The sequence below is a fragment of the Pyrus communis genome, chromosome 2, assembly GCF_963583255.1.
Source record: "Pyrus communis chromosome 2, drPyrComm1.1, whole genome shotgun sequence".
Lineage (NCBI taxonomy): Eukaryota > Viridiplantae > Streptophyta > Magnoliopsida > Rosales > Rosaceae > Pyrus > Pyrus communis.
This window is the reverse complement of record NC_084804.1, coordinates 17085533-17156252: the sequence shown is the minus strand read 5'-3', so window position 1 is coordinate 17156252 and position 70720 is coordinate 17085533. Positions and strand designations below refer to the sequence as shown.

At 36.6% G+C, this 70720-nt stretch overlaps 7 protein-coding genes across 8 annotated transcripts; 3 read left to right on the top strand and 4 right to left on the bottom strand.

Annotated features, from left to right (window-relative positions):
* The first annotated feature begins 10836 nt into the window (after positions 1–10836).
* LOC137725618 (SKP1-like protein 1A) lies at positions 10837–12978 on the top strand. The gene is made up of 2 exons (XM_068464371.1): positions 10837–11253; positions 12538–12978. The coding sequence occupies exons 1-2, from the start codon at positions 10930–10932 to the stop codon at positions 12709–12711; spliced, it is 498 nt and encodes a 165-aa protein (XP_068320472.1). The 5' UTR covers positions 10837–10929; the 3' UTR covers positions 12712–12978.
* A 1302-nt stretch (positions 12979–14280) lies between these two features.
* Positions 14281–17409, bottom strand: LOC137724876 (uncharacterized). The gene is made up of 6 exons (XM_068463532.1): positions 17239–17409; positions 17045–17110; positions 16015–16089; positions 15453–15676; positions 14680–15359; positions 14281–14549 (listed from the first exon to the last, which is right to left on the bottom strand). Exons 1-6 carry the CDS (start codon positions 17407–17409, stop codon positions 14281–14283), a joined length of 1485 nt encoding a protein of 494 aa, XP_068319633.1.
* Positions 17410–28146: 10737 nt separating this feature from the next.
* Positions 28147–28779, bottom strand: LOC137724875 (uncharacterized). The gene is made up of 2 exons (XM_068463531.1): positions 28599–28779; positions 28147–28433 (listed from the first exon to the last, which is right to left on the bottom strand). Exons 1-2 carry the CDS (start codon positions 28777–28779, stop codon positions 28147–28149), a joined length of 468 nt encoding a protein of 155 aa, XP_068319632.1.
* Positions 28780–37903: 9124 nt separating this feature from the next.
* LOC137724143 (uncharacterized) lies at positions 37904–44191 on the top strand. Of its 2 annotated transcripts, none has more exons than XM_068463029.1 (14): positions 37904–38136; positions 38506–38643; positions 38830–38911; positions 39217–39293; positions 39718–39818; positions 40383–40509; positions 40991–41107; positions 41184–41269; positions 42048–42114; positions 42368–42446; positions 42641–42732; positions 43379–43522; positions 43615–43654; positions 43858–44191. In XM_068463029.1, the coding sequence occupies exons 1-13, from the start codon at positions 38029–38031 to the stop codon at positions 43648–43650; spliced, it is 1254 nt and encodes a 417-aa protein (XP_068319130.1). In that variant the 5' UTR covers positions 37904–38028; the 3' UTR covers positions 43651–43654; positions 43858–44191. The 2 variants fall into 2 exon arrangements, with proteins under 2 accessions (XP_068319130.1, XP_068319129.1); XM_068463028.1 differs by having other exon boundaries at positions 43774–44191.
* A 7185-nt stretch (positions 44192–51376) lies between these two features.
* On the top strand, positions 51377–52859 carry LOC137724169 (probable aquaporin PIP2-8). Its single transcript, XM_068463030.1, has 4 exons — positions 51377–51740; positions 51854–52149; positions 52245–52385; positions 52502–52859. The coding sequence occupies exons 1-4, from the start codon at positions 51452–51454 to the stop codon at positions 52622–52624; spliced, it is 849 nt and encodes a 282-aa protein (XP_068319131.1). The 5' UTR covers positions 51377–51451; the 3' UTR covers positions 52625–52859.
* A 6237-nt stretch (positions 52860–59096) lies between these two features.
* Positions 59097–61611, bottom strand: LOC137725756 (uncharacterized). Its single transcript, XM_068464537.1, has 5 exons — positions 61479–61611; positions 60733–61044; positions 60376–60616; positions 59622–59758; positions 59097–59533 (listed from the first exon to the last, which is right to left on the bottom strand). The coding sequence occupies exons 2-5, from the start codon at positions 61003–61005 to the stop codon at positions 59306–59308; spliced, it is 879 nt and encodes a 292-aa protein (XP_068320638.1). The 5' UTR covers positions 61006–61044; positions 61479–61611; the 3' UTR covers positions 59097–59305.
* A 1332-nt stretch (positions 61612–62943) lies between these two features.
* Positions 62944–67109, bottom strand: LOC137726160 (uncharacterized). Its single transcript, XM_068465040.1, has 7 exons — positions 67083–67109; positions 66130–66281; positions 65416–65556; positions 64740–64880; positions 64465–64608; positions 64102–64328; positions 62944–63973 (listed from the first exon to the last, which is right to left on the bottom strand). The coding sequence occupies exons 2-7, from the start codon at positions 66254–66256 to the stop codon at positions 63170–63172; spliced, it is 1584 nt and encodes a 527-aa protein (XP_068321141.1). The 5' UTR covers positions 66257–66281; positions 67083–67109; the 3' UTR covers positions 62944–63169.
* Positions 67110–70720: the final 3611 nt, after the last annotated feature.

The window sequence follows — 70720 nt, the reverse complement described above, 5'->3', positions numbered from 1 at the left end:
TGTGCTTGATTGTGGTTGTTTTCTGCGAGGATGGGAGGGACGTACGTGGCTGTTCCATTTCCATAAAATCGCTAAGATTTAATCATTCTTTATATTTATTTTTAGGATGAACTGTCAATTTAGTTCTTGAATTATCATCTAAGTGAAAATTAGAGTCTTAAATTATTTTTTTCAGAAAAATCAGTCATTGAATTATAAAAATCTGTCAACTACGTCCCTAAAATTAAATTTGAAACTACTATATTCAATTTTCCGTCAATTTAAGTCACGTTGCTTGCATTGTGATACATATTGGAGGGTAGATTGATAATTTTCCATAAAGAAATAGTGAATGGAGTTAACTTTGGAGGGTAGATTGATAATTTTTTTCATAAAAAAATAGTGAATGGAGTTAACTTTGAAGAGTAAATTAGACGATAGATTCAGTATGAAATGTTAAGGGCTTATAGGCGAGAAAATGACGGTATTACACTTTAAAGTATGTCAAGTGACTTAAGTTGTCGAAAAATTAGATAAAATAGCTTTGAATATAATGTAGGGTTGAAATTAGCAATTTTTAATGAATTTAGGGACTTATTTTATCAAAAAAATACTTTAAAGACCTAATTTTTACTGAGGTGATAATTCAGAGACTAAATCAGCACTTCACTCTTATTTTTATTTAGAACTTAAAACTGTAAGAGTTATTTTTAGGAATATAAGTAGGCGGAAATAGAGTGTTTGGCCTTTCAAACTTTTTATGGTAAGTGAAAATATAACGTATGTAAGAAAATAAAATTATGGAATGGGCATAGTAGCCCTCAAAATATAATGATAAATAGACAATTTGACCCTTATTATCTACTTGAAACTAATAAACAAAAGCTTTATAATTATATACTAAAAAGTTATAAAACATTAAACACTACAAGAAAAAAAAAAAGGACAAGTTGAAGACCATCGCATCTCCTTTCTCTCGCTATATTTTTTCCGACGCTTGTCTTGCGACTCCTTCCCCAACTACATTGTATTCTACATCTCTTAGTACCGCCCAGCCTCGGGACGGCATCGTTCTCCACCTCCATGCACATCTCTTAGTACCGCCTTGCCGTCTCTCCTACTGACGTTTTGATTTTTAATTTTTGTTTTTTTTAATAATTAATGTTTTAATTTGATATTTTTTTTCTACATATTTATAAAGATTTTTTTATTCAACACAAAATAGAGCTTTTCTTTAATTATAGGGTAAATTAGAGAGTTTATAAGCAAATTTTTTTACTCAAGGGGTTATATGAAAGGAAATTAAAACCTTATGGGGTTTAGTATAATGTCTCAAATGTTACGAAATTTTGTGAAAACTCAATAAACCACATAAGGTGTTAAACCTTGACACCCTTAATGTTTTAAATGACTTTCATATAACATTTGATGCCTAAGTCAGTTTCTCTGAAAGGAGAGAATTTAGGGATTGATTGCGTAGCAAATCATACCAAAATTTGATGGAGAATGGGGTACTTATAGAGCATATGTTGGCCACATGTGCAGGGTTTGGACATGTGTCAGCATCTGATTGACCAAGGTGAGTTATCCGTTGGATGGATGAGGAAAAAATTATCCTAAAATTATTTAATAAATAATATCTTGGGGTTGACATTCAATTAGAAAGGTATAAAGATAAGATTTAGTAATTAATCCTATCTTTAATTGTAATACCCCATATTTAAAAAAAAATTATATATATAAGTGTGTGTGTATGTGGGTAATTATTTTTACGTAATGATTTTATTATATTTATTTTATGCAAGAACCTACTTTGGATATGTAAAATAGTTTCAATGTAAAATCCTTTTTGCTACAAGTTATTTCAAAAACTAGCTATTTCATGTTCATATGTAATTAGAGACATTTTAGTTTGAATTGGAGAAGGGAGATTAAATGAGTTTGGTTTGATTTTCCTCACAAAGGGCCGAGAGTTTGAGGTTGGACTAAATGAGTTGTTTTGTTTTGTTATTTTCTCGCAAAGATGAGGTGGAGAGTTTGTAACATTAGGAGTTAATGATTTGGTGACTACCTCACCACTCTAAATGTGGAGTGGAAGTCTATATAGCATACGTGCACGTGTCTAAGTGCATGAGTTTGGCTTTATTTTCTCACAAAAGCTAAGTAGAGTTTTGCCAATCATTAGAGAATAAAGAGGATGGGTTAGTCACCACTCTAGATAGGTAAATGTGGAAGTTGGTAATTAATAGAAGCTAATAAATTTGAGTTGAGCAAACCATTTAAACCCTGAGTTATTAAATAGAAACATAAGGGAAGTGAGATGAGAAGAAGTAGAAATGGTGGGCTAAAATAAAAATAAAAGATAATATTTGGAAGGGGAAAAGCTAGAAACATGATTCATGCCTTGTGGCCTTTGAGACATATATGTCACTCTAATGATTCTCTTCTCTGACTTGGATGTCTATTCTTTTCTAATAAAAACAGGTTGCCCCACCAAGATGGATGAGACGATGAAAAAATATATATGGGGTGGTCAATGAGCAACATTTTATATGATGAATTATCAATTATTACTTTGTTATTAATATTATGATTATTTTATTCTTCTTACTAATAAATTTGATTTATGTTGAAGCGTACATGCTTGTTAAAGAAAATATAAGTACTGATATATATGTGCACTTGACATATACATATGCATTGCAAAGTAAGAAAAAGAGTTGTGTTGAGTTTGTGAAGTGTTTAAGTTGTGAGGATATTCAAGGGCTGAAGTTTTCCTTGAATAATAATGAACCTTGTATATGTCAGGCATAGGGTGCAGGGCTTGAGTATACAAATTGGTTGATTATAAAAATAATAAAATCTTGTATATACAAATTGGTTGATTATAAAAATAATAAAATCTTGTATATGTCAGGCGTAGGGTGCAAGGCTTGAATATACATTTGGGCGTCGGGGGAAGTGCCAGTTTAATGAAGTGGAAACTGAGGGTTTAATTATAAAAATAAGGTTAAGGGATGAACGGAAGTTAACTCATATTCTAACATACTCAGAGCCAAGTGGTATAAGCATGGTATGAGACGTGCAAGCTTGGGTGCCTTAGGTATGTGTTAGTGGGATTAGAAGGGAGTGAGTACATTCATCCATCTCATTTGCATATATTTCATGCATTTGAAAGAATTGTTACAATGTAATTATCATCTAATTGGTAGTTTTTGTTGTGAATTAATTTGTACGCTATTTTATTCCGCTGCGTATTCGATAAATTTGTATGTAAGTTTTGTTATATGTTGTATGTGTAAGCATTATAATTTTATTTTATTTTCCACCATATCTTGGTTGTAGAATTTATTTCTATAGCTAAGATATGACTCACACTCTAGCAGGTGGATAGTCTTTATTTGCGGGTCGGGCTATGACATTAATACATTTGATTTTTCTCCTTGCCACAGGCATGACTGCTTGCTGAGGTTATAGTCAGCTGCTCATGTCTTCAAGAGGGTTGAACTGCGCGTGGAGCAAATGTGGCCTGGCCAATTCATTGAGACGTTCTCGTCCCTTAGACGTAAAAGTCCATGTATCAGCTCTAAGATTTTCTATATTATTTTGGCTCAACACAAGATATATCACAGAAAATATGCCACGGACAAAAATTCCTAAGAAAGTAATGCACGGTAGTAAAACATTTCCCAAGAAACGCTCGTAAATTACAATGACCAAGATGACATACAACAATTGTATTAATCTAAGCAAAAAACATGATATAAAAGCATGTCATAGAAGCACTTTCGAAAACATATAGTATAATAGTTTGGAAAGAAAAGCCCGCTCACAAACATGTTGTTGGGTCGAAACCGCCATGCCGGCTTTGGAGGTCCTCAAGACATGTTTCATCTAAATATGAACCACTATAATAAATAATACGACAAAAGTAAATTCATGTATTTGCACAAAACATGACAATTGATGACACTATACTATAATAGTCGAATTTGGAAAAATGAAGACGGATTTGGATTTATCACATCGAGAAACTTAAGTGTGGATCTCAAGATCCCCTACGCGCCGTCGTACGACCCCATGCACTAGTGAAAGTGCGCCATGCCCCTCTAAGCACGGCCATGAGCGAGTGGGTGAGGTGGTGGCAGGAAAAAATAATATTCCGTCGAAGGACGAAATATTTTGTTACCAAAAGTTGAATTTCATTGTTGGATATTTTGTTAAAACTAACGGCAGAGTTAACATAATATTCCTGAAATATTCCTAATCAAATTCGAAAACGGGTTGGGTCGTCGATCAGTTCCCGAGTTAATGGGTTAGACTTGGTTATCAAGTTGGTATGGGGTTTGGATCAAGATGTAACATATATTTTTTCTATAGATGAAAATAACTTATAAAGAGGATCCTCTTCGGATATGATCACCAAATTTGTCAAAAAATAATCTAAAATCTATTACAAGAGGAAAATTACTAAATCAAACACAAAATTGGCTATAGTTATGTCCCGAATAAGCAAAACCATCGGCGACCATCTTAGTTTCTTTGAAAACTTTATTCAACGTGTAGGAAGGAATTTTCCCTAATAAACGTCATATACCTTTTTATTTATTTTTTATTTTTTTAAGAAGAGTACGATATTGCATTCGTTGAAAACAGGGCATTATAAATACATATCATGAGAAACTCAGCCCCAAAAGGGGTTCTTGCAAACTAGATTTAAAAATATTACAATAGGAAAGGATTCTCGTCGGATCCTTTTCCTGGGGATCCGGGGAATCTTGTAATTGTGTTCGTTCATCGTACATCATGCGGTCAGTTATTGTTGGATACTATTTATATTTAATTTTAAATTTTAAATTTAAAATGATTTCTGATCACACGATGTACAATAAACGGACACGATTACAGGATCCCTCGGATCCCCAAGAAAAGGATTTGGCAATGATTATTTTCCATTAAAATAAAGCATCGCCAATACCAAAACAATGAGTAAACATCATGCACTTGTCTAAGCTTATAAAGAACTACAAGATTACAGAAGAATAAAACCGTGTTACACAGAGATCATGTGAGAACAAAAATCTCAAATCATATATTGGGATCGTGCTAGAGATCGCATCACATAGGGCTGGTTTGGTATTGCTGTGCTTTGAAAAAAAAAAACTACTTCTGATGTGCTGTGAAACTAAGCAGCAGTGAAATAAAGCGGCATAGTGTTTGGTAAATTTTTTTGTAAAAGTGATTTTGGAAAAAAAAAAAAAAAAAAAGCAGTATTATAGTGTTTGGTAAACTTTTATATAAAACAGTTGTGACTGTGTGAAATGACCAAAAATGGTTTGGTCTTATTTAGTGTGCCTTGAGGGGCCTACCCCTTTTATTTGGTCTCCCTCTTCTTCTCTCTTTCTTCCCTTTTTCCCGTGAGACTCTCATTTCTCTCTAACTCTCTTTCTATGATATTCTCACTCTCTCTAATTATCGAGAGAATCACCCACACCAACACCAATTTCCGAGTGAAATCCATACCAATATTCCCTGTTTTATGTTTAGTTTGGCCTACAGATTCAAATGGTGGAGTTGCATGTAAAGACAAGTACTCCAAAATGAAGAAAGCCAGCCCGTCCTTCTCGGTGAAAAACTCTTCGACGAGTTGGCCTGAGGCTCGATGAAATTAGGATGCTTCAAACTCAATTCAACCTTCATTTAATCTTAGGTAAAACTTATGTATCTTGCATATCGAATTTTGGCATGAAATTCTTGAGATTTAACCCCAAATGCCCTTTCTGTGTTCATGCCTAGAAATCTGGTGACCTTCTTGGTCATTTTTCCGGCGAACTCGAGACTGAATCTACACCAATCACCAAATCTCAACTTTGGGTAACTTTGAATCTACACCGAACTGGAGAAACCTGGTAGAACGGGAGAGATTTGGGATTGAAGTTTTCTGGTTTAGGATTTGCGAGAGCTGAAAGTGTGAGGAAAGGAGGGCGATTTTGGGTTATTGAAAAATTCATTAAAGATTACTGTTCACCCGTGTTTTTGAAAATAAGCTGGTTTTTGGAAGCTGCTATTTGCAGCTTCAGGTTTTAGGCTTATTTTCATCCAAAACTTTGAAATAAAGCTAATTATGAGAGTTTACCAAACACTAAAAACCCTCCCAACTTTTTTTCATACCCATTTTTTTTAAATCACCTCAATGCCAAACCAAGGGATAATCACCGCCACAAGCTTTGAACACCAAGTGAAGTAGATCCAGCAAATCAAACTACTCCACCCTTCACACAGACCCAAAGAGATGTAGCACACTAAACCAAAATTAAAATGAAGCAACTCTCCTATGTAGAGCAATCAAACTAGCAAGCTCTATTAAGGAGAAATGTCATGTCCCGATCCCGACATACGTCCAGGATCAACGCGTGACGTCACCAAAAACCTGTGTCTCAAACATACCCCCGCCTCCGTGATATGGGCAAATCACAACTCGAGAATCGAATCGCATAGTAATTTTTCGTATACTTTATGGTTGCATCTAACCTCCTCGTTAGATTGCCTACGTACCTTAAACAGGAATCAAGCAATTCGTAATTCCTCATACACTACACTCGAACAATCATTACATAATTCATTTTATTTTCAACATGCTACCCCTATCCACAGCAAGTAACATATCAAATAACCAATGAAGCACAATATTATTCTCAAACCACATTGATCAACTAAAATAATCATAGTAATAACAATCATATGCGACGTCATTCCACAATCCCATCAATTAATCAACTAATGACTCAAGGATGCCAAATTTTGACTTTTAACTTAGTCAATCAATGATATAACATAACATTTCATGAATTTATTTAGAGAGCTCTAAATAATTCCCTATTTGGATTTTGAGTAATAACATGGTATATAAATTCACAAGGTCTATTGTGGGTAATTCCCATTCACTTGAATTTAGGGTTTTAGACTAACCTTATGGAAATGAGCAAGAGCAAGGATTTCAGACAACTCAACGGAATCCAATAACATCGAGTTCCAGACCACTCAACGAGACCAGAATATCAAGCAGTTTCTCGTAATCTACCCAGACCTATCATATATATAATCAATGCCTACATCATGGAGATGGCACACTGGGCAAATCAGACACTCGGATAAGCTGCGATACTTGGATGAGTGACAAGAATACAAGTATGTGATATTCAATAAAGATAGACCATCAATTATGATCTATAAACATCAAGTATAGAATCATACTCTATGAAATCATAATCAAGTCGTTGAAAACTCCTATGGAGTCACTCAAACATCTAACGGCTTTTCTAATTCAAACCACAAGATTCTAAAAAACCATCATTCATATGTACATTAAAAACTAGGGCTAGAGGGACGCAGTTCGGCCGAAAGCCTACATAAGTAACCAAATAGGAAGCGGTCCCCTAAAGCGGATTAACCAAGTAGAGCCACCCCTGAGAAAGTAATCAAGTAAGCAGTAACCCCTCAACTCGAATTAACTAAGCAGAGTCACTTTTACAGCTGTTAGGAAATGATCACCCAATGCTGATTAACCAAGCATGATCCTAAGCATACATGGCCATAAGGATTGCCTAACACAGATTAACTAAGCACGATCCATATATAATATGGTCCCCCAACGCAGATTAATCAAACAGGACCACTTGTGACCCCCCAACGCATATTAATCAAGCAGGGTCAAGATAACCAAGTAGGTAGTGACTCCCCAATGTAAATTAACCAAGCAGAGTCACACCTACAGAACTGTTAGGCAGTGATCACCCAACGCGGATTAACCAAACATGATCACCCTTTAGTACAAATGGCCATAAGGATCGCCTTACGTGGATTAACCAAGCACATTCCATAAATAGTATGGTCCCCCAACACGGATTAACCAAGTAGGACCATCCATGTACCACTGCTATATGGTGCAGACTTGGTGTCACCTAACCCTGTGACACTAGGGTAACGATCCCCTACTAGGCCTCAGTTTAACAAGCATTTCAATATGCACTTCAAATCACTTTTTCACAAATATTTCCAATCAATGAATCAAATCACATTTGATAAAAATAGATCGATGACCAATTATAAAATCACATTTTAATAGAAAACACATTTATAAAACCATGCCATATCCACAAAGGATACTAATATAAGAAAATAGGGTAATAACCATATCACATATATTAAAGTCACTCACCGAGACAAGTCCGCAGAGCCTCACTGAATCTTTAGTAATACTAATTTTAGTAATTCAGATGGTTTCAGATATGTTAACCAAAAGTCAACTCTCAGTCAACGGTGGGGTCCACACGCTAGCAATTTAATGCAAAAGATCCGCACATCAGATTTCGGATTTGAAACTTCCTTAGGTCCATATTATGCTCATAGAACAAGATACTAAAATCTCATCGCAATCCAACGATCGGATCTCCGCCAATTACTAGAATTAGGTGGCAGTCAACAATTTATTTTACAAACTTAGAAATCCAATTCGGGAAGATTCGTACATCGGATTCCTGATCTGTCAGTTCCTATTATCCTCAAATATTACGTTCTATAATGCATTAGAGTTTCGTGACGATCTAACTATCGAATCATCGAATCATACAATGATCAAGTGATGTATCGTAATTAAACTAGGTTCAAACAATCAAACCACACCATACGGATATCAAATCTGATATGAGGACATCAATTTAGCTTAAGATAGCATCGGTGGCCCACTAGCCACACGCCACCGCATGTGGCGGTTTTCGACGAATGGAAACCCCGATCTTCCGACTAACTCTAAAAATTACCAAATTTCATAGAAATGTAGATCTCAATGAGTAGAACAAGTTTCATACCTATAAATAAGGCCAGTTTGGCCGGGAAACACCTGAAATCGCTCATGAACCGCTGGAACCCTAGAATTGGGTGTCCTTGATTCGATTCCAAAACGAACTCCGACGCCCCAACCAATGCATGGGATTTGTTCCTGAGGTTGAGTAAAGTCTTTTGGTGGTGGTGGTCGACGGTAATCATTGTCAAATTCAACGGAAAAATGAGAAAATCGTCAGAAAACCGAGGACTTTATGGCTTCGGTTTGTAAAATTGGATTAGAAATTGAGAAATATAATACCACAAAGATGTTGGGTTCGCCGAGAGCTTTCCATAGACACCAAAATCACCTCAATCGAACGTCAGACTAAAGAGATACAACCAGGTCAAGGAACCAGGTTGGGGTTTGAAATCGAGTCAAGGTTGGTTGGTCCTTCTCTGCTTTCCCTCCTTGCTCCCTTTTCTGATTGGTTTCCTCTCCCTCTTTTCTGATTGGTCCCTTATCTAACATAAATTTGATTGGCCTCTTTCCCACAAGGTGGGAGTTTAAAATAAATTTAAAATCTATAGTTTAGTAACACAACTTCAAATGTTTGTATCTATACTGTTATAAGCTAGACTCGCAAACGGCTTTCGCCTATGCGCTCGTAGTTTTAAGATCTATTCGAAAACATTGCTTGTGACCTCGAAAGGTCAACGAATTTTAGATAATTAATTTCCAAACTTCAAACTTCGTAACTAATTTAATTAAAATCTAAATCCAAATAAGTTAATATAATTTCTTGAAAAATAATATAAAATCTCAATAATACAAATACGTAGATTATAACAGTGGAATTTAGAAACGGGATTTCACAAGAAATCAAAACCAAGCTCCAAGACATCTCCTAGAAATTATTAAACAAAAAACAAAATAAAATGGTAAAACCATGTTGGCGCTCCACATCCTCCGGACATCCGAGAGCTATATAACTGCACTGGCTAAATCCATATTGTTGTATTGGCTAAATCCTATCTCGAGGCAATCTGACATCTTCCATGGCTTCTAGCTATAACCCCATAAGGTGAAAATTGAATATAAAACCTTGTGTTAACTGTGTGTGCGGGCCATAAAACGACGACAATCAACTATCTCAATAAAACTATGATTGGTTCTTGAGATTCAAGAGACATGTCAGATCTAGGGTATCCCAATTCAATTAAATGGGATGACAATTTTCGAACAAAAAAACGCGTGTACAAATAAATATGGAAGAGATTTCAACAACTTACCATTAGCATATTTGATTGGGATTGAAAAAACAAAGAACATCCTTGACATTCAAAGTTTTTTTTTATCATTAGCAAGAACTTGTTTAAGTTGTAGAAACACAGAATGTAAAAGAAATTCAAATGTTATAACTCTACGACGATTAGAGTGTTTCACGTCGACAATTCTATACCAAAATAAAGTAAATGAAAAGAGGGAGAAGACCAAGAATGATTGTCAAGAAAATTGCTGGACCCCAAAACCAAAAGTAGAGGCATGAATTAGTCTTTGATTTGGGCTCTAGACGGCGAAGATTTCTCCCGATGCCACGAAATCTGAACTTGTTTTTTAATTGCCTATATTAAAATTTTTAAATCACCTTCAATTTCAACTTTTCAAGTTCATGACTTATTACCCCCTTTAAATAGGTTAAATTTGTAGACTAAAATTTGAAAACTAAAGGATATAGAAGTTGATGATTAGTTTATTACTTAAATATTGATAAACGTGTTTATTCCTATTTGTAACACATCATTTAGTTTGTAAATTTAATCTCTCTAATATTATCCTTCACAAAAACACGAATTACTAGAATTTAATAAAAAAGAAAATATAAAAATTTCCTTGCAAAATACAACGTCGCGTCTCCGCATTTAACGAGTGAGGACCATCCAAATCCCTATTCGAATTTATCCAAAAAAATAAAAATAAAATAAAATAACAAGTAGTTTTCTTGTCCAACAACTACGGCGCCCTATAAAACCTCCCCAATTCCCATCCTTTTCACAATTCAGAATTCAACTTTGAAACCCTAAACTCCCGCTCTCGAATTCTCAATCCTTTTGAAACCCTTGACCGCGATGGCCGCAGAGAAGAAGATGATCACCCTGAAAAGCTCCGACGGCGAGGCGTTCGAGGTCGACGAGGCGGTTGCTATGGAGTCGCAGACCATCAAGCACATGGTGGAGGACGACTGCGCAGACAATGCGATCCCTCTCCCCAACGTGACCAGCCACATCCTCGCCAAGGTCATTGAGTACTGCCGGAAGCATGTCGAGGGTCGCACGGACGGCGACAGCACCGACGTCGGCAAGATTGGCGACGAGAACACTCTCAAGAAGTTTGACGATGACTTCGTCAACGAGATTAAGGCTGATCAGAATGTTCTCTTTGACCTGATCTTGGTGAGTATCTTGATCCCAAATATTTGCTATTATTTGTTTGTTCGATTTGTAAAATTTGGGCGCTTTTGTTTCTGTGTAGGTTTAATTTCGATTTCTGAATGTTTTGCTTAATTATTAAGGTTAGGGTTTGCCTATTGGATTAATTTACGTGAAATTGTTGGAAAGATCGATTTTTTTGGGAACAAACAATTGGGTTCCTGTGGAATATCTTGTTGGAATTGAAGTGTAGAATTTGCTTTTGGATTTATTTATGCGAAATTAGGCGAATTTTCTAAATTTCTGTATGTAATGTATAGGACTTTGTGGTGCAATTTATTACTTGATTCTTGTTCAATCTCAGTTGCTTATTAGCTCACAATTCTCTAAATGTGTTGTATGATATGGATTTTGGTATGTGAGGCGTGCCTTTGGATGCGAATGATCACTCAAATTGGTTGGTTCCTATAATGTACTCTTCCGGGTTCGATCAATACCTATTTTTTGAGGCTTTCAGGAACTTGAATTTTAAAGTTTCGTTGCTTTGCCTATTTCTATTGTTGAATGGATATTATCCTAAGCCTTTTCATACCTTTTATTTTAGGGATTGTTACAGCTACGGTTCTTAATAAAAGTGCTTTATTATTTATTTACTTTTTTGTGTGTGCGTGTGCGTGTGCGTGTGCGTGTGCGTGCGTGCGGGCGTGCGTGCGTGCGTGTAAAAGTGCTTCTAATAAAAGTGCTTTTTAACAAAAGAAAAAGTGTCCAAAGTGTTTGGTATTGTATTTAAACTGCTGTGAATATGTTAAATGACTAAAGGATATGGTATTTACAATAATTGCTCCTACATTATTCTATTTGAAAATTTCATTGTTACAGCTACGGTTCTTAATAAAAGTGCTTTATTTATTTATTTACTTTTTTTTGTGTGTGTGTGTGTGCGCGTGCGCGTGCGCGTGCGGGTGCGCGTGCGCGCGTGCGTGCGTGCGTGCGTGTAAAAGTGCTTCTAATAAAAGTGCTTTTTAACAAAAGAAAAAGTGTCCAAAGTGTTTGGTATTGTATTTAAACGTGCGTGCGTGCGTGTAAAAGTGCTTCTAATAAAAGTGCTTTTTAACAAAAGAAAAAGTGTCCAAAGTGTTTGGTATTGTATTTAAACTGCTGTGAATATGTTAAATGACTAAAGGATATGGTATTTACAATAATTGCTCCTACATTATTCTATTTGAAAATTTCATTAAATGGGCACTGACTAAAGGATATGGTATTTACAATAATTGCTCCTAATATCTTTGTGTTGTTAATTTTCAGGCTGCAAACTATTTGAACATCAAGAGTCTGCTGGATCTGACCTGCCAGACCGTTGCTGACATGATCAAGGGGAAAACACCTGAAGATATCCGCAAGACTTTCAACATCAAGAATGATTTCACCCCTGAGGAGGAAGAAGAGGTTCGCAGGGAGAACCAGTGGGCTTTCGAGTAAGTAGGAGGGCCCCTTCTCCTCAATGTTGATAGTATGATAGGGATGTCGATATAGCTAGAGGGGCCGTTCATATTTTGCTTCAAGGAAGGAGAGCTAATGCTTTATGGCTACTCGAAATTGAAACGGTTTTCTGTTTAGTGATTTTGCTTCCAGGGGGTCTTTAGAGGGGCCAGATTTCTTCAGACCTCTTAATTTATCTTAATATGAAACGGTTTTATTAATTTCTGGTCTTTTGCTATATGTTGGAGCCTGATTTTGTTTTTATCATTTGGTGCCTGCTATGCTTCATGCGCAGTAGCAAGTATGCAAAGGTCTTATGCGATTTGTGATTCTTTGACACTTTTGAGATGAATGTCTTGTTAGGTCATAAGTGAGGTGTGATTTGTGTGGAACAGCAAGCCAAAGGCGTGACAGATCACATACGAGCTAAATTTGTTTCTTGCAGTTCTTCACAATCACACGATAGTACGCTTTGATCACCGTTTTCTGAAGCTGCATATGCGACATTAAGATTTGTAACGGGGATGGGTTTTTTCATTGTCTCGACGGTATCTTATTAACGTCTTTCAACCTGCATTCGTTCTTTAACCTTGCAAACCAAAGATTTATTCATTAACATTGCATCTTCTGCTCCCATTCCTAGCCTTTGTCTGTTGAAGGTGGCACCGGGTCCTCTGTCCGAAGGTGGACGACTCAGTGCCGTTGATTTTTAACCCCTTTGATCTCTGGTTAGATCTAGTGCAACTTTTGAGCTCTCTTATGTACTACAGACCTAACTGATTGACGATCCCTTTCTTACTTTGGTGAGGGTTCGATTCTCAACAGCAGCAGTAACCAATTGAGTGTGTTCTCCTTAACTTTCGACACCCGAAACCATCCCAGATGTTTATTTCCTGAACAGAGCACTCAATTGCTGTCAGCTCAAGATTCACGGCAAGTATTATTGGTGTTAGCGTCTTCTTAATAAACAGCTCGGATGCAGAGTGATTTATACTGCAGCAAGTGAAAGGCTTGATATCTCACATCGGAATCAAATTTGTTTCTTGCTGTTCTTCACAATCACGTTTATGTACGCTCTGACAACTGTTTCCTAAAGTTGCGATTGGAATGTGATGAAGTTGCAGCTTCATTTGTCATGAGGATATCATCTTTTGACTTGCATTTGTTCTTTAACTTTGCTAACCAAAGCTTCATACACCAGAGTTGTTTCGAACATCCCTGCATCGCGCTATTAATTGTTCATTTCCCATTCGTGTCAATCGGTTTTGTGCACAAGTCTCTCTAATGTTTCCTGGCCATGTATGTCGTTAGTTTGGAACAATAGAGTACCAAAAAGAACTGTTTAACAAATCGTTCAATCCGAAACAGAATCCATCTGTGTTTCACAAATTCACAAACGAAAATCCGGAAGAGAATTAGCTCTTTCAGAATTCTATTTAAAATGTTAAATCATCCCCTAAAACGTCCACGTGACTATCTGCTAAATGCCTAAAGCAAACAATATCATTGCATCAAAAACTACAAACCAGCAAAAAACCTAACTTGTACTCGTCGCAAAAACCAAATTTTCTAACAGCCTTTATCATGCAGCATGCTTCGATATAGTTCAGAGGAAGCAGTAGCAGCACAAAGCTTTGCAGTGAGATTTATTTTCTCATCCTCGAGCATCCAGCATTTCTCATCAAGCTTGTAAACAAGGTTACAGAAGCGCCTAGCCGAATCAGTTTCATTCTGAAGATTTTTAGCAAGATCAGCGTTCCTTTGCGTTAGCCTGAGGTGTTTTTCTTCACAGTCACGCAAACGAGTGTTTTTCTCTTCCTCCAACTTGAGGGCTGTTTCTGTATTATGCAATGCAACGTCATAATAGTATTGGCACAGAGAATTTGCTTCCGAAAGCTGTTGAGTGAGTGCAGTTTTCTCATCTTCCCCATTTTATTTGATGATCTTCTGTGCAGTTTTGGGCAACGCCTTGGTCTTTTTTGGAAGCTGGAGTTTGAGCTTTGAGATTTGTTTGTTCATAGTTCTTTATAACCCGAGAATAGTAATTGCACACAAAATATGCTGCAGAAAGCCTTTGAGTGAGTGAAGCTTTCTCTTCTTCCCATTCTTTTCTGAGATCTTCCTTGCAGTTTTGCGCAACACTTTTATCCTTTTCAGAAGCTGCAGTTAGAGCTTCAAGTTTTGCCGACATTTCTCTCTTCTCTTGCTCCCATCTCCTGCCATCTTCTTCATAACTATCGAACCTCGTCACCATTTCTTTCACCAACTTGCAGTGATTCTCTAACTCCTTAACCAAACCTTCGGATTCCAGATATGCTTCATGAAGCATTGCATTAAGCTTTTGGTTTTGTGTTTCCCACACGCAGCGAGAATCTTCGTACACAAGACTCTCCGAAATCAACTTTTCATCCAGTGCTGTCTTCTCCCTCTTCAAATTCTCAATCTCAGCCTTCAGTCTCTCAGCTTCAATTTCCGCAACTACTTCCTCACTATCAATCCTTACATTTTCGGCTGTTTTGACCTTCAAATTATCCTCAATCTCTTTGCTACCGTTGTCATTGAAACTAGAAGCTTCATCAGCTTGCCTCAACTCTTCTCCCCAGTTACCGTTATCATTAGCTATATTTACATCTTCCCAGTTGACAAATCTTCCAAATTCTGGCAAAAGCCAATCTTCCCATACATTTTCTTCTTCTTTTGCTGCTGGTCGGTGATCAACTTCTAACTTTTCTTTCAATTACTCATCATCTTCCCCCCAATCATCTTCCCAACTGTTATTTTGTTCTTTTGGTGCCTCTTCTGCAACTTCTGACTTTTCCTTCAATTGGTCATCAGCTTCCACCAAATCCTCTTCCCATTTTCTTTTTTCCTCTTTTGGTGATTCTTCTCGGACTTCCAAATTTTCTTTTGGTTCATCCCCAACTTTTGCCATCTCTTTGTCTGATTTCTCAGCCTTGTTAGTTTCCTGCAAACAATCAAGCGTGTAAGAAACAGACAGATTCAATTACTATATTTCTCTATTTAAATGGTACAATGTGCTAATCTCATTCTGATAAATAAAATAGCGATATTATATTTGTCCGAGAATTGGTATTTCAAGGTAGTCACCACGAACTCCTCTCTATTTAATTTCTTCTTTGTAAAGAGCAATAAGTAATGGATGCATGAAGACTATAAAGTGCCAATAACAGTTCTGAACTGGAAATGCACATCTAATTTATGATTTTATGGATATGTCATTGTTGGATTAAGTTAATCTTGTGCCCTTTTGTTATTTTCTTCTTTTGGTGCTATTTGTTCAACTTCCAACTTGTCTGTTTGTGGGAAATCCTCCATTCTAGCTGTCTCCATCTTTGATTGTTCACCCGTGCTAGTTTCCTGCAAAAGATAGAAAAACATTAAACGTGTTGAAAACAAAATAGATTCAATTGCTATATATACTAGACAAGCTTTGAGTAGCTTAGAATAGTAATATCAATTGTAATTGCTATACTGGTTGTTATAAATAGGTTAAAGTTAGAGAGAGAACCTTTGCTAGGGACATGAAAGAAGTGGGTACAAAATATCATACTATTTAGTTTCGTAACTATAACACAAAAAGATTGCAGGTAAAAAGAGGAAGGGAGGGATATTGATATTATTGCTTTCACTTCTTTTCTTTTGTTGTGTATGGTAATCACATACATAGTGCTCTTTATGTAGAGCCACATTTATGACAAATCAAAAAGTGAAATGATTGCCCTTTTTTGAAAACATCACACAACAACAATTACACTATTGTTCTCAAGTCTTCCGCACTTAAAGCATGTGGGCATTCATTCTCACAATTTTACAACATTGGTCTAATTATCAAAAAATGGTCACAACTTACTCCAAATTTATATGGAGTGTTGCTAAACTTGTGCTGCCTTAGCTTTTGTTTTCTTTGGCCTGATATCTCTTCTGACTTTGTGTGGGTTGACCTCTTTTTTGGGTTGGTGGAGTGAGCAATAATGTAACGATTGTTGGTTAAAAGAAAGAGAAGACTTGACAAACTGTATGGGATTATCCCTCTGTAGGGTTCCATAAACATAAGCACAGTTGCAAGTCGCTCAATCCAAAACAGAAGGTCATGCTCCTGCATAGTCAAATGCAGGCTACTCGTCAAATAATACCAAAAAGTATTATATATCTGGTGTATACATATCTATGTAATGTATGTACGAGCATATACATATTTATACATGTATAGATGTTGTCTCTGCGTAAGATGTACATGATCATAATATTGAGAAATCTCTTATCACATGGTAACATAATATGCTTATTTTTCCTCCCTTTGATCGATGCTAACTCTTGGCTCTAGATTCACAGTCAAGGAACATGAGTTTGTCAAGCAAACAGAACTATCCGATATATCCTTCCAGGCAATAATTAGTTTAAATTCTTAAGAAGATTCACCTTATAATCAATGATTCAAATTCACAACCTAGTATACAACAAAATATTTCGCACAATTATATAGACATTTTTAGTTTCGGTTCTCACAAGTAGCCTAGGGTTTATGTCCAACTGCAGCTCGAAGCATATCAAGTAAAAGACATTGGATATACTGAATAAAGGAGCAGAGGCACGTGCAAAATTTCCGGGTAACAAAATAAACGAGAAGATCCCAAACCGCTGCATCCTGAACAGCAGTATCTGTAATTCTATAACCATTTTCTCCAACGCCTCTCTCTTCTTAGTTTCCTGCATAAGTAATACGACATGAGTCAGGCCAAAACAAGATAAGAATGCGAGTACTTGTATTATGGAAAACAATGGGATATTCTACTAAACACACATATACTGCAGTAATTTATCCACCTTTTTATTCAACTTTATCTAACGAACCGTATTTGTTTGTCCATTTTAGATGGCCAAACAATTTTTGAATTGACGATTTTTTGTCAAGATGATCCTTGAATGAATACTAAAATATAGCGTGTTCAAATCATCAAAATGCATATGGGATAGCCTTGTAGAAAACTTGTATACATCTATACAAATATATGTAATACATGTATATACATATTTTATATGTAATACATGTATGTATAATACTTATGCAAGCATGTGTATCTGTATTGTGTATAAACAAATATAATTGCAAAGTCATGAACAAGAGAACTCACTCTAGGTTTAGGGCTAAAGATGCGATTCTCCTGAAAATCTTGCTGCCCTTCTGGAGGCATGAATTTCAAGATGCAAACCCTGCATATGGTCGATATCGCAAAGAAACCCACAAATGTATACCAATAGGTTGTCGGCCGGTAGGAGAATATTAGCATCCAGCTCATCACTCGCTCAAACCAAAAAAAATAACGAAAATATCGTAGCTGCATATGTAATCAATAAAATTAACTAGTCCATTAACAAAAACCGAATCTCCAATTACAATCTACCCAAGTAATTTAATGGTGCCAAACGTACGTACATATGCAGACATGCAAAGTTGCAAACCCTAAATTCTGTTGGAAATTCAAATAAAAACAGGCTGTAAAAGGTTGCTGCTAGCTGTTAGTTTCTTTACAGGTTGTATCCACACATGCTGCAACTACAAAGACTAAAGTTTCCTCCATGTGCTAGCTGAAAGTGTGTTGAAAGACAGCAGAGATGTGAGCTGCTGTAGGTGGTTATTACAACCTGGAATGATGCACTGCATATGTGTGCTAAACTGTCCAAAGTTCACATGATCTGTTTGCATGTGTTGTCTTATTGTTTATTCATTTTCTGCTTGTATAAATAAGCCTCCTTGCTGGGCTTTAGTATCATATCATCCAAATCCCATTTCTCATTCTCATTTTCAGCTTGTAAGCTATTGAGTTTGTAAACTCTCTTTTCATATCAAAGTCCAAGTGTTTTGCCAAAGCTTGTTGCTTCCCTCCTTTCTCTATTTCTTTCCTTGTCCAATTTTATTGAGAGTGCAAAGTGAGAGGTGTGATAGAGTTTGTAAACTTATCACTCACATATTTTGGTATTGAGTTAGCAAACTCTTGTGAATACCAACAATTGGTATCAGAGCCAGAATACCATTCTGGCAAGTGCAGTAGCTATGGCGTCCAATTTAGTGCAACTCCAAGTTCCCACATTGATGAAAGAAAATTATGAAAGATGGTGCATCCAATTCAAAGCATTGTTTGGATCACAGGAGCTATGGGAAGTTGTCAGTAGTGGGTATGTTGTACCCACTGCAGAGCAAGAAGCCGTATATACTGCGGATCAAAGGAACACTCTCAAGGACTTACGAAAGAAGGACCAAAAGGCACTGTATCTTCTATACCAGGGTTTGGAAGATTCAACGTTCGAGAAGGTTGCAGAAGCAACAACGAGCAAGCAAGTATGGGATACACTCAGTACAATCTACAAAGGAGTAGATCGAGTCAAGAAAGTGAGGTTACAGTCACTTCGAGCAGATTTTGAAACTGCTCACATGAATGAAGGGGAGAGCATCTCCGACTATCACTCAAGGCTCATTGTGATAGTAAATCAGATGAGGAGAAATGGCGAGAGACTCGATGAAGTACGAGTTGTGGAGAATATACTCCGGTCACTCACATCTAAGTTTGAGCATGTGGTGACTGCCATTGAGGAATCCAAGGATTTGGAGGTGATGAGCGCAGATGAGCTACTAGGATCCCTCCTAGTTCACGAGCAACGCATTCAGAAGAATGCAAACCCCACAACGCTAGAGCAAGCTTTGGAGTCAAAGTTGAATATTGACAAACCAAATGGAGGTCGTGGGCAGTGGAACTCACGTCGTGGGAGTTCATCTAACCGTAGCCGAGGACGAGCTCGAGGAAGAGGTCGAGGCTATGCACAAAATCGAGGTCAGTCTCAAGAGTGGAGATCTACTCGAGGAAAGGCGCATATCCAATGTCACAATTGCAAGCAATATGGACATTATGGCAATGAATGTTCACATAAAAATGGTGAGCATGTCAACATGGCAGAATCAAGTGGAAATACTGATGAAGAACTTACAGTCTTGCTAGCACACCATGATTCCAGTAGCCAACAAGATGTTTGGTATTTGGACTCTGGTGCAAGCAATCACATGTGTGGAAAGAAGAAGTTTTTTGCCGAACTCAAAGATGGGGCCTATGGATCTGTAAGTCTTGGTGACTCCTCAAAGTTGTCAGTTGAAGGCAAAGGGAAGATCAAGATCATCCAGAAGGATGGTAAAGAAGAATACATCTCCGATACCTACTACATACCAGGTATGAAGAGCAACATTCTAAGCATTGGTCAACTGCTCCAGAAAGGGTACATTATACATATGGAGAATATGTTTCTCACTCTCAGGAATGCAAGGAGAAGACTTATTGCACGTGTTCAAATGTCAAAGAACCGAATGTTCCCGTTGAAGTTGAACACAAAGATTGGGAGTTGCAACATCGGTGTGATGGAAGATGAGTCATGGAAATGGCATCTTCGATTTGGCCATCTTCATTTCAATGGCCTAAAGTTGTTGTTAAGTGGAGGAATGGTTCGTGGTTTACCTCAGATTAAGTCCACAAGCCAAGTATGTGAAGGTTGCGTGCTTGGCAAGCAAGCACGGCTTTCATTCCCTGTTGGTGATACATGGAGAGCAAAGGCACCACTGCAGTTGGTGCACACAGATATATGTGGTCCATTGGATCCCATGTCTTATGGAGGTAATAGATATTTTATTACTTTCATTGATGATTTTAGTAGGAAGACTTGGGTTTATTTTCTCAAGGAGAAGTCGGCTGCCCTAAGAATATTCAATGAGTTCAAGGCACTCACAGAGGCTGAAAGCAACCATAAGCTTCTGGTTGTGAAATCAGATAGAGGTGGAGAGTACACCTCCAATGCTTTCCAAGCATACTGCAAGGAGCAAGGAATTAGGCATCAACTGACTGCTGCCTATACCCCACAGCAAAATGGGATAGCCGAAAGAAAGAATCGAACCATCCTTGACATGACAAGGTCCATGCTTAAGGAGAAGAATATGCCAAAAGAATTGTGGGCAGAAGCTGTAGCTTGTTCGATTTATTTGTTGAATCGATGTCCAACAAAGAGTGTCAAGAGGATGACACCACAAGAGGCTTGGAGTGGATACAAGCCGAATGTTGCACACCTAAGAGTTTTTGGGTGTGTTGCATATGCTCAAGTTCCAGAAGCCAAGAGGAGGAAGCTTGATGATCGAGGTGAAAAATGTGTATTTGTGGGCTATAGTGAAGAGTCCAAGGCATATAAGCTCTACAACCCACTAACTGGCAAATTAGTGGTTAGTAGAGATGTCATCTTCAGTGAGGAAGAGACATGGAAGTGGAACAACAAAGAAGTCAGTAAAGAGAAGATTGTTTCCACTGATTTTGAAGAACCAGAAGTTGTACCACTTGTTGAGCGACAGCCTGCTCAAACAATCACAATAACTCCAGTGCACAGAATTGCAAGGAGTGGTCCTACATCTAGTGAGGAAAGCAGCTCCTCAACTCCAGTAAGGTTAAGGAGTCTCACAGAGATTTATGGACAAGAAGAAGAAGAAGAAACCAATTTTTTCTACTTCTATGCAGACCATGAGCCTCTCTCATTCAATGAAGCTGTGAAAGAAGATTGTTGGAAGAAAGCCATGGAAGAAGAGATCCATGCCATCAAGAAGAATGACACTTGGGAGTTGACAAAGCTCCCACCAAATCAGAAGGCTATTGGTGTCAAGTGGGTGTACAAGATCAAGCGCACTGCAGATGGGAGTGTGGATCGATACAAATCAAGGCTTGTAGCAAAGGGCTACAAACAGAAGTATGGAGTGGACTATGATGAAGTCTATGCTCCAGTTGCAAGACTTGACACGGTAAGATTATTAATCTCTCTTGCCGCTTAACATAAATGGAAAATTTATCAATTAGATGTCAAGTCAGCCTTCCTTAATGGAGTTCTTGAGGAAGAAGTGTACGTAGAATAACCAGAAGGCTTCCAAGTACAAGGAAAAGAAGATAAGGTGTATCGTTTGAAGAAGGCTTTGTATGGCCTCAAGCAAGCACCACGAGCTTGGAACTCAAGGATTGACAACTACCTTCACCACAATGGATTTCAGAAATGTCCATACGAGCATTCAGTTTACATGAAGAACGGTGAAAAAGGGGAGTTCTTAATTATTTGTCTCTATGTAGATGACTTGTTGTTTACAGGAAACAATGAAGCAATGTTCTGTGAGTTCAAGCAATCCATGTTCAGTGAATTCGAGATGACTGACAATGGATTAATGTCATACTTTCTTGGCATAGAGGTGAAGCAAGAAAGTGATGGTATCTACATCTCTCAACAAAAGTACATGAGAGATATATTGGAGAAATTCAATATGGACAAATGCAATATTGTCAACACTCCAGTTGCATCTGGATTGAAGCTGTCTAAGGAAGGAGAAGGTGAGTTTGTAAACTCAACCGTGTACAAAAGCTTGGTTGGAAGCCTAAGGTACCTTACAATCACAAGACCTGATATAGTTTATGGTGTTAGACTCGTGAGTCGATACATGGAAACACCAAGGGAGTCTCATTGGCTGGCCGCCAAGAGAATTTTGAGGTACATAAGAGGTACTCTAAACTATGGTCTGTTTTATAATTTTGGTGAAGATGCAAAATTATTTGGTTATTCAGATAGTGATTGGGGAGGTGACCAAGATGAAAGGAAAAGCACAACTGGCTATGTGTTTTTTTCTAGGATCAACAGCTTTCTCATGGACTTCAAAGAAGCAATCAATTGTTGCTTTGTCATCATGTGAAGCCGAGTATGTTGCTGTAGCCTCAACCGTGTGTGAGGCAATTTGGTTAAGAAATCTGTTGAAGTCAGTATGTCATCCACAAGTGGAATCGACTGTGATTCATGTGGATAACGTGTCTGCAATCAAACTTGCAAAGAATCCTGTTCAACATGGAAGGAGCAAGCACATTGATACCAGGTTCCATTTTCTAAGGGACCATATGAAGCAAAAGACAATTGAGCTTGTTTATTGTCACACAAAGGAACAAGTGGCTGACATCTTCACTAAGCCACTACCAGTTGAATCATTCCGGTTATTGCGTGAAATGCTAGGCATGAAGGCGTTTTGATTTGAGGGGGCGTGTTGGAAATTCAAATAAAAACAGGTTGTAAAAGGTTGCTGCTAGCTGTTAGTTTCTTTACAGGTTGTATCCACACATGCTGCAACTACAAAAACTAAAGTTTCCTCCATGTGCTAGCTGAAAGTGTGTTGAAAGACAGCAGAGATGTGAGCTGCTGTAGTTGGTTATTACAACCTGGAATGATGCACTGCATATGTGTGCTAAACTGTCCAAAGTTCACATGATTTGTTTGCATGTGTTGTCTTATTGTTTATTCATTTTCTGCTTGTATAAATAAGCCTCCTTGCTAGGCTTTAGTATCATATCATCCAAATCCCATTTCTCATTCTCATTTTCAGCTTGTAAGCTATTGAGTTTGTAAACTCTCTTTTCATTTATCAAAGTCCAAGTGTTTTGCCAAAGCTTGTTGCTTCCCTCCTTTCTCTATTTCTTTCCTTGTCCAATTTTATTGAGAGTGCAAAGTGAGAGGTGTGATAGAGTTTGTAAACTTATCACCCACATATTTTGGTATTGAGTTAGCAAACTCTTGTGAATACCAACAAATTCATCCCAGTGTGCCTACATGTGATGCATCAATACCGAGACGACGATGTCGGGAGAGCTCTAAGCAATACATACTAGAAAGACTGAAATCGTGGATGGATGACCATTCAAATTTATCGACTAGGATTATCATCATGATCATTACAACCCTCTCAAACTTGAGGAGGAGATTATCCAATTCGAGTAGCATCTGCTTGAGTTTGAGGGCCATTCTGCTCTCTGCCATTGTTGCATAGAAAGAGAGAGTGAGAAAATCGATGAGTGACTAGGGTTTAAGGGATGGAGAAGTAGTACTACATATATACCTAGTACACTAATACTAGTTTTAACATTTCAATTAATATGGACTCCTTTTTTAATCACATTAGCATTCTATAGTCTTATTGGAAGAGAAATTATTATGTGGTACTGTAGTACGGGAAGAGATCCCCTCCGGATCTCTCCCACCAAATCTTAGGGATTTGGAGATCTGGACCCTTGAAATTTGATCTAACGGTTACAATTATTATAACTTTTAGAGGGCTCCTGTTTGTAGCTATTTGATCAAATTTCAAATGCCTGAATCTCCAGATCCTTAGGATTTGGTGGAAGAGATCATCTCCAGATCTCTTCCCCTGTAGTACCACTTCATCTATTTTAAAATGGGACATGTGGACCATTTATTTATAGTTGGATTATAATTTGTTTTAAGGTATTACGTATTAAATATCAAAAACCCAAATTATAAAAATAACGACCCTATTCATAGCACTGTTATTAAAACCCAGGTTTATAACAGTTAGATTTATTTACAGTTCGTCTCCACTTTCTCTCTCTGTTCATAGCACCACCTCCAGGTTATCAGTAATCAAGGCTTATAACTCACTCTTTTTTTTATTAAACTCTTTGTTTCTCCCTTTAATTGCAATTTATCACCGATATCTGATTAGAAATTTTCCTTTTTTTTTGGTTTAAGTGATATGAGATCCAAAAAATTTCCCTGCCTCTCTCCCTGTCCAGGTACTAAAAAAAAATATAAAAAAAAAACCCTATAACTGTTTTTGATGCTTTTCCTATTAAGAACTCAATGGAATTAATGATGACAAAATCCAGGAATAAGGTTGGAGATGGAGACAGTGAACAGAGATAGAAAGAGGAGAGAGCATAAGTGAACCAAAAAAAGGAGAGTCGACAACCATGGCAATCAGTGACAGGCAAGTGAGGTTGGAGCCGTGGAGGCTGAGGCGGATAGGGATATGTCGGGTTCAAAACCCTAAGAGCAACTCCACCGTTGCAAAATCCTCTTAAGGCAAGTCATTATTGAATAGCCTCCAATGAACAGGAATTGCCGTAATGAATAGTAATTATCTTTCGCATCTTCACCCATACACTGAATAGCTCTGGTAATAGGTAATAAAATATTAGTATTTTTTATTTTATAAAATAATACAAAATAATTTTATTTGTAATTTTGGATATGATTTTTAATTGATCTCGTTGTACCACGTGTCATTAAATAAGAAATTACAACCAAAGTATTTGAAAAAATATAAAATTATGGTGTAAGTTGGAAGATAATGATAACATATTTATAGAAAAATTGAATTTTTTTTTTAATTTTTAATTTTTTTTCAGATTTTTTTATTAAATTTTTACTTTTTTTATTAATTTTTTACATTTTTTATTAATATTTTATATTTTTATTAATTTTATACTGTGGCTGACGTCTCCTTGACGTCTGCCTTACGTCACATGGCCTTCGAGTTCTCGGGCTGGCAACTCGTGTCAGGCTTCTCCCTCAGGCCCACTCGAGCTCAATCGCCAGCACACGCTGGACCAAGTTGCTTGAGCTTTCTGGCCCTGTTTGAGAGCCAGTCCATCGGGCTATTGCCCACGGTAGAACTGCATTAAATGGCAATCAATGTCAAATTAAAAATGGAGTATCAGTCTGGGTATTAAGAGCAAGTCCAGCGGGGGAAGTAGCCCAATGGACCGGCGCTTGCATAGGAGCCAATAGCCTCTGCAATCAACTCCAGCCCATGCGGGCTTTAGAGCAGGAGGGGGCCCAAGTGACAAGCTTGGCATGAATCGGTGGGCCAAGAGCCTGAGGTGGGGGTGATGCAACGCTGACGTCAGGGCGACGTCAGCCATGTTTCATATTTTTTTGCGTCAGGCGCGTGCATAACACACTCGCGTGGGGGCGCGTCCTCGACAAGCTTTCAGACGCTAGGACCTGTGGCACAGATTCTGAAATGTTACCGTTGCCTGGGACACGTGGCTTATTCGCGTTCGTTGGATTTCAACGGTTACTTTTTATGGACCGTTAGATTTCCAACGATAAAAAAATAAATAAAATCAAACCTTCATTAATTTCAGCCATTGGATTTGAGATCACAGTCCACGTTATTCGTCTTTATAAAAAAAAAATAATAAATAACAGTAAAAAATTCTGAAATATTACCGTTGTGCCACGTGGCACATTCTGGATGGTTGGATTTAAAAATTTATTTAATCCAACGACAGAAATTAATTATGTGAATAAAAAATTAATAAAAATGTAAAAAATTAATAAAAAAATTTAAAAATTTTTAAAAAAAAAAATTTACTTTTCTATAAATATCTTCTCATTATTTTCTACCTTACACCATAATTTCATATTTTCTCAAATACTTTCAACCACATTCCAATCTTTCTCTCAAAGTTTCAATCCAATTGGTTTCCAACAAAATGACTAATGATGTAGGTACAAATTGGACGCTTATTAAAGATGTTACGTTGTGTTCTAGCTGGGTTGAAGTTACTCATGATCCGATTACGGGTAATGAGATGCAGTTGCGAGAAATGTGGAGTCTTATTCATACCAATTATGTTGAGAAAATTGGTGGGAAAAGAACCAAAGAATTGTGTCCAGTCATTGGAGAATATTCATCCAATCGTTTAGTATGTAGAGAGATGCCTTGGTACAAGCTAGTAGTAATCTTTGAAGTAGGGAAAATTTAGCGGATCAGGTAACAATATATTATTTTTTTGTTTGTACTCTACCCAAATTTACATTAGGTACTTTGATTATAATTATTTCTTCTCCCGCATTGTGTAGACACTTCAAGCACAAGCTTGGTATAATGCCAAAACCAAAAACAAAAACAAATCATTCAACTGGTAGGAATGTTGGAATATTGTCAAAGATTGTCCTAAATTTAGAGTTGTATTTGTCTATCCAAAAGTTGTCATGAACAACACTCCTCTACACTCTACGCCCGATCATGCCTCACATGTTCATGAAAATGACGCAGAAAAAGTGTCGGAAACACCCTGAACAAGTGTCGAGGTCGACCCATTATCCAATTAGGCCTCAAGGTAAGAAGGCTTCAAAGAGAAAAGGGAATGCTTCCGAGAATGATTATGCAAAATACATGGAAGAACTTGCTTGCCAAGGTGAATTGACTTTGACGCGGGAAATGGCTAAATTTAAGGCTGATAAGGTTAGAGATGATGCAAAAGCTGCAGCCGTTGAGGGATTATTTCAAGCTATTGAGAGAGAAAGAGAACTACTTAGGCAAGAAAGGGAAGAGCTTAGAGAAGAAAGAAGAACTCAACAAGATCGTGACACTATGAAATAGTCTGTAGAGGCGATGTCTTCGAATTCTAAATATTTTTGGAATTCGAAGAAAGCGGACGTGGTGCGAAGGAGGCGTGCAAGAGAAGCGAGAGCAAGAAGAGATGGTCCTAGCACAACAAGAGGAAATGAACCTAGCACCACAAATTGGTTAGGTGATGATTTTCCATTCATGAGGGACTAGGGAATTTGTTTTTAATCGAAACCCATAATTTTCCAATCACTTTAGCTTGTAATTTCTTATTTATTGAATAGAGTACTTTATGTTGTGTCCAATTTATTGAATTTAGTACTTTATTTAAACTAAGAGTATATTTATTTAATTTGGTAATTTATTTAAACTAAGAGAATCTTTATTCAAATGACATAAACACACCAAATAAAATTACATAAACATATCAAATAAAAAATAAATAAATAAAACTCACTAAATGAGCTTAAAAAACACACCAAATAAAAACAGACACACTAAATGAACTTAAGTATCTTGAGCTTGTTTCAATTCCCACTAGTGCTCTATCAAGTCAATTTGCCGGGAATTGTGCATATATGGGTCATAAAGTGCAGTATATTGTTGAATGAGCCTTTCCTTGTAACGTCCATCCCTTTCTCATGGCTCGTGTTGCACGGGTTCTTTGGTGGCATCATGAGCACAATATATTTCTGTTCTGGAATTGTTCATCGTGTCTGGCTCATATTCATCAACGGCAGCATAATCGTACTCATCTTCCATAATCATATTGTGAAGAATGATGCACGTCATCATGATGGATCAAAGTGACTCTATTCAAACATTCTAGCAGCACCCCTAACAATCGCCAAACGAGCTTAGAGGATACCAAAACAACGCTCCACATCCTTTATACACCCCTTTTGACAGCTTGCAAAGTGTTTCCCCTTTGCACTTCGCAAACGTGGCACTGTTTTGACAAACAATGACCACCTTAGGCAAATGCCATCTACTAGATAGTATGGCCTGTGGTACTTATGTTCGTTGACCTAGTACGTGACTCTTGGTGTTTTTCCTTGCAGGACATCATTGAAAACTGGGGATTAGGCCAGGACATTAAGGTCATTTTGAGCTTCCGGAACACCGAAAAAAAAGTGTGCCAGATCCATGTATCAAATGAAGCCACCGCCTCCAAAATGATACTTTTTGCTCATTTTCTGTCCCCATAAAGCTCATTGTCATGCACTTAGACAATTTTTCCAGGTCCAGTGCATACAGTCGATACTTCCAATCATCCCAGGAAAACCTCGCATCTCGACCTTCTTCAGAAGCCTTTGCAAGTCCATCTCAGTAAGTCTCCGAAGGTACTCTGTGGTGTAGAAAGATTCGATTGCAGAGCAAAACCTCATCAAGGATTCAAGAATGGTTGATTTCTCCATTCTCGCTATCTCATCCACTTGGTCTGTAGATGCTCCATATGTAAGCATCCGCAAGGCAGCAGTAATTTTTTCCTCAGGAATGAGACCTGTAACACCAAAAGCATCATTCTTTTGCACAAAGTAAGAATCATGGTTGCAAATAGCAATCATGATTTTGTTGAACAAATGTTATTCCATTTTAAAACGACGTCTAAAGTACGTATCAGGGAATGCACTATTACAGACAAAATAGTCGTCTAAAAGATCCTTACCTCGTTGTTGCCTTCTTCTATCAATGTTTGAGGAACGACTAGGCCTGCAAATCTGAGTCACAACTTGGATGACTCGACGGGAGTGTGAGACTCTTTGGCTTCTTGCTTTGTCATCTCTCCTTCTACGCTCCTCATCCTTTTCCTCTTCCATCTCATTTTGGGCCACCTGGAGATTGAACATTTATTCCCCTTGCTTAAACAATTCTTTCTCTTGCTCCTCGATTTCCCACAACATCCTTAAAGAAGAAGACATTATAAGAAGGAAGCATAAACTATGAATAATGATAGAGATTTTGATTTTGGTGTGTGATTTCATAGGATGGATGATGGGTTATACGGAGGAAAAAGAAAGGATTAGGTTGTAGATAATGTCACCTGGCATATCGTCATTCGTTAAAATCTGATTGAAATATATCCTCAAATATTGTAAACAGATTGTGACACGTGGCACGACGTGACTGGTTAAAAATCTTATCGGAAATCTATCCTGAACGATTCTAAAAAGGTAACGACACGTGGCACGACGACATTGGATAAATTTCTTATCGAAATTTATCACCAAAAATTATCTTCTCGGATAATGACATGTGGCGCAACGAGAACGATTAAAAAACTTATTCGAAATTACAAATAAAATTATTTTGTATTATTTTATTTAAAAAAAATATTAATATTTTATTGCCTATTGCCGTGGCTATTCAGTGTAGAGGTGGAGATGCAAAATGCAGTTACTGTTCATTGGAGACTATTCAATAGTGACTTGCCCTAGGTAGGGCTGGGTTCGGTTCAAAACGGTTCGGTTTTTTGCCAAAACCAAAACCAAACCGAAATTTCGGTTCGATTCATTTTTTTCGGTTCGGTTTTTTTCGGTTTCGGTTTTTTTTATTTATTTTTAAATGATGTAAATGGAAGGAACCTACCTATCAACCTCCCAGTTCTCATATATCAAAGAATTGAGAGCCTCAAAATCCTAAATATATTCAAGTAATTCAACCACTTGTTCAAAGAAATGTACATCGCCAGGATTCAAAATTCAAAAACTTTAAAATTTACAAAATCATGAAATAACTCAACAAATTAACTGATCAATGCAAATCGAAAAAAAAAAAAAAAAAAAAGCAACTGGGTTCGTCTAAATGCCATAATCGGACTTTAATATCGCATGCCCAGTGCCCACATTCAAATTCATAGCAAGTCCACAATAGATCTAGAAAATTCCAAAACATATTCAGAGAAAAATACAATCTTTTTCCCTTAAATTACATAAATTTTGAAATGGGTAACCATACAATTAAAAACCTATGAACTGACAAATAAATAAAACCACAACCTTTGTTGCAGCGATATCGCCATGATCATTGCAAGCTCTTTCAATTCCTCTTTTCGTCGGATCTCGAAAGGGGTGAGGGAAAATCATGGTTTGGAAGAAGGAATCCGCAAGAAGGAAAGGAGAAGACTGGAGAGAGACTGATTTGAAGGAAGAGAGGAATGAGAGGGAGAGGGAGGGAGAGAGAGAAAGAGAGAGAGAGAGAGAGAGAGAGGGGAAGCAAAGGCAAAGAGGAAGCAGAAAGAAATGTTTGAGATCTAAAATGAAATGGGAATGAGACGGCTAGGGTTTGTAAAGTTAAGAAATTTTATAAAGCATTAAACATAAGAAACCTATAAATAAATTACTGGTACAATTATAACACAAAGCCTACAGTCAAGTTGGCTTGCAGCAACCAACCCCAACCTGTAGGGAAAAGGTTCAAACCCTAATGCCAACATGTATAGTATTTATATATGATTTTTTTTTTTGGTTCAGTTCGGTCTGGTTTGGTTTCCAAACCTCAAAAATCGAAACCGAACTAGCCAGATTCGGTTTGGTTTTTTTCAGCCTCGATTCGATTTGGTTTTCTATTTTTTTCGGTTTTCGATTTTTAGTTTTTTGAACCCACCCCTAACCCTAGGCGGCCTTTGCAACGCTGGAGTTGCTCTAAATGGGAGATAAGGATGGGTGATTATTTTTTAGGAAACTTTAACGAAAAGCTCCCGGTACTGTTCATTTTAACGAAAAATCACATTTTTACACTAAAAAGTCAATCCTGATACTATTCACTTTACCCTTTATGTTGGCCTTATTATTAAAACTCAAAGTTTTCAAGCCATTGTCATTAGTTTTCCTTATTTTTTATAATCCGGATTTTTTAATTATTAATCTGTAATTGATTAAAACTTATTATAAATTCACATGTCACAATGGTACTATGGATGATGTGGTACTACATTACCACCTAATAATATTTCTCGTAGATGTGGAAGTGACAATGTTAATATAATGAATATACGCTTTTTTATGCACTTGAGTTTAAATTCTCTTCTCATAACTTAATTTAAAATATAATATATTTTAAATCAAAACAATAATCTCCAACTGAAATACTCCTTTGATTGACGAGAAGATCTCATTAGACACTTGGCTTTAGAGAACTAATTAATTAATTACGGCTGATATAGCGTATGGTAGACAATGGAAGGACACCTCCATCCGAAGGAAAATTGCCACCATGAACGAGACGAAAGAAAAGTCTGTAGATTTGGTATGGAACACCAAGAATATTAAGATTGCAAAAAGCTCAACCAAGAGAAGATGATAAACATGGTGCATAGAGGGAGAAAAATATAATTGCAAAAGAATTATTTAACCCTCTTCAAAACCCCACCTAATTATTGACCAAACCATATTTAAGAATACGTAATCAAAAGATTAAAAATTTATTGAGTCTCAAAATACAGAGCTTTTTCCTTTAGAATGTATTTAAACTGTTTTCGATATTCATGGATCAAACGAGCACCACAAGCATCATGCAAGCATGAAAACAAAAGGTAGGGAATCCTATTCCCATTGTCTCGACGTTGATTTATTATCTACAACTAATAACAAAGGTTGGTGATGGATGATAATTAAGAGAACCAAAGAGAAAAAACAATAGTAGATAACCCTTGTGATTAATCATAGCAGCAATAACACAAGTTGTTGATGATAATTAAAAGAACAAGAAAAACAATTACAGTACATAACCCTTATGGTTAATTATTTTCTTGTTCTTGTTCACCAAGAAAAAATATTATTCTTTTTCAATTAAAATAATAAATGGAAGGACCTTATAAGCTTAATTCCAGCGCAGCTTCTCGTTTTCTGCTTTCAAAACATTTCTCTCTTCCTCCCACTTTTCTTTTTCTTCTCTGTGTTTCTCCTTCTCTCTCTTCAACCTCTCCTCAAATTTTTCCTTCTTTTTCTTCATCTTTTTCTGGAACTCCTTTTCCAGTTTGTCCACCAAGATTCTGTACTCCCCCTGTTTGGTTTCGAGGGTCTGCAATCCTTGGTCACACTTATCCCTAACTTCGGTTAACAACTCCGCCAAGTATATGGTGTCCCCAACATCGATTTCACATTTTGCTTTCACTAATTCTCGGTCCAATATGCTTTCAGCCTTGTCAAGCTCTTCTCTGTCGATCGTGGTGATCATCGCCGGTTCGATGTTTTTCGGCTGATCGTCCCCATGGATCTTGCCTTTGGTTGCTTCCATTGTCACAAACTTCACTAGAACCACAAGCACCAACCCTTGAAAAATTTAGTCGCTAGTTTGATTTGTGGGATTCATAAGGTAAATATCCCTGTCCTTAAATAGTGTATGAAAGGCCAAGCCAAGCTAGGTTTGGGAAAGTTTTAGTTTTCTTTTGTCACAAGGTATTCTTAGGAGATTCGAACTTGAAACCTAACTTGGGAAGGTTTAACTCGAAGTTCCAAAATTTAGAAAAAGTAATTAAATCACATATCAAATTTATTAAGGGAGAGGCAAGAAGAATCGAGACATATTGTCCAAATCAGACCATATCAAAAATAAGAATCAAGAATACGTCATATTTAAAAAATAGTTTTTACTAAGTAAACTTTTTAGGAATTTATTCCGTCATTAAGCAACAGAAGAAAAAGCGAACACATTCTTCTGCTTTTGCATTATGATTTACTGGCAAAATATTCTTATCAAATCATTCTAAAACCATTTAAATTTAATTTCCACTAAAACAAAAATATTCGCTTTGATCTATTAATCCCATGTGATGTGCTTAATCTTACGTGAAGAGAATAAATGTAGTTCAAAGTTTGTAAGATGTGAAAATGTGGAACAATTATTATATAGTTTTAGAATTTATTCTACTGGCCATAACATTCGTTTCTTTTTATATATTAAAACAACAATATTCAACTCTAGAGGTTGGAGAATTTGAGCTAAATCATTCAATGAGTCATCCATAATAATTGTGACAACCCGTTCTTAACTTTACAATTTTATTAACTTTAAATGAGTGAATTGACGAAAATACCTAGAGGTGAGATTGTTGACTTTTATTGGCCATCTCTTCGTGACGTGTACAAGCTACTATTTTACCGTATTCTCGAAGTACTCGACGATACAAACACGTAGGCACAAAAGGAATGTAATTTGGAGCTATATTGAAGGAGTTATTAACGAACGAAGTTATGGGTGAAATGGTCATTTGACCATAATCTAGAATGCTCCAGAAAATCTAGAAGCGCCACGTGGATGGCTGTGATGGATAAAGGAAAGAGAAGGATGGCTGGGATTGAAAAAAAAAAATTAAAAAATGAGGAATTGGGGGCTGCCCAATCAAAAATAAAGAAGGAGGTGGGAGGCCAATCGGAAGAAGAGATAACAGGAGGAAAAAAAAAAAGAAGAGAGGTTGGCCGAATCGGGAGAGGAGAGAGGAAGGAGAGTGACCAATGGAGAAAGAAGGAAGGAGAGAAATGAGAAGGAAGAAAAGAAGAGGAACAGGGGGAACAACCAAGCCAAATCGGGTTATCCTTTGACTCGCGGCCCGACCCGGCGGTAGCCACAATTTCTTATGCCTTTCTAGGCGATTTCTCCGGCGATTAGAAGCCACACACCACTTGGAATTGACCTAGCACCCTTTCCTCTTCCAATTTCAAAAAAAAAAAAAAAAAAGGAGTTAAATTGGCCTTGAATTCGTGATGAACTCACCAGTGAGTTCTTGAGGTGTACAGCTAAATTCAGCCATTTTTGAAGGTAGTACAATCGACCACCACCATCAAACTACTTCTCATGAGGCAGGGAACAAAGCCCAAACAACCATAGGGGCGGCAGAGCACCAGAGGTGATGGATCGAAACCACCCATTTCTAGGGTTTCTGACGAGTTCGAGGGAAATTAAGACGTTTCCCAGCCAAATTAGGCTTGGCCACAGGTATGAAACTTGCTCCACTCATCGAGATCTACATTTTTGTGAAATTTGGTAGATTTAGGAAATGGTTGAATTTTACGGCGAGTTGGGGCAACGACGCGTGGGCCGAGACCCCACCTAACCATCCTAGGCTAATTTGATGCCCCGATTCCATAATTGACATCCATTTAGTGAAATCCTAATGTTTTAATATAGTTTTGTAGTGGACCGCCTAGTTGGCCGCCACTTAGTTATTATATGAATGAACGATCCGACCATTGGATTGACACCAAACTTTAATACATGATAGTACGTAATATTTTTGGGCATTAGGAACTTATAGATTGGGAATCCGACATACGGATCTACCCGAATTGAATTTTTAACGTTCGTAAAATCCAACTTTAACTGCCACTTGAATTTACGATTGGTGGATATCCGACCGTTGGATCGTAAAAAAGTTTTAGTATGTTGTTATAGAAGCATAGTGTGGACTTTGGGAAGTTACGGATCAGAAATCCATGGGCAGATGTCCTAGATTGACTTATGTAGGGTTGTGGACCCTCCTTAGCGTATTTCGCCGCGTTAATTCCGAAACCGTCGTCCGTTTTTCGAAGTTCGACCATTGTAGGATAGTTCCTTTATTAGCCGTATTTTATACGAAAACACGTAATTTCATTAGCACGTTATAGTTACCTAAATGGTTTCGTTTCTAGGCGAAACGAATCGCAAGGACTCTCGATGCTACGAGACTGGTTCGACTCGGCGACATGATTTGTAAGTGGGTCTTTTCTTTGAGATATATATATTGGTTAGTTTCCATATATACATTTATAGATATATTCTCTACGTGATTGCCATGATTAAACTTACGTTTATAAGAAATGCCTTATTGTTGGGAAATGATGAAATAATCCTACGAGATGCACAAGTAAGCTTACTATAAGGGGATGCCTTAATTATATTTAAGGTCATGAATAGTATGATATTGACTAGAACTGTTGAATGGTTGTGGCATGATTATAATTATGTTATTTGCTCATTGTTTGCTGCACCAGTGTTAATGCTTGCCCATGGCCAGTACCAGTTTTTCGCATGTATGTTCACATCCGCACCGCACACTCTCCTTGGATCCAAGTAGGTGCCAGTCCTTTCATACAGGTTGCAATAGGCAACTCCAACTCATATATGATCGCAAATAATGTCAGTCTTCACATGATTGTAGCACTACAACGTATATTATTATTACACCCAATCATGTTCATGTCAAAATACCTCTGCATGAACTCATGTGTCAGCATGTGTCGATAAGCATCCAATATGATATGCTTGCTTATGCGAGATTATGTGTTATTGGTTGTTATATGTTCATTTACGCAATATTGCGACGTATGACAATCTTGTGATTTTGCAGGCTACGGTAGGTATTCTCATATTATACGTAGTATGTATATTTTGGAAACTATACTTGTTTTACGGCGAGGGGTTACAATGTTTTCAGAAAGGCTTTTATAAAACTTTATTTTCAGGCCCACTCACCCTTGTTTTTCACCCTTCTAGGTTTTAGTAGCTGAGCTTTCATATCGACGAGGATTCTTGACAAATCTTGGTGTATACGATTCCATTCGATGGTATAATTCTCACCTTATCTTACTGTACTGTATTTATGCTCTGGCATCACGTGTGAAATGGGTTCATTCCCACTCACAGCGCACTCTTATACTTAGGCACTTTTAGGTTTAAATTTGCTCACATTTTCCACATCACTACACATTATGGTTTCGTCACCTTCCAGGTATCGGCCAACACAACTCGATTCGGAGTCCTAATGGACATTTTGGGTCGGGATGTGTCAATAATAGTATCGAACTCGTCATTCAACAATATCTTACCTCTAAAATGTTTTAAAGCTAGGAACAATGAACAATTCAGCAATTAGACAATAATTTTCCACAAAGCATCTCCACACATTGGTCCACCAATGACAATTGGAGGTCCAGGGGGATAAAAGTTCTGTTACTTTTCACTCTAAACAATGCCTTTATGCAAGTCCACCTATTTAGAAGGAGGAAGGGTAAGGATAATTACTATTCACAAATATATGTTTTTAACTTTTTGATGAATGTCGCGCTATAACAAACATAATTAATGTCTAATTCCAATAAATAATTTCAAATACAGCAGATAGTCATAGCATTACAACAAACGTAATTAATTTTAAAATAGAAGATAAAATCATTGTGGCACGGTTCATATTTTTTTGGAGTGTATAAAACTTCCTCATCTTCCAAGAAAAACCTTCTTCTCATATGAGACGATTTTTCACTTCTTCAAAAATGTTTTGAATTAGGAGATTCATCATCGAGGTGTTAAGACATGATCTCCTGATCCTTCTCCTCTTGCCTTTCTTTCCGATTCAAATCTTTTTCTCTCGCCTTGGCTTCATTTCCAGTCTTGTCTTGCTCATATGTTAGCATGTCTCGTTCCATATTAAATGCATGTTGGCAACCCAATTCATCAACTAGTTTTGAATAATCTTTATTCAAAGAACTCCCTCTTACAGTTTTTTCTTGGCAACCTTCTTACCAATGGGCCTTGTTGTTTCTTCATTTTATGCGACCGATTTAATAGGGGTCGCCAATGGTGTCTCCAATGGCAACTCTTTCAATAGTTGATTCGTGCAATGAAGTATTGTTCAACTGAAACTATGGACCAATAGGTAGAACTTTGTATTTTGGAGTTTGCTTCACAATGTTCCAACATTCGTGCCTTGTGAATGATTCTTGTTATCAAGATTGAACCAAATTTTAGCCTGTAGTTGTTGGAAGAAAAAAAAAAGTGTGAAACAACATAAATATTTACATAACAAAAGAAAAAAATATATACATTAATCACATTTTTATTAATAATAAAAATAATATTACCATATCGGCCAGATTAGTGCCACTTTGATAAATTCCTTCCGCTTTTGCAAGGGCTTCCTACCAAGCTTTCAAATCTTTATGTAGATGTCTGTATCTACTCGACATAGATTGCTCACTCCGACATGTGCCTTGAATCTGCTCGACAAATTGTGCATGAATCTTATGCCACATGTGTTGCACTTTCATCTCATTTCCCGGGGATCAGATCATGAGTAACAAGCATCCAAACCTGAAGCAAAACAACGTCTTCCCCAATCAACCAATTTGAATAGTCACTCATTTTTCTTGCTAACAAAAGGATTTGGGAGGTAGAGAACAAATCCAAGAGATTGTAGTAAAAGCAAATATTGAGTTGTGGTATGAAGAATGAAGAATATGGTTAGATATTTATTGAAAAAAATTTGGGTCTTATTCAGAAATTTTTAATAATCTTTAGTCATTTTAAATTTTTTTACCAATATAATATTCTTAGCCGTTGATTTTCAAAATTTTAATCGTTAGAAGGTCAAGATTCTCTCACGTGGCAAACAAAAGGATAATTTTCTTTTTCGTTGGAAAACCAACGATCCAGATGAAATGACCATTAGAAATCCAATGGTGGTGTCTTCCTTAGAAAAGAGCTATTTGGATTTAGGGTGCATCACGTGGGGGAAGGGGGCATATTTGTCATAGCGATGCTCACGTGCTTTTTAACTAAACACACAAATGCTCAAGTTTGCCTTGATTCTCTAACGAGCCAAACATTGAATCGAACCAGTTGCAACCTCGAACTATTTTGAGCTGATTTACAGTCCTACCTAACTACCACCCCGAAATTTCCTTTTCTTTTTTATTTTGTCAAAACCATCCCTAAATTTCTTAAACACATATTCAACGATAATCACGCTAAAGTCAAACATTGATATGATCATACCTCGTTAGGTGAAGGTGACCCACAGAAAACCCCCCGCTCCATTTTGGAAGGTTGGTAACTCAGCTAATAAGCGACAAAATACGAATAAGACACCGTGTCGTTGTAAGCCCCTCCATCCTCCTGCCAATGATATCGCACCACCTCAGCATTGGACCCTAGTGACACACTAGCACACGTTACTGTCGTCGGTTCAACTTTCTTGTCGTCGTCCCCATCGAAAAGCAAAAACGCATTAACCCCGTCGTCGTTTTCCTTTCCCCATCAAATAAAGACGACACACGTCGCACCCCACTCTCCCTCAGCACACAGCTTTACCGAAGCTCCGACATCGGCGCGTCTCGGCCGATACGATGGCCGATTACACGCCGCTGCTAACCGCATACGACGGTCCCGGGACCGCCAGTCCGAAGCCTCCACGCGTTGCCTCTCTCGATGTGTTCCGCGGCCTCTGCGTCTTCGTAAGCTCTCTTCTACTTCTGATTTTTTAGCTTCAGGTTCTGAAAATTTAATCTTTTGATTGAACGCGTTGACTTTTTTTTACCATAAACTGTTTGGTTGCCTACAAAATGCGGGAAAACGAGTAGTGCAGAGAGTAATACTCTTTAACTCTTACTAATCACATGTTTATTCTTTTTTTTTTTTTTTTCCGTAAATTTTGATCGGAAACATATTATCTCAACTCTGCTGAGCTACTGAAAGTTTTCGATTTCAATTTTTTTTTTCTAGTCAATTTTCTTTCTGGAATAATCTCAGGAACCAACACTTGATTGAAGTTAGTTTCTTTTGGTTACGAATTTTGAATTTATACTACATTGCTTGAATTTCAGCTGATGATGCTAGTTGATTACGGCGGCTCAATTCTTCCGATTATCGCTCACTCGCCGTGGAACGGGCTCCATTTGGCTGACTTTGTTATGCCTTTCTTTTTATTCATCGCCGGCGTTTCTCTTGCTCTTGTATACAAGGTACTTGTAGAGTTAATGGAGGTTTAGTTTTTTCTACATTGGAATCGCCAACTCCTTTTTTTTTTAATTTCAAGTTTAGATTGTGAATGGAATAGAAAGCTTATTTGATTTGAATCACTATAAAGGTTCTTAATTTAGTTATGAATTTATAGAATTTGAAAGGTTACTTTTGATTGGCAATAACAGAGAGTGACAAACAGAGTAGAAGCTACATGGAAGGCGGTGTTTAAGGCCGTAAAACTTTTTCTTCTAGGCATCCTGCTTCAAGGTAATATTTTCTATAAATCCGTTTAAGCTCTTCTATGAGCATGCCGTGCATAACCGAAGATATGCTCTATGAAAATGATGGGGTTTAGCATAACTGGAAACACTTTGGAGCATCATCTACCCAATTACATAACTTTTAACCGAGATAAACTGTTTTCATTTCCCAAATTTCTTATATGGAGTTTTATCTGCTCCGTCATTTTTCATCCTACAGTTGGAGTTCTATTGTGGTATTCTTGGTCTTAGTGGTCATGTAATATTTAGTGCTACTGGAATAACAAGTGTGCATGGTCCATGTCATTTCAGGTGGTTATTTCCATGGAGTAGCATCTTTGACTTACGGAGTTGACATTGAAAGAATACGGTGGTTTGGCATTTTGCAGGTGCATAAGTTTTTCATTCCAATATGTTTGAACTACTTTTCATGTTAGAATCAGAATAATTGGGGATATATACATCACCAAGTGAAAAGTGTTAACGATGTGAGTCTAGTAATTGGGTGGCCAATTCCTATATGTAATACATTGGAAAAATCTGTATTTAACATTTCATAAAGTAATGATTCATATTGTTCTCAAAATAAAAAGTAAAAATAAATAAAGTAATGATTCATATGTCTACTGCTTCCTTAACTTTCCATTTGATGATTGAGTCAATTACACAGGGTGATCACATTAGATAGCTGCCTCCTTTAGTAGTAAGAATTTAGTAATTATTATACTTGAAATTCTAACCGGATATATTTTTTACTCCTAATTTTTAACTATATTGTAGTTAACTTTCAGTTCTATTTTGACTTTTATCCAGAGGATAGCTATTGGATATATTGTGGCAGCTTTATGTGAGATCTGGCTTTCACGCCAGACATTGGGGGAGGTGGGATTTTTCAGGACTTATTACTGGCACTGGTAGGTTTCAACTTATAGCACTCTGTTAAAGTAATGAGTAACTGTGCATATAATATATATTTTCTGTAAGATTTTTACCTAAGAAAACCCCAAGTGTTTTCTCCAAGAAACTCAGGGAACACGAAGGTCGATAGTTGTGTGAATGTATGTCTGTGAGCATTATCTGATTTCCTTGGTTGTTCTCTTGTAAACACTTAAAGTAGATGATTTACATTCTTGCATGCTATAGGTTTACCATAGAGCTTTATTTGGAGTCATCAGCATCATCACCATGATCACTAGGACATCATCAACATGAAATCACTAGGACATCCATTGTGATTTATCGTGTGGTTTATAATAATATAGATGGTCAGGGATGTTATACCTGTTCCCCAAATACGTACCCCAAAAAGTTAAATGTTCAACTTAGCTTTGCACTACTGTCTTAACTAAAATGAAAAGCAACTGCATTAATGTCCAAGAAATATTTCGATCATGTAATTTTCTTGTCATGCATTTCTTTTTGTTTGTAAACTTTATTCTCATCTAATGTAGTGTCAATTTATGTTTTCTACTTTTTAGGTGTGTCATCTTTTCATTATCAGCAATATATGCTGGGTTACTGTATGGTTTGTATGTTCCAGATTGGGAATTCAAAGCATCAACACCAACCTCTTTGCCTTCCTCTAATGCTACTACTACTTATGTGGTGAGAGACCATGCTTAGAACTTCTTTCCTTCTTTTTAATATGTTATTTCTTGCTATGGCTGATAACTTTCTTTCTCTTCTATTAATCAATAACCCTTTTTTTAGAGAGGTTAATAAATAACTTTAAAGTGCTAAATTAATCAATGCTTAGAGTATGGAAATGAGCAAATGTTTACATCATGGAATCTTCATCACCTTGATTCTCCCTACACTTTTTTCCCCTGTTGCCTTCTGCTGATTTCTCTATTTGATTATGGACTATGGAGCGGAGAAGGCGTTTAACTGTAGAAGTTATTATCTCCATACCAAGATGCCCATATTCCAGTTGAGCGTTTTCATTGTCAAGTTGAGATTGGTATAGATTTTATGGTAAAAGTCATAGTAAGGGATCCATATCCACCTTGTTCCAGTAAGCATTTCTTTAGTTGAAAAGCATGACTTACTTTAGTCCAATCATTCTATTCTAATTACATTAATGTAGGTGAAATGTTCTGTAAGAGGAGATCTTGGACCTGCCTGTAATTCTGCTGGGATGATTGATCGTTATATTCTGGGTTTTGATCATCTATATTTGAAACCTGTTTACAGGAACCTGAAGGTAGCTTAGCCTTGCATACTTATTATATACTCTTCATGTGAGTGACTAGTGCCTTATGAGAAATCATGATTTACAGGAATGCAATGTCTCTGCCGATGGCCGGGTTCCAGAGAGTTCAGCTTCATGGTGTCATACTCCTTTTGATCCTGAAGGTATTTTAAGGTGGCCTATCTAACTCTATTCTACCATATTCACAGTTTTACTTAGTGGTTAGTGCTAACTTCAGAACAATTCAAAGGCGAAGCTTTTGTCAAGCCAAGGAAAATTATCCAATTCATCATGTACACATAAGTAGTGAGTTGTGACTAAATGATCAGTTTTATACCAGCCTTCAGGGACATCGTGAACATTTAGTCAATAGAATGACTTGGCTGTGTAACCAATATACTTAAATAAGGTAGCATCACCAATATGTTCAGCTGGGAGGATGTTTTTGAATTTATGCAAGTAATAAAATTATACACTTGCCATATAGTGTTTTAGACCACTTACATTAACTTTCATTTTCTCTTCTAATCATTGCTTTCTATTTTGATTGAACCTGCAGTTGGTGCTACCTCCAAATTCTTAAAAACCCTTTGATATATTGTAACCTATAGCTTCACTAGTCCATGTCAACATCTTGTTTCGTTTACGGCCACTCCATATACTGCCGGATAGAGTCCATGATAATAGGTCTCAATTCATATCAAAAGCATGCAAATCTTCTTAAAAGATTGAAATAACAAAGACAATGGTAGATGTGGAAAGTATGTCCCAATTACTGGCTCAACCTATAAAAACATCATCTTCAGCCTACTTTGTGACTTGTAGGCAGTCACTGTCATCCATTTGCTCATTTGGCTCCTCTTCTTTGATATTGATATTTTTTCGTGCTGTAGTATTTCATCTCAGCTAATAACAAATAGGTTCTGTTGACATTCTTACTATGTTCTCACAGCTCCCTAACAGCTGCAGTGACGTGCATAATTGGACTTCAATATGGTCACATACTTGCACACATACAGGTATACCCCTGTTCACAAATTTAATGAATTTCATTATTCACCTAAGAAAAATAGGAGCTTTCTTATGTTGACACAATATGAATAAAAACCTTAGAACGGTCTTAAAATTGTGTTGAACTCCATTCTGTGGTATTTGTAACATATGAGAAGTACTGATTCACAATTTTCACGCTATCTTGTCTACATCTCTAAACTCTGTGCAAGCTTTTATTGTTTTGGCCAATTACTTAGCAGTTCTGTTTGACGTTGTCAGGACCACAAAGAGCGCCTGAACATTTGGTTCTTCTCTTCAGTTTTAATCTTTGTCCTTGGTTTGTTTCTTGCATTCATAGGTATGTAGTCTAACTATTATTCTTTCCTTGAACTCTAGTGGTGCTACAATTAAATTGTTCTGCTAGGATGATTTCAGAAAAAACATACATTTCAGAGCTGAATTTCAACCTTTTAGTATGTGGTTTTGATTTGAGGTAGCTCTGATGCGCTCTAGCACTAACTTTTCTGCACTTCTTTCATTTCTGATTTTCAGGCATTCCTGTAAATAAATCTCTGTATACTATCAGTTATATGCTAATTACTTCTGCATCTGCGGGAATCACATTTTGCGCTCTGTATCTGCTGGTAAGTATTCAAAGAGTTTGTTAATGCTTCTTGCTCTAAATTGCTGTCTTTGGTTGGTAAACTTGAATATAATCCTCACCTTCCTTAACTGAGATTTGGTATTTCCTTTTTAAATTTCCGGTTATAATACTAAATGTAGCGAATTTACATAAAAGTAAATATTTTAAGCTTGGACTCCTAGTTAAACAGTATAAATTTTGGGTGTTGTTATTGGCACTCCAAAAATCTAATTGTGCACTCATAAGTGTATTTTTCTTTTTAGATATAAAAAGTTTGGGGTGCACAATGAGATTTTTGGAGTGCCAAAAATAGCACCCTTAATTTTTATACAGATAATTCTTGGAGGATGGTAAGAGCTTAATACAAATTTCATGGTGGGCAACCTTGTTTTGTTCTTGCATAGCTTAGAATGAATTTCAGATTTTAACTTCTCACACAATATTCAAATGCCCGTGATTCTTATAAATGAATCTTGTCACCAAACTAGTTATTTTTTCGCATCTTTCTTCACTCTTCAATTAAGGTAAAACAAGTTCCATCGTTCCAAGTTTTTAAAACAAGTTCCATCGTTCCAAGTTTTTAGTTAAGAGCGTTCATTAATAACAACCTGATTGATAAGCATACTACTACCTGCTTTCTCTTGCAGGTAGATGTTTACGGTTATAGATGCATGACATATGTGTTGGAGTGGATGGGAATACATTCTTTGACTATTTTTGTTGTGGTAACTTCCAACCTAGCTGTTATTGCGATTCAAGGATTCTACTTGTCCGATCCTCAAAATAACATTGTAAGTGTCCATAGGTAGCTACTTTCGCTGAAATGCAGAGTAGACACAACCCACACCATTATTTTATGCTTACACTTTTCTTGTCTGAACAGGTTCATTGGATCATAACACGGTTTGTGCACAAGTGAAACGGTTAGTTGGCACCATCCATGCATAAAAGCCTTTCGGATCCTTGTCCTCGATTTGAAAACTTGATTGGGTATCTACATTGTAGTTGTTCTTCACATTATCTTCATGCATGGTTTGCTTAGGATCTGGACACTGGACTCTAACTTTTACTGTTTCGAGAATGGAGCAGATTCTGTTTCATGGTAAGAGAGTTCCTTTTTTCGCAGCCACATTCATTGCAGGCGTTGTTGCTGTATACTTCACTACCGAGATTGATGCTTGACATATCCCCTGCCCGGCTAAAGCTCACGGAGTCGCTTAACCGCAAAAGAACTATTGCTCCATATCGTGTGCTGCTTAACGTATGCAGGAAATTTTGGAACAACTAAATCAAGTTTAGTAATGTCTTCTGTGTGTTATCTAATCTTACACAAGAAATTTTGGAGTTGGTTGGGTTAAACCTTTTGTGGGCCGCCAAACTTTTGAGATATGATTCTAGGTTACTGTATCCGAATGTTATCCAATCTTGTAGATTATATGGTAATATACTTACGGATCGCACCCCTCTCTATGTATGGCCGTTGGATTGAAAAGTTTAAACAGAATCAACAGTCAGAATTAAGTGAAATGTGTCCGAAGCTTAAAAAAGGTGAACATCACGTCCCGTTTTATATTGGGGTTTGTATCTAGAAGGATGTCTGTGAAGAGTCTGCCGTGTGTTCTAAGCATCATGATTAAAGGGTCCACGTATGTCTAATTATCCAACTTGTATTTGTTAATCGACATCTGTTTGTTAATCAAACAGAAGGGTGTGGAAGGGAATGTCCGATTCCTTCATAGATTATCCTGCCCCAAATTAAAATCAAACTGTTAGCAATGATCATTATTCAGGAAGCCTTGTGTGTCAAACCAAGAGACGTTAAAGTGCTAATGTCTCAACTTAATTATGTGATATTCAGTAAGTGTACCTGCACGATGAAGGAGAAAGAAGAGTTAAATGTAACTTTGTGGCTTAACCTTGAGTAACTAAAACCAAATCCTCAACTTAGATTTGGGCAGTTTTGTGTTACCTGTTGGTTGGCACAATCTTCGATTTTTGTTTCCTCCCTCTCACAAGCTTCCACCAAGATCAGATCAAAACAATGGGGGGCCCCCTGAACCTGTAATTTCCTGATGCCAACAAAATGGCCCTATATAAATTCATGATTTGACAACATTTCAAGTTGGGTCCTTCTCAAAACTTTCACTACGGATATTCGAATAGTCAGTTCAGATTCCATCGAATTAAGGAATGTACGTACCTAGTCAAGGGCCATTGGAATTTGGTGTGTTCAAATTTTAAGTGGCTCTTTATAAAAACTTAGTTACACTATATCAACAAGCTCAGTTTGAGGAGAGTGATTTATGTAAAAAGGTTTATAGTTATCGTAATGTTTCGTTTTAATAAAATAATAATATTTTTAAATCTCTAATACATATCATTTTATTATTGAATTCAAACTTCGTGAATTTTTTGCATGTAAATTGTTCTCCGGCTTGTGACTTTTTTCGCATGATGCAAGAAAACAACGGAGTGCTGCATGCTGTGATGTACTGTGTTGGTGTTTTTATTTATTTGCTAATATCGTATAAGCATCTGCACTTACAGAGTGATGCTTTTCAACATGCACAAACTTATTAAAATTACCGTCAACTCAAGGCTTTCCTACAGCCACACGATGCCATCCTTTAACCTTTTTACTTTAATCGGTTTATTTCTTTTCATCATCACAAAAGCTGAAAAAACATGCTCCTCCTATATGCATTACCTCGGGACTTTCCGTAGGATATTTGAATGCGCTGATTCTAACTTTACACTCTGTTTAACCAAATTAAATTGTCTAATGAAGTTGCTTAGGTGCCGTGCAGTTGTATAAGCGAACCCATTCCTCCTTGTTTGAGTGTCTCTTCGTTGACAGAGTATCTGTAAATAAGTGTTTTTCAAAAGCAGTATTATACTATAGTTTTGCACTTGTGCTTGTGTTGTTTGTCTGACATGCCATATTTAACTTAGTTATTTTATCATTATTTTACGAGTATAAATTGTGGAATGTACACGCTTGTGATTTTATCTGCTCATTATTAAATGTATGCACGATGTCACCCTTAGTTGTACTGTCCGGTCAAGGACCAGCTTCACATGTATGTTCACATGCACCGTTTATGCCCACTTCGGATCCAAAGTAAGTGCCAGGATGTCCCTAGTTTTCATTAGGCTATTAGGACCCCTATGTGACCAGGACTTAGTGGATGTGCTCTTGTAACGACGAGGATTACTGACAATCACTAAAGTAGGAAGTCTTTTCCTTTATTTGTACTAGTACATCCACACACAGTGCGTGTGAATTTTTTTTCTTTTTTTTTTTTTGAAACAGAAGGAGAGATGACGAGGGTGAAAGAGAACGTTGGAGTGGGGAGAGAGGGGGAGAGGTTTTTATTTGTATTTTTTAATATTAGAGATTTGTTAGAAACATGTGTTTGATGCTTAAAAAAAACAAAAAATTGGTTGTGTGAAATTACATTATTGCCCATGTTTTTTTTTTAATTTCTGTACAGTTTTGATTAGAGGGTTAAAATGGTACTTTAATGGGATTTTCATTGATAATCAAGTTTTATTAATATATAGTTTAGATATATATATCCATCCTTCTAGGATGTGAATACTCTTTACTTTACAGGCACGTAATGCTATTTGTATCTATGAGGTCGAGTATGGAATTATGTTTATTCACTTTAAATTGAGTATCTATTTCCCTTCTTTTCCTACTAGGATTGTGCTGCACTCTTACTTATGCTCCGACACTCTACTTTGTATTAAGGGTTCAACCCCTCACCCCCCCCCCCCCCCAAAAAAAAAAACAAAAAAAAGCACGTCCTCTTACTTTAGTTACTTTAGGTTTTAATTTATTCACACTTTTCCACATCACCTTACTTTATGACTTTGTCACCTTCCAAATGTCGGGCAAAACAGTTCAATTCAGGCATCCAAGTATACATTCTCGATCGGGGTGTGTCATGAACGAGTTAAAAAAATAAACATAAAATATGGTTGCATGATCCACAACAACGACCAAGCTTTATGGAAATTGTTTAAAAACCGCACAAACTCTAGTTGCATGACATCTACAAATAAAAAAGTATGACATCAATTATAAAAAGCTAAATCCAAGTTAAGTATGAATAATTGCACTTTTTCCCTTTTTTTTCTTTTTTCTTTTTGGCTACAAGGTAATGCAAAAGGGATTTCCTTGTACGTATTTAAGATTATGTTAGAGTGGAGTGTCTAGTTAAAAGGGCCAATAAATCGTTACACAATCATGACAGGAGTTAATTCTCATCATTTCATTTCGAAATTGAGAAAATTCATATTTATAGTTATTGTAATTTCACATATCTTTCACTCAAAGATTGTTGTTTATAGAAAAGGAAAAATCCGGTGTAACTACTAATTTTGGTAATAGGGTGGTGATTATGATTTGTATGATCATCATTTTTTTTTCCATTGGTAAAAACATGACTATTTAACCATTTAAAACTACAATCTAATAGTATTTTTTTTTATTTGTAAGTGAAATGTCTTAAATTCGATTATTGCCAAAGATAAATTTAAACTACATTATTGTTAACTCATTGTGAAGTATATTCTACTTTTTTTTTTTTTTAATGTAGATAATATCGTTTGTAAAAAAAAAAAAACATAGTTATCTAATATTTGTAAGAAATAAACGAACAGTTGGGAAATTAGCGAGGGAGTTGGACATTTTCGTAAAATGGAAGGAAGAATGATGAATCAAAGCATCGGAACGAGCCACAGCGACCTCTCTCTGTCAATCTTATCTCTTCGGAAAATAGCAGGTACCTTTGTAAAGGGCGTGGGTCCTAACCTCTACGGGGCCCACAGATTCGCTGGCAGCCACAAAAACTGACAAATATGACCGGTTTGGGTTCTGTAACCCATTTAACGGTTGCGTAAAGAATGCTATGGAGTTATCTAGCCGTTATATTTACAAACCACGTGGCAGTTTGTCCACCGGTGCTTTTATTGTAGTTATAAATTTTTTTCTCGATAAAAACAAAATTGAATCATATTATTCTTAATTTACGGTGGGATTTTACTTAGTCTCCCATCACTTTGGTGTTGAACTATTTTCTTGGTTAAATCGGAGTAACCGAACGAAAAACAATTCCACTAACTCTATCATATAAAACCCACCATATCTTACTACCGACCATGGGAGCCTGAAGAGTAAGGATATAATTTCTTATTTAACAAAAGTGTATTTTTACTCACCATTTTAAGGTGATAATAATGTTCGTCATTCTCAAACGATGAAAATGCTCGCTCCTTTATTTATGTTAGATGAGTGAAAATTTTGAAATTATTGTATATACACTGCACAAATTTCAAAATATGAATTTATTTAATAATAAATAAAATAATAAGCATCACCTAAGGATGGGCAAAGGTTATGATAGGCGGATAACCGCAATTATTTACCTATAACCGTTTATGCTCATACCAGCATAACCGTTTACCTGTTGGGTAATTGCTTAAACGGTTATACACATAACCATTTATAAATGGTTAACCATACCCATAACCGCATACATATTTAATCGTAACCATTTAATACCCGCTTACCTATTTATTATTTTTAACCCATTTATCTTCTTTTTTTTACCATTACTCCTTTTTTACGGACGATATTTTTAACTGTTACCTAATATAATATTTGCTAAGTACTCTTGGGTTACGAAAACTGTTTAGAACAGTATTCTTGGGTTATTTAACCCATAATGTAAAGTATCAACATAATATATATAATGAGCTACATTATATTATAATTAGCTATATAAACCATGCACTATATTCAATAGCAGTGATCTAAGTTTTGTTCGATAGAGAACATTAGGGCTGGTTTGGCATGGGATATCAAACCGAAACTAGTATCCCGAATCCCAAACTGATATTTTTTGGGACGGAAATTTGAAAACCAATCTCAAACCAAATTTTCGAGAATCCCAAATTTCGGGAATCTCAAAATATTTTTAAAATTTCAGAACAAATCGAAAATCCCAAATTAAAATATAAAATTATGAATTGCTCTTCAAATCAGAAATCCGTAGTTCCCCACAATCTTTGCTAGAAGTCAGATCTTGAAGGCAGAAGATGAAGCCAGTTAATGATAAAACGATCACAAAAGACTAGGAAACATAATTGGGGCTGCTCCATGGCGCTCCCAAAATATCCTATATATTTCAAAGGATAAAGACGTGTAAGCAGCTGCAATCTATTCACTTCACCTTTTATTTTGTTCTTATAGTTAAAATTCAAAATTTTCAAATCATTTTTATTAGTTTTCCTCTCAAAATAATGTTCATTTTATTAGACTCATCAAGGGTACTTTGGGTATAAAAATAGAGGGCCATGTATGTTCCAGGATGCATTGATCAAGTACCTTGCAAACAGACATATCATCGACGATGCTTGTGAGTGCACCGAATCACTATCTGCAACTAAAATGGATGGGATGACATGACTGATGAGGACAAACCAACTAATAAAGGCCAGGCTACACGACATCTCGATCCTTGGACATGAATTCTTATCAAATAAAAGAAAATTAAATTTTTTTCTTTCTTCTTTTTTTTTTCCACATACCACCACCGTTTTCTTTTGTTTTTCTGCATATAAGGGCCACAACAATTCAACTTCAAGTCCCCGTCGGCCATAAGAATAATTAATTCAAGAGAATGCATGTCCAGCTCAAATCTTCTGTGTTGATTAAACACATGTTACATGGGAGACACATGTTCTATGGTGAACCCACATGAACTTAATCTCGCTTGCGAATGTTCTTCTGATCCATTCAAATTAGGTCTTAAATATTCTTCCAACTAATTTAAGCAAACTTAATCCGATGTTTAATAAATGTTCAATACGCAAAACAATAGCTAACTATTTTTGCATGTCCTCGATTTGGATGTTCACCACGAAAAAAGATCTTCTCGTCTTGTTTAGTCGACCAGTCTACGAAGCTTGATGCATTGCATGCAAAAATAATCCTAAAATTTTCTTGCATTTATCATATTTTTAGTCATCATTTGGATGTGTTCTTAACCTCAAGTAACCAAAATAAAGTATGTATTGGACCCATAAACATGGTTCAATATTTAGTTAGCTAATTCAAGTTTCAGCCATTGAATTGAAGCATTGAAACCAATGAAGTAAAAACATAAACCACATTCTCTTGAGCTGAATGATTGGTTCAAGAAAGAATGCTGCACGCCTGCTCCCAACTCTTAAAGCAAACCCTAAACCCACTGGTATACAAGAAAAGTAATGTTAGGAAGACTAAATTTGTTGTTAAAGTTTTGAAAACTAAAAGATATAAAAGTTAATGATTGATTTATTACTTACACGTTGATAAATGTACTTATTCTTACTGATGATAACGTTATTTAATTTATAAATCTAATTTTTAAATTTAATTTTCCTAGGATTACCCATACAAAAATGGTCCCATCCCAACCCAAATGCTCTCTTCCTCCATCATCAGATAAATTAAGAAAAGAAAACCCCACGACCTTTTAGAGAGAGAAAGAGAAATGGGAGAGAGTGGACAACATATGACCGTTGTAGGGCGTGACCTAGTTGGATACCAGGCTGACTTCTTTCTTAGCGTAACCTCCCCGAACCCCTTCCCTCTGTCACTACCCCACACAGTCGCAGAGATGATGACGCTCACATGGCCTTGCTGTACTCCCTGGGTCCCACCTTCACCTTCACACTTTCTCTCTCCAAAAACCCTAGAATACAAAAGCCAAAATACCCTTAAACTCTCTCTCTCTCTCTCTCTCTCTCTCTAACATTTTCCATAATACCCAAAATACTCCTACCTTATCCATTAATGTACCGGTTTCCCTTTCTTTATACTATCTTCAATGGTTGGGTTAAAAATCAAAATTTTTAATCTGAAAAATTTAGCTTTTAGTTCAGAAATAGTTTTTCTGCTCCAACCGTTTTAGCCTAAAATTTTAGCCTGAGATTATTAAAGAATGAATTTAGGCAATTTTTTTTGTTAAATTAATTTTTTTTAAATAAATATGTAAACTATCGTAAATTAATTTTATGAACATTTTAATCTAAAAAAATTTAAATTCTGATAAATATTGGGTGGAGTCCACTTCGATTTCTACGCTAAATTTTAAAGAGAATTTGACATTGATTTAACATTTAGTATTTAGTCCAAAATTTTCTCTTGGGTTGGAGTGAGTTTTTGAAGGGTAATTTGGCTTTTAACCACCGTTTGGAGTTGATCTTAGTACTGGTTTGGTACTGAGGTGATTCTGAAAAAAGCTGGTATCAAAAAAAGCTGGGAGCTGTTTTTGTGTTTGGTAAACATTCAGCTTCAGTTTTTTTTCATAATTTTGGGTGAAAAAAGCCAAAAACAAGAAGCTGCAAAACCCAGCTTTGAAAAACTGGTTTTTTTTCAAATCTGTTTTACATAAAAGTTTATCAAATACTATAATACTGTTTTTTTTTTTTTTCAAAAGCACTTTTACAAAAAAGTTTACCAAACACTCTGCTGCTTTATTTCATAGCTGCTTATTTTCACATCACAGCAAAAACAGCTTTTTTCAAAAGCACAGCAATATCAAACCAACCCTTAGGCTTTAAAAGACACCCCCCAGCACCTCGCTCTCCCAAAACCTCCAAAGCTTTCATCTCTCCGTCAAAAACCCCAAGCGCTTTCTGTGTTCTCCACCTATCCGTGAAAAATGTCCAAGGAAGTGAGCGAGGAGGGACGAGCCCACCACCATGGGAAGAACTACACCGACCCACCGCCAGCTCCCCTCATCGACTTAGACGAGTTCAGGCGGTGGGGCTTCTACAGGGCCATCATCGCCGAGTTCGTCGCCACCCTACTCTTCCTCTACATCACCGTAGCCACCGTCATCGGCTACAAGAACTCAACCGGAGACTGCGGCGGCGTTGGCCTTCTTGGCGTTGCCTGGGCCTTCGGCGGCATGATCTTCGTACTTGTCTACTGCACCGCCGGAATCTCTGGTAAACTCACCAACAACCCACCTGTTTTTCAGCTTAATCTTTAAAGCCCATGTCGATTTTTATCCTTTTGGTGCTTGATTCCTGATGGTGTTTGCCGTTTTGGTGTTTTCCAGGTGGTCATATTAACCCAGCTGTGACTTTTGGCCTTTTCTTGGCCCGCAAGGTCTCGCTCATCAGAGCCGTGGCTTACATGGTGGCCCAGTGCTTGGGAGCTATCGTCGGCGTTGGGCTGGTCAAGGCCTTCCAGAAGCACAAGTACAACTCCGTCGGCGGCGGCGCCAACTCTGTGGCTAGTGGGTATAGCAAGGGCACAGCTCTGGGAGCTGAGATCATCGGCACCTTCGTCCTCGTCTACACCGTCTTCTCGGCCACCGATCCCAAGAGGAGCGCACGCGACTCCCACGTGCCTGTAAGTCTCTCATCAACCTCCATATATTTATGGTTTCTGGTTTTTGGGCCTTAGAGATGTTGCTGATGTATGCTGGGTTTGTGCTGGGTTTGCAGGTTTTGGCTCCACTGCCTATTGGGTTTGCTGTGTTTATTGTGCACCTCGCAACAATCCCCATTACTGGAACTGGAATCAACCCAGCAAGGAGCTTTGGCGCTGCTGTGATCTACAACAACGAAAAAATCTGGGATGAACACGTAAGAATAAGAACCTCATGCCGTTTTGGAGGTGTTTCTGATGATATTTTGAGTTTTCAACTGATGAGTTTTTTCTTTTTTTTTTTTGTTTTACTTTTTTTTTTTTATGTGTGTAGTGGATCTTCTGGGTCGGACCATTTGTGGGAGCACTGGCTGCGGCGGCGTACCACCAGTACATTCTGAGGGCGGGGGCGATCAAGGCGTTGGGATCCTCCTTCCGCAGCAACCCAACCAACTAAAACAAAGACTGAAGAAAAGAAAGGGGCTACAATAGTGTTCTGTTGATATTTTGTTCTCAGTTTGTTAGTGTGTATTGAGAGGATGGATGATGATCTTTTTTTATTTGGTAAAATGGATGATCTGTCAATCTTTCTGGTTTCTCTATTTATAATATAATTACTTAACTCTAATTAGCTAGATGTGGATGATGTTCATTAATTATTGTTCATGAATAGTGCTGTTTTCTTTCTATGATTACAATGTCTTGTCTCCTCTCTCTACCTTAATCTACCTATTTACGCTATCTATTTAGTGTTCCTCGCAAGCAAATTACTCAAAACTCCATTTCATAGTTTAAAACACTTGCAAACTACCGATTCAATGGTAGTATGAGAAATGTTAAAAAGAATTTTTTCAAAGTGAAATTCTCTATTAATTTTGTCACTTCACAGTTTAAATCAATTTCTGTCTGCTATCTTGTTTGGTTGGCACTCAAATTAACGTTAAATTGTTTCATGAAGAGTTTTTAGAGTCCTTACTTTGATAGAGTTATCTTAGTATTTCTCTTGATAGCTATATAAACCCCCATTTCGTTTTCGTAGTATAAAAACACTAACAACACCTGAAACCCTAGCCAGCCTTCTTTCTCTAATTTTGATGAAGTGTTTAACGCTTATTATCGTTATATGGGGACTAAGCTAGTTAATTAAGTAATCTAATTAGATCTTGGAATCACTAAAGTAGAAAAGCATGGACTTTGTTTACCTAATGACAAAACCAAATGGATGCGCTGTCCCCACTAAGCCAAAAGTTTAGTCCAAGTTGCTCCCATTAGGCAAGCCTAAAAAATTTAGAAGACTAGCTTAGTGGCCTCTAATCTCTCTTTTATATCTCTACAAGGTTCCCCCTTCGTGGGATTCTTGTGTCGCTGGCTTTGGATTCCAGTGGGTTAGTGCCACGTGTCCTTTTCAGGAACAGTACCCCTAAACAGGGTTCCAGTTGGTGAGTGAGGCCGCTGCTCTACCCGGTGGTTTCTTTCTTCTTGGTCCCAGTTTTGGGAGCAGGGTTCAACCAGTGGGACTAATCCAACGCAAAGTTGGAAAGCGAAAGCAGCATGGGATAATTTTTCAGATCGGATCTATTTCACCAAGGTCATCGAATTAAGTGATTCAGACCTTTTAAATTTCATTTAATGATAAAAAATTATTACAGTTTTAAAAAAATCAAAATGATTGGATGAAATTTAAAAGAAAATGATTCGATAATCTTAATGAAAGAGATACGGAGAGGATCTCCTTTCATTTTTTTCAGGACCACAAAGTCCGGACTGGACTAGATAGGACGAGACTATTACGAGTGATGCCGTATGGGACTTGCATGAGAAGCCATGTCATAATCCACTATGTCTCAAATCAATTTGAGGTATATCAACTAAACAATCTCTTAACAAAATTCTTTTGATCAATCAAAACAGATTGAATATATCAAATTAACCCTATAAACAAAATAAATATCATGAACAGTACTTAAGCACAAAATAATTTTACTGTTTTTCTTCACCGAGTTTGACAATCAAGTAAGCATATCAATTGCTCCTACTTTCCCTTTAACATTTCTCTTCCAAATAAAATACATTTTTAGTGACGAAATAATTATTCACAAACGGTTGCTAAAGATATGAATAACTTCTTTAGCACGAAAAATCGTTTAAAGGTCATCATCAAAAAGTTTTACCGACCATTTTATGTTTTCACTTAATAAGTTTTATTTTAAAATTTTAATAAGCACATGTAGAGCATAGCATGTGTACAATTGCTAGTATTACTTACGAGAATTAAGAGATATTTTTTCTTTTCTTTTTTTCTAGTTAAGAATACAAATGAATGGGGTGCTTAGTATTATGATCTAGTGATATTCCCCTTCATTTGTAAATAAGAAGTATTAGGTTCGATTTTCGCTAAAGGCTAATTTCAACCACATTATTCCTAACTCATTATGATGTTAAGCTCACCTATCTCCCCCTTAGTAAGATAATATTGTTTGTTAAGAAGAAAAAAAATACAAATGAATGGTACAAATTTTAAGATATCTAATAAGGTATAAGAAAAATATAAATCCTGATTTAAAGTGAGGCCGAAGATGCATGCCTTATTTGCCTTACACAACAAATTAACCACACTGCTAACGTTGTGAAATAGATATAATGATATGATTAACTAGTATTAGAACGTTTGAAATAAATAGTGCAGTATTATTGTAACGGATGAATGGTATGCAATGCAATGCAGCTTATCAGAGGGGACGTTAAGGGGGAGCGAAAGGTGCGGTCACGCAGGTCTCTAAATTTGAAGGGATCCCAAAATTTTTATCATCTAATATTATGTAATAATGTTCTATATATATATTTTTTTAAATGATTTTGTTAGTACTTATAAGAGTAATTTCTTTTTTATTTCTAAATATAAAAATTTGGAGTACAATGATGTGTGCCAGTAATAACACCCGAAAAACGATATATATAATAATATTATATGTTCAAGTGAAACTTCAAAGTGAGAGTTTTGAAGTTTTTTGTTTTTCATGTTTGGTTGTTTAAGAATGAACTGCTTTTGATTATTTAATGAAGGTTATATTTGTAACTCTATTTACTTATAATTAATGACATTTGTAAACTTGCATTCATTGAGTGTAAAAATTTGTTTTGATTTAAGTGACTGTTTTCTAGTATCAATACATTATTATTATTTTTAAACTATTTTAAGAAGGGACCCTCTTTCAAATTTCGCACAGGCCTTCCAAATCTTAGAGACGGCTCTGTAGCATATTGCAATTGTCACATTGCAATATGCAAGTGTCAATTAATTATAAATTCCATGAAAGAAAGTAGGTAATTACCTTTGTGTACCTTCACTCTTATTTATTTACTGTATGATTGGTCTCGTCTTTTCGCGAGTGTCATTCAGTTGAGGTTGAATGAAACCAAACGGTATTCGATGGAGGGAGGGATGGGGAGGGTGAAATGTTTTGTTTTGATATATGATGAATTTATCATTTAAATTTGTTATTGGATTGAGTTAAGTGGATTTACATATGCATAAAAAAAATTGTGGACATAAACAATTTAGTTTTAGAATTGTTTCATATATGTTTGTTTCGGCTCAAGTAAACGTTCTGAAGAAACTTTAGTTAAGTTATGTTATAAAAAAAAAAAATAAATAAAAAAAAAAAAAAAGGAGGAGAGATGATTCTTGACTTATTTTTTTTTGGGGGGTGGGTGGGGCGTGGGGAAGGGGGTGTGGAGGGGACAGCGTGGTCCTGACGGTGTAAAAAAGGAAACAAAAAAGGGGCTTGAAAAATGGTATATTTGGGGGTTGTGGGTCCTTCCTTCCACCTTCGTTACGAGAGATTTTTCAATGTGATCGTCACACGAAATAGTACATCACGTGTTCCTATAGAAACGGTGGGTTATGTGTATTAAAATGTTAATAACTTAAAAATTAAAATTTTCCACCATTTGCATAAAAACACATGATGTATTATCCTTATTTCCGTCACAACTAAAAATTTCTCCATCATCACGAGGATGCCAATGAGGCTAAGGATTGAGTTGCGGTTCAAATTTTTTGAATCAGTATTTTTAATAAGGATGACAAAATGCTCTCTAGAGGAAGATTGACTTACACTTCTTTGGATACAAACGTCACCCGTCATCGTGATATTTCAGACCAAGTGTGATCCTATGTGGAGAAGTGTGATAGAATACTAGTGTATTATGACGATGTCACTCTATCAATGAATTACTTTTGATACAAGGAGAAAGAGTGGAACATTGAACCTCAGGAGCATGTTAAATGATAGTTTAACTAATTGAGTTACAAACTTTTTTCATTTGATCCTATTCTGATCACATCCAACATGAAATGAACTTACAATAATGAAATTTAACTCGAGTTACTCGACCATCAGATTATAGATTATAATATCAATTGTTGGGTTACGTGACAAAATGCTTATTTCATATAACAACTAATTTTATTTTTAGCAATTCATTATTTCACCTCGGATTATTCAATTCAATTAAAAAAATAAATAAATAAAAGGGGCACAAGAGCATCTCCAAAGAAATGGTCAAATTCAAAACATCAAATTTAAATTTGATGGCTGACTTGGCAATTTGACATATTATCAATATTTTCATTCCACCCAATATGCCAAAATTTATAGGTTCATTTAATTTTTTTTAAACAAAAATAATAAAAGTTGGGTTGTTATTGGTTTAAAAATAATAAAGTAATACTTAAATATGCTAGCATTTAAGGTAAAACAAATATAATGCCTTTGGAAATAGCAAAATATAAAATTTGAAGGTAGCTTCAAATTTGACATCTCTTTGTCCATATCAGCTTAACCTTCTTTTCCATGTGACCTTTGACATCTCGGTTGGAGTAAATAGTACGTCATTTGTTACCATTATATGTCTATGTGGCATTTTTGACATCTCCTTTGGAGGAAAAAAGGAAATTGCAAGTGCAAAACCATTGCTAGACGTATCGTTCCACATGGATTTACCCTTGAGGTAAACCCAAAAGAAGTCTTTCACATGTCGTAGCTACAATTCAACTACCCAAGATCAAATTTTGGTGGGTTATTATACAAAATGATCCTTGAGATTTGCATGATCAATAGAAATGGTCACTGAGATTGAAAATCAATAGAAATGTTCCCTGAGATTGTTCACTATCCATGATTTTGGTCCTTCTGTTAAAAACAATTTTGGGCAATTTTCAAAGCTTTGTAACTCAATCGTTTCTTAAACAAATTCGACCCATAATATATCAAAATGAAGATAGTAAAGTGGAGAATAAGATTATACCTATTTGGAAACCCAATGGTTGCCCTAGATGACTGGAAAATAGCCTGAAGGTGACTGGTCCGCGGGAAAACTGGAAAACTCGTTGGAAACTGGGTAAACTTTAAATGTTCAGAACTTCTTCAATACTTAACCAAATCGAGTGATTCAAAAACAAAAATAATACTTCTTGACGAGACGAAGAGAATTGTACCTTTTTCGAAGGCTAACTTGTTGTGGTTTGGTCGGACAATGGTTCGGAAGTGGCTAACCATTTTCGAGTTAGCCACTTTCGAGCAGTTTTCTGGCCAAACCACGGTGAGTTAGCAGTAAAGAAAGATAGCATTCTCTTTATCTCGTCGAGAAGTATGATTTTCGTTTTTGAATCACTCGATTTCGTTGAGTATTGAAGAAGTTATGAATGTTTAAAGTTTACCCAGTTTTCCCGCGAACTAGTCACCTTTCAGGCTATTTTCCGACCATCCACAGCAATCATTGGGCTTCCAAATAGGTATAATTTTGTTCTACACTTTCTTATCTTTATTTTGATATATTATGGGTCGAATTTGGTTAAGAATCAATTGAGTTACGAAGCTTTGAAAATTGTCCAAAGAGTTTTTAACGGAATGACCAAAATCATGAATGGTGGACAATGTCAGAGACCATTTCTATTGATTTTCAATCTCAGGGACCATTTCTATTGATCATGCAAATATCAAGGATCATTTTGTATCATAACCCAATTTTGGTGGCTTCACTATGCGACCGTTTGGTGTGGTACCAATTTCAACTACCCTATATTTTGCTTTTGTTCATTTCTTTTTCCTTAAAAACAAGCAAAAGAGAAAAAGAAAAGTAAAGGGAAAAGCCTTATCCTTGTAATCAATCAAAGGGAAAAACACGTCTGATGAATCAAAGATAATCTCCTTTTCACTTTCTCGGTGAAGGAAAGAAAAGGGCCAATAATCTGAGATGCCCAACAAAATAAAAGCACTGCAAAATCATGAAAACATGTAGCTAGAACATGTGAGAGTTTTAGTAGGTCCACCATAGAAAATTCTTGGGTGTTCTAGAATTATTCGGTACTTCGGGTGTATTAACTATTGAATTTTGATTTTTTTGTATTTTTGAATAAAGATCTAACGGTTAAAACACATGGAGTACCAAGTACTCAAGAGCACCCAAGAAAGTCCCGGTCCATTATATTCACCTTGTGGAAATGGTAGTGTTATTTACACTCTTTTTACCTCCCACGCACTCATTAAGTTTTGTCCATGAATCGCTTTCAATTCATTCGATCCAACAGTCAAAAATTGAAATAAGTGTATGAGGTAAAAATAGGTATGTAGATAGTACCGTCCTTTGGAAAATGCAAATTATTCATGAATTTTAAAGCCTTTTTAAATAGGACTCAATATAGAAAGTTTTGGTTACCCATCACATGGAACCAATCTCCATCAGGTCTCCAACTGATATGACTTGTTTAATTCAAGCGCTTAAGAGTTAAGATAATGCTGATAACAGCAATTCCGTATATTCTAAAACTTTCCATATAACTGTCTAAATTCCAACCGCAATCAGACGGATACGAATTGACAGTCAACTACAATGCAGATGAGTAGATAAGAAATATCTGTTTCCACATGAAAACTTGCTATGCCACTTCAACTAGAACATAATCTGAATATCACAAACCATTTCACCTTAGTTCCAACATGTATTCTATTATTACAATTCATCGGCACCGAAGCTGCCAGTAGCACTAAGCCGAGGGAATCATAAGTTCCCGTCAGCCAGTTGACTTTCACAATTAGACAAACATCAAAAGGCAGTGCATTTTGCTACGTTTACCTTAGTCGGGCAATGCAGTTCCGCGCTCAAGATTGTTTTTTATTTCCAACGTGTATTTACCAAAGGCTCGCTCAATCTTCTTGTTGAAATGCTCATTGCGGTCATTGATCGAGTCAATATCTTTCTCATCGTGGAACCTCCTCCTCCTGCTGAAGGAAGCCTTCTTCTCTTCCCGATCCTTGAGTTCCTTCACCATCTTGTCAAGTTTATCCTCTGATATCTTTGGAGCCTGCACCATAAAAAATAAATTTTAGGGGTTTGAGTCCAATTTCAACCGGAGTACGAGGAACCATCAGATTTCCTCAAAAGAAAAATACCTTCCCATATTGGAGGCTGGAAGCTTCACGATAGAACTCCGGATCAGCTTCTTTCATCCTATTGTATTCTTCCAAGTCAATATCAATGTTCTTCGTCCGCTTTTTGTATGCATTGTACAGAGTTTTCTGATTGAAAACTGTCAAACAACATGTCAGCTCACATTTTGGATTAACATATCTATAAAACTACAAGAGCAAAATTGGATATCAAGTTCATCTTTCTATCTACAATGTTTAGTCTTAATGCACCACAACTGGGCAATAAAGAATTGTGATGTGCGTGCAAGCATGCATAAAAGTGAACAGTTGACAATACAATATGTACATACCCCAATTAGTGTTCAGTCAAGTTGCATACCCGAAACTTTTGGAGGGGAAGTATACATACCCTAATTAACAAGAGCATATGTATAGCATAGAACCGAACAAATAGTTAATCAATCTAGGCTTCTCTAGCTCTTGCTCTTGCTTAACCCTTGGTTAAGCAGGTATTTCCTTTCCCCATACACCCTAAATATTCATATCTATTGTTCATTAATGTTAACCTAAGCCATTCCAGGTTCCATCAACAAACTTTCTCTAAAATCCTATGACAACAAAAGCAGATTGAACTTGATAAATACAGCTAGAAGTATGTTTTGTAACAAGGGAACATGAAGACCACATGTATTAACAAGGAACTGAGGAGAAAATCCAAAATTTTAACCAAAAAACAAAGAATAATAAATTACTGAGCAGAAATTGCAGAGCATACCATCCCAGCCAACTGGGGCAGGATCCTTTTCCCATTTCTTATATTTTTCCTCTGCCATCTCTTGCGTATCTAGCATGTATGCACTTTTCATATCCAAACCATTGGCATCTAGAAGTTTGCCGATTCTTTTCTTCCTCTCTTCAACCCATTTTTGTTTCGAAATTCCCCTGGACTCTTGTCTGGGTTCCAGTCTTTTCTTTTCGGCTGTAATCTCCGTTTGATTTTGTTTCTTCGCCTCACCCTATGTAAAAGTTACAGTTAAATAAATAGACGAAAGAATGGAACAGCTTTCTATTTAAATATCTGATCAACTTTGCGACAGTGCCATCTACTTCATAAAGTTTCAGAAAACCTTACCAATTTCTTCCTCAATTCCGCCAATTTTCTCTTCCTCCCTGTTAAGTTTTGGAAGTCTCCTTCCATATTCTCCTCGAGAGGATGGGCATCATCATCATCAGCATGTTCTTGAGGATAGGCATCGCCATCATCAGCATGTTCTTCAGGATCTGATTGGATTTGAGGCATTCGAGCCTTGGCTTCGGCAATAACTGTAAAGCAATACTCGCTGCATTCATGGTATGGATTGGATGCATTTCTGCAATCCGGGTGAACTCTTTGCTCATCAGACATATTTTCCGCCCTTCGAACCTTCTATATCTTTGCTACTACCTGAAATCAATACTCCACCAATTAAACCTAGCTCCTGAAGTTCCTTTCTAGTATCCAACAAAATCCCAAAAATCCGGTGCTTTGTGCAAGACCGACCAACACAAATCAGAAAATCATAACCATCACTATGTTTGGCAGCCAAGAAAATTGAAAAGGATACAAGAACGAATAAATACTACAAGTTGTAGAAAACTAAGATACAATCAACAAAAAGTAAAGGAACTAGATGGAATTACAAAATTAAGCTTACTAATTTACTTAATTCGAAAAGAAAAAAAAAACGAAAAAATTTGAACAATTTTAATGCTATTGTTTTATTTTGCTTAAACATTCATCGAATTATCGGCAACCAAACCAAATCAGACTCAACCCAACAACCTACAGAACAATGCAAAATCAAAACTGAAAGAAATTGCGAAGATAAAGGGATGAACCTGCGCGAAGATTTGATTCGATTGGCGAGCTCACTGCTTCTAGGTTTCGGTTTTGATTGGGGAAAGAGGATGAAGAACAAAGGGCTTAGGACTAACGCGCGAATTGGACGAATGAGATTCGAAGAAAAAGAAAATTCCTTTTTGCTTTTTTATATATTTGGACGGCGGTGTGGTTGTTTTTCTGGGTGGCCCAACATGAAGAAAATAGAAAGGTTGTGATAACTAGCCCAATCAGCCCATAATCCAGCAGCATGAGAAATTTTTAGGTACGGCTGCTCGTGCCACGCCACACGTCTAAACTGAGAAATTCTGGCGTCCGGTAATTGGACCACGTGTTCGTGCGGACCCATATAAAAAATAACCTACCCATCCCCTAAGTTGTTATGCTAACTTTGGTCCTACTCCTTCTAACAATCCCTAATCCGGCATTCGCGGAGAAGGTCTTCTCCTTTAAGACACAAGGAGGCTACACATTCTGACGACCAAAATGGGTCAATTCGGAATCTAAATGTAGGAATTCCTCTTTGTGTATGTCAACAATTGACATAAAATGAGTGTCTGCATGTAAAAATCTTTCCATCGGCGCACAAATTTTCTACCAAAAATGTATCAATATTTCAATTCGACGTCCTAAAATCAAATCTCACATCCAAGTAACCCTAGAATAAATTTGACAATATTGCTATAAGTATGATCTGATCAGATTTCTCCCTCAAAATTTCATCAAACCCCCCCTCCAATGGCCTAAAATCCCACGGGACAAAAGTGTTACAAGTATGGTCTTTAGTTGTCAAATATGGCACAAACAAGAACCCTAGGAGTTTACAGGGCATTATGCTAACAACGGCTCCTTTCTATATGTACAGCTATTTAAAGCGGTTGAGACCATTTAACTCTCATCGGAAATCCTGTATTCGATTATCTCTCCTCCCAGACTTGTCTACATAAAAAGATGGTTGAAGTTTAAGATCATCTCCAAATGATAAGTCAAATTTTAAAAATAAAAATTTATTTTAGAGGCTTATGTGGCAGTTTGACTTTAAAAAAAATAATTTATTTTCCACTCGATATGTTAAACGTAAACTATTATTTATTGCATTATTTATTTTTCATAATTGTAATAAGTATTTTTTAAAACAAAAAACCATAATAAAAATAATGAAAAGCACATTAATTATAAAAATATATTTGAAATTGCTGTCACCAACAACCTTTGTTGTCAATCCACATCATGCCACATAAGATTAGCATTTCGGTTGAAAAACACTAATGATGTCTTCCTTTACCGTAATTGTTGATGTGGATTGTTTGACTCCTCCTTTAGAGATGCTCTAATCAAGACGATATAAACAGTAAACATCATGCACAAGGACAAGAACTACGTAAACTTTAAATCATTTATTTTTCAACTACTTTCTTCTAGCTTTCTTGTGTTCATATATATGAAGCAGAAAAAATAAAAAAATATAAAATATAAAAGTGACATGATTCTCAAATCACCAAGTCAGTAGGGTTCTACAACCCCAGAATCCTCAAATCATTTTTAGTACAAGTACCAGATAGCGAAACCGACACGATACATCCTACATTTACTTCATAGCTACAAACATAAAAGGATGTACCAGACTATCGTTTCAACCTTCATAACATTTTATATATGACCTGCATATTACAGGTTGCAGTTGCTTGCTTCACAAGACTTTGTCCAACAACGGTTTACTCGGAAGATTTTCGACCTTGGACTTCATGTTACTAACACTGTCGCTCAAGACGGAAGATTTAAGCTCGAGCTCCCGCAGGAGGGCTTTCATTTCAGCAACTTGCTTCTTGGCATTGACAACCTCCTTTTCTTTCAGAACCAGAGCCTCAATTTGCGGTTCAAGTTCTTTTCTTGTGGATTCTAAATCACGGTCGCAGTTTGCCTTTGCTACTTCGAATGCTTGATGCTGAGCGAGGAGTTCAATGGATTCTGCACATTCGTTGATCAGAAAGCGGAGCCAACCAACATCCATTCCCGAAAATTCTACATCCTTAACCATAGATAACATTTGGTTGACTTTAGGCTTTCTCAGCTCCTTAATCGGCGTTCGCTTCAACTCTTGGACTATATAACATACACACTCGAGATAATAAGAGCGCATGGCAACTGATTCCAATTGACAGCTTGCAGCTATATCACCATATTTTTCCATGATTGACTGGAGAATGGAAGAGAAACTTCCTTTCACACGGTATTTTCCCACAGAGACACTGGCATCAGAAATAACAGATCGTGTATCGTCATCATCACTATCTTCAAAAGCATGGACAGTACCTGAGAAACTAAATCTTGAGTCGAAAGCTGATCCAGTAGAGCCTTCTCCTACATTGCTGACAGTATGATTTGAATCAACTCCAGGTGAATGATTAATATTTTCCTTGTCTTCCCCATTACTGGGTGGTTCACTAGCGACGTAGGTAGCACCATTCTCTCGAGGGTGTTTGGGATTTTGAGGCTGTCAGAGGGAGAGATAGCATAAGAAAGGAGTCAAAGTGATACAAAAAAATAATAAAATAATAAAATAAAATAAAAACAGAATTAGTAAAGAAATTGTGTGAGAGATGGGGTGGAGAAAGAGCACACCATTGTGATAATTCCAGATGGTGGCACTAATAGAGAAGACGGAACTTGATCCTTGTTGAATGAAGCATCTTTTACTTCAGCAGACGGTGGAGAATAATATTTATGCTCACCATTCCCTATTTTAACCTCTTCCTTAATTTCACCGGATACATTGTCAAGCTCTTCAGGGCGCTTTGGTCTGGAACCAGGCCTTTGTCTGCCAAATATAGGGTCATCAAACACGGAGCCTGCAATTAAAGCGGACCAGATGTTATGAAATAATAGCATGAATACGTCACCATCCATTTGTACGTCTACATGGGAGGTGGAAGAGGACTGAATAAATAAATCCACAATCTCAGGTAGAAGAAGATTTATGCTCACCATTTTCTACTTGCACTATTTCTTCAGATCGAGAATCAGAGGGATAAATTACACCTCGACCAGTTGCATTCTTAAGCTCTTCAGAGGGCTTTGGCTGAGATCCCTGCTTCCTTCCGCCGAGTATAGGATCATCAAGGACACAGCCTGCAGTTAAAACACACCATAAATTAGGAAAAAGAAGTGTGATTACATCTGCACCCATGAGTATGGCAGGGGAAAGAGGAAATGAATAAACACATTCACTATCGGTCAGGTGAAGGGAGATTTACGCTTACCGTTCTCTAATCTCACATTTTCCTTTGATGGAGATGACTGAGCATCTAAATGATAAATCACACTTTGGACAAGCTCCTGAGGGGTCTTTGGTCGGGATCCCTCCTTTTGTTTGCCCAATATAGGAATATCAACTATTGAACCTGCCATTCAAACAGACCATTAAAAAGGTGAACCGGGATTACAGTCCATGAGTATCATGTGCATGGCCAGTGCAAGGGGAATGAATAAATTCACATTCCGGTTATTCCCTGCACAACCACAAAAGAGCTTCTCTTGCCCAGGATCTCATAGAAATTCAAATGAAACATTTGTATTCCAGTGCAGAACCTTGGGCATTCTTAAGGCAAGCGTGAAAGCAAATTATGCTTATTGCATTGCGGATTGGCTATGAATTGATGGCATTCCTAGGACAGGGGAATGAAGTGCTGTCGGTTTCCCACACCATTAAGAATGGCAATGCCATGAAAGGGTAAATGAAGCGATGGTGAAACAAAAATATGTTACTTGGGAAGAGCATCTAATTGTTGTCAAATGGAAAACATTGGTTTGACATATGGAATCATTTGCAGCTTGCTACTCTATCTAGCTTTTCTATTGTTGCAGTTCAGAAAAGGGAAAATGTACATATAACTAAACAGTCTATTGAGAAGTCACCACACGAAAGCAGGGAAAAACCTGATTCTTTTTTGCCCCCACGAGGTTCGGCACCAACGGCTCTTTGGCGGAAGAATTCAGGGTCATGGTAAGGATTGGATGCTCTTTTCTCTTCAGCCCCCCTTTTTTTGTGCTCACCATATTTAACACTGCTGCCAATATCTTTGGAAAAGAAACAAAATGAGAAAAAAATCTAAAATCTCCAACTTATACTCAGAAAATGCTTAAAAGAAAAGACCCTTGAAGAAGAAACTTCTCAAAACCAATAATCCAAGGCAAGAAAACAATCTCGAACCAATAATTCACTACACCTCGTAAGGCCATGCTATTTTCTAATCAATCAAGACAGTAAGACACATCTTCACGGATAGATTTTGAAAGAGAGCCGCAAGCAATTCAAATTTAATAGAATTATATGAATGAACAATTGCCAATCACTTAACACAAAACACAGACCAGATAATCCAAGCAGTAAAGATATGAGCAATAAGCAATAACATGAAATGCCTGCGAAAACACGGGCGTTCACATTTTGCAACAAACCAGTCAGAATTCATATTGAAAACAAATGCTTTGATCTCGAAAGTACGAAAGCATTTTTTAATTGCGGTTAAATAAAAGTAAACTAAAGTGCTCAAATAATTCCTGAACCAGATTAGTAATCAGTTTGGTGATGTTTTTTGGGCAGGGACTAAGAGAATACATGTTGTTTAAGAACAGAACAATAACACAAACCTGATTTCTTTTTCGTCACCTTTCGGCCCTTCCCTTCAGCAATCTTTCTCATGCAAATTTCAGTGCATTCATGGTAGGGATTGACTACATCAACACATTCGGGGTGTATTTTTCCGATCAGAGACATCTCTCTATTGAGATCACCTACAACCCTGCAAATCATAACTCCATTAAACAATTTTGAATTTTTATTAACCAGAGACATAGAAGGTTCTGAAATTTATTTTTTTCAAATTAACAAACTTTCCTCAAGAACTTGGGAATAATCAGCTGAGCATAAAACTGAAATCCAATAATTCTTTTCAAACCAATAAAAAAAGGTTTTTTTTTTTAAATTTGTTTTTTTAATAAAACCATGAAAATGAACTCTCAGAAACTCTTGCAACTTCAATAAATTTTCATTTGGTTGATGATAAAACATAGAAAAAGAAAACTAAAAAGTTGAACCTTTCACAATCAGGCAAATAGCAAATAAAGCTAACAAGAATATCAACGTGCACCATGCAATTCAGTTCAATTCAATTCAACCAGTTAACTAAGCTGCCATGGTAATCTTTTCACATGATAAGAAAACCTAAAAACTGAAATCACAACAGAAACTCAATCCCATTGGACTTCCCCACCTTTTCTCAGCAACCAAACAGAGTATGAGAAGCAATCTTCAAAAACAAGAACATGCACACACCATTTCCCAAACTTTGTCATCACCAACCATAACATCATTCATAAGCATAAAAATTTCAACCTTTTTAACAGACTTCCCATGAACACAAACATCAAAAAATCACCAAAACCAACAAAAACAACAACCAAAACAAAATTTTTACGGGCCAGATTGAGAGAAAAGACCTTGAATTCAATTGGGTTTTCTGGGTTTTCTGCTTTTGACCGTCTGGCGATTCAACAAGATAAAAGGAAGCGATTTATGTGTGAAGCGCAGAAAAAGGACTAACGTTGGGGGAAGAGCTCTCTTGTTTTGACCATGGCGATGACTAATAAGCCTTTTTTTTTTTTTTTTTCTTGAAAGCAAATAAATAAGCCGAAAAAAATTCACAGCTCTTCCAATGTCAAAACGTTTGGGTTTTCCACGTTGATTAGTAGGCAGTCCTCACGAGACAAATGCATGTGCGACCTTTTCTTTCACGAAGGCACTTTTGGTGACGATCTGGCTGACGTTCTTGTGGTTCCTACTACTATAATTATAGCCCACCACTTTTGTGGAGGTAAAATGAGGATTTTAGATTTAGGTTTATGTAAAGGGTTGTGACATCTACAAATTCTTTTTTATTTGTCACATTTTTTTTTTTTTTTCAGTCGTCGGATCAGTTAAATTAAAAAATATTAAAGACAGAAATTAATAAGGAATATGTGAGAAGTAAGGATATGCTTATGTAAAATCAATGACCAAAATGCGGGCCTTAAAAGGATTTTCATTTTTAAGCCTTGGTAGGCAATGCTTTTTATTTATATTTACATTTTAGGAAATTTTTTAAATAACTAAAAATTAAATTTGAATCGCCAAACGAATAAGACACTCACTCGTCATATCACATTAATAGACACAAGTTCATCGTTGTAAACCCGCCATTTTCTTAGGTCAAATAGTTCGGCACTTAGATGTTGCAAAATTATTAAACAATCAATTATCCTTATTTCTATGGAAACACTTTTGTAATGTATCAATATAATTTTATAAGGTATACATCCACATCGTATATACAAATTTTTTAATTTTGGTTTTGGAACTTTTTCAATTGACCAAAGTGTTTAAAACGACACATAATGAGTTTGATAAAATTTATAATGATCAGAGGCAATATGTACAAACTGAATTTGGGTCATAAAATTTTAATTTGAGTAAGGTATTTGTTTCCGTCCCTAGCAATTAAGGTAAAGTTTGTGTAGAATCCCGTTAGATTTTTTTATTTTATTTTATTAAGATACTATTGGATTTTGGTTCCCTAATTCAAATACAAAAATAACACCCCAAAAGAAAATTTCAAAGACAATTAAATATTTCAAGTAATGGTTTTTTTTTTTTTTTTTTTTTTTTTTTTTGTACTTGTATATTTTGGCATACTTGTAACATCTCATATCGTCCAAGGGAGTGGATCCTATAAGCCTTATATGTATATTCTCATCTCTACCTAACACGAGGCCTTTTGGGAGTTCACTGGCTTCGGGTTCAATTGGAACTCTGAAGTTAAGCGAGTTCGGATGAGAGCATTCCCATGATGGGTGATCCACTGGGAAGTTCTCGTGTGAGTTCCTAGAAACAAAATTGTGAGGGTGTTGTAGGGTCTCAAAACAGATAATATCGTGCTACGGTGGAATCGAGCCCGAGGTATAATGAGGATCCGGGCCAAGATGTGACAATACTTGTCAAGTTCTCATGTTTCACATCACATCTGCAACTTTGTTCTAGATATTTTGGTCAATATAGAAATTTTGTTATTGACCAACTGTTCAAAACATGTATACGCTTGTATTATATTTTGTTCTAGATATTTTGGTCAATATAGAAATTTTGTTATTGACCAACTGTTTAAAACATGTATACGCTTGTATTATATTTTTTTCATTTTTTAATGTTCGATGACTTCGTTTATTAAAAAAAATTGTGCAGTGGAAGATTTTAAATTCCAGTCTTTCTACAACAAAAAATTCTCCTAAATGAAGGTAGAAGTGATTTCAAGTTATCTTAAGTATTTCATTAATAAAAAACGAATACGCCTAGAAGCATCGGCCTTTGATCATAACAATTCGATTTGACGGAGTCATCAACATCAACGCACATTAACATAAGCCCCTGTATTTTATTTTCGGACCTTTTACCTAATGGGATCTTATTTTCTGGTAAAGTTGGAGAATGGTTATGGGCTCAATTTACATAGAACTTTAACAATCGAACCGTTTAATTTTCAAGTTACATTTTATAGATCATTCTTGTAAAATATTAGTCAAATCGGAAATATTTGAGGCATCTAATTGAGTTTAAAGAGATTGACAAACACTATAATTTAAGAAACATTGGAATTTTACGAGTTAAATACAAAAAACTACCTCAACTATGAGTCAAATGACACTTTTATACCTCATCTTTTAAAATTGACAATGTCACACCTCATCTTACGAATTTGTGTCAATGTTATACCTTCCGTTAGCTTGGCCGTTTATTTCTCAGTTAAATGCTGACGTGGCTTGATCCGGGACCCATTTTTATAAATAAATTATTAAAAACAAAAAAAATCATTTAATATTATTTAAATATTAAAATAATAATAAAAAAGTACATTAAAAAAAAAAAACATTAGCCATCATCTTCCCTCTCCTTTCGTGCATCTCCCCCCTCTCTCTTCCCCATCATCTTCCTGCAACCCAGCAACCCAGAAAAGAAGAAGGAGAAAGAAGAAGACGAAGAAGAAGAGAAAAAAAAAAAAAAAAAAAAAAAAACCCAAACCAAACCAAACCCAGTTCATCCCCCCTCCCCCCACCACAAACCCAACCCCCTGCAACCTAGAAAGGAGGAGGAAGAAGAAGGAAAAAAAAAAAAAAAAAAAAAAAAAGACAACAACAACAACAATGGGAAACCCAGTTCTTCCCCCTGTAGAAGAAGAAGAAGAGGGAAGAAGAAGAAGAGGGAAGAAGAGGGAAGGAAAAAGCAGCAGCAAACCCGTCCCCTCCCACCCAACCCCACCCCCCCAACCTAACCCGCAGAAGGAGAAGAAGAAGAAGAAGAAGAAGAAGAAGAGGGAAGTAGAAGAAGAGAGAAGAAAAGAAAAAAAAAAAAAAAAAGAAGGAAACAAAAACAAAAAAAAAAAAAAAAAAAAAAAAAAAAAACAATGGGAAACCCAGTTCGTCCCCCTGCAGAAGAAGAAGAAGAAGAAGAAGAAGAAGAAGAAGAGGGAAGAAGAAGAAGAGAGAAGGAAAAAAAAAAAAAAAAACAGCAGCAAACCCGTCCCCTCCCACCCAACCCCACCCCCCCCCCCCCCCACCTAACCCACAGAAGAAGAAGAAGAAGAAGAGGGAAGCAGAAGAAGAGAGAAGAAAAAAAAAAAAAAAACAGTAGCAAACCCGTCGAAGAAGAAGAAGAGAGAAGAAAAATAAAATAAAATAAATACCCAGTTCGTCCGTCCCCCTCGCACCCACCCTCTCCCCAACCCACCACCCCCCCTCCCCACCGGCGCCCCCGGCGCCCATTTTCTCCTCTCCCAGGAGAATGGGTTTTTTATTTTTTTATTTTTGGGGTTGTAGGTAGTGGGTGCGAGGTTGGGTGCAGAGGGTGGGGTGGGGAGGTTGGGTGCGTGGGTGTGGGGAGAAGAGGGGGTGAGGAGCAGGGAAAACAAATTGGTTTTTTTTTTTTTTTTTTTTTTTTTTTCTCTTCTGTTTTTCTGGGTTGTAGTTGCAGAAAGGGGAAGAAGATGAAGATGGGGAGAAGGGAGAGAGGGGGGGAAGGGACGAATTGACGTTGGTTTTTTTTTTTTTTTTTAATAACTTTTCTTTATTATTTAAATATTTAAATAATATTAAATGATTTTTTTTTTTTAATAATTTTTTAATAAAAAAGGGTCCCAGATCAAGCCACGTCAGC

Bases quoted from the DNA above. Each gene is read 5' to 3' on its own strand.
- LOC137725756 (XM_068464537.1), bottom strand. From the start codon at position 61,005: ATGTCTGATGAGCAAAGAGTTCACCCGGATTGCAGAAATGCATCCAAT. The intron at 60,617-60,732 runs GTAAGGTTTTCT...ACTTTTACATAG, and splicing joins CGGAATTGAGGAAGAAATTG to GGTGAGGCGAAGAAACAAAA. The intron at 59,534-59,621 runs GTATTTTTCTTT...TTTATGGTGCAG, and splicing joins CCAGCCTCCAATATGGGAAG to GCTCCAAAGATATCAGAGGA.
- LOC137724875 (XM_068463531.1), bottom strand. From the start codon at position 28,779: ATGTTCAATCTCCAGGTGGCCCAAAATGAGATGGAAGAGGAAAAGGAT. The intron at 28,434-28,598 runs GTAAGGATCTTT...TTGGTGTTACAG, and splicing joins TAGAAGAAGGCAACAACGAG to GTCTCATTCCTGAGGAAAAA.
- LOC137724143 (XM_068463029.1), top strand. From the start codon at position 38,029: ATGGCCGATTACACGCCGCTGCTAACCGCATACGACGGTCCCGGGACC. The intron at 42,447-42,640 runs GTATGTAGTCTA...TCTGATTTTCAG, and splicing joins TTTGTTTCTTGCATTCATAG to GCATTCCTGTAAATAAATCT. The intron at 42,733-43,378 runs GTAAGTATTCAA...TTTCTCTTGCAG, and splicing joins TTTGCGCTCTGTATCTGCTG to GTAGATGTTTACGGTTATAG.
- LOC137725618 (XM_068464371.1), top strand. From the start codon at position 10,930: ATGGCCGCAGAGAAGAAGATGATCACCCTGAAAAGCTCCGACGGCGAG. The intron at 11,254-12,537 runs GTGAGTATCTTG...GTTAATTTTCAG, and splicing joins TTCTCTTTGACCTGATCTTG to GCTGCAAACTATTTGAACAT.
- LOC137724876 (XM_068463532.1), bottom strand. From the start codon at position 17,409: ATGGTTATAGAATTACAGATACTGCTGTTCAGGATGCAGCGGTTTGGG. The intron at 17,111-17,238 runs GTGAGAACCGAA...ATTGCCTGGAAG, and splicing joins ACATAAACCCTAGGCTACTT to GATATATCGGATAGTTCTGT. The intron at 15,360-15,452 runs GTAATTGAAAGA...AGAATTTGGAAG, and splicing joins GATTGGGGGGAAGATGATGA to ATTTGTCAACTGGGAAGATG.
- LOC137724169 (XM_068463030.1), top strand. From the start codon at position 51,452: ATGTCCAAGGAAGTGAGCGAGGAGGGACGAGCCCACCACCATGGGAAG. The intron at 51,741-51,853 runs GTAAACTCACCA...GGTGTTTTCCAG, and splicing joins CTGCACCGCCGGAATCTCTG to GTGGTCATATTAACCCAGCT. The intron at 52,150-52,244 runs GTAAGTCTCTCA...CTGGGTTTGCAG, and splicing joins CACGCGACTCCCACGTGCCT to GTTTTGGCTCCACTGCCTAT.
- LOC137726160 (XM_068465040.1), bottom strand. From the start codon at position 66,256: ATGTCTCTGATCGGAAAAATACACCCCGAATGTGTTGATGTAGTCAAT. The intron at 64,329-64,464 runs GTGAGCATAAAT...CTTTAATTGCAG, and splicing joins AATAGTGCAAGTAGAAAATG to GCTCCGTGTTTGATGACCCT. The intron at 63,974-64,101 runs GTGTGCTCTTTC...TCCCTCTGACAG, and splicing joins CATCTGGAATTATCACAATG to CCTCAAAATCCCAAACACCC.